The sequence below is a fragment of the Apodemus sylvaticus genome, chromosome 7 (assembly GCF_947179515.1).
Source record: "Apodemus sylvaticus chromosome 7, mApoSyl1.1, whole genome shotgun sequence".
Lineage (NCBI taxonomy): Eukaryota > Metazoa > Chordata > Mammalia > Rodentia > Muridae > Apodemus > Apodemus sylvaticus.
The window spans coordinates 114,959,668-115,031,756 of record NC_067478.1 but is presented as its reverse complement, the minus strand read 5'-3'; the positions used below and the strand labels follow the sequence as shown (position 1 = coordinate 115,031,756).

The following is a 72,089-nucleotide window of genomic DNA, read 5'->3' as shown; positions in this document are numbered from 1 at the left end:
GGAAGGAAGGAAGGAAGGAAGGAAGGAAGGAAGGAAGGAAGGAGGGAGGGAGGGAAGGAAGGAAAGAAGGAAGAGTACAGAGTAGAGAGTACCAAAGATATAATTCATAGACCTCAAAATATTTAACAAGATGAAGTGGCCAAGTGAGGACACCTCAGTCCAATTTGGGAGGGGGAACAAAGCAATCATAAGTGTGGAGGGAGGGACCAGGTAGGAAAGTGAACAGAGCAGGGGACTGGAGGGGAGACACGAACTTGATTTGGTATTGGGTGATGCAAATGGACCAAAGCCCTGAGGGCCAGAAGAAAGAATTGAAACGGGCAACTTTGGGAGATAGGAGGTTGGGAGGGACCTCCAGAATGCACCAGAGACCTGGGAGGTGAAAGACTCTCAGGACTCGAAGGGGACTTTTCATCTAAGAGAAGGACTCTTAGATGAAATTCCTGACAGTAGGGACAGGGATCTTATAGAGGCCACCTCCAAAAGGAACACAGGGCATTAAATGAGGGAGAAGGGTTCATACCACAGTCACAACACTGAACCATAATTGTTCCTGTCTGAAAGTATTACAAGGATGAAGACGGAAAGGAACCTGTGGAAAAGAAGACTCAGCAACAAGCCCAAAGTAGAATCCATCTCAACTGAAAGTTCCAAGGCCTGACAGTATTACTGAGGCTATGGAGTGAACACAAAAGGGGGCCTGGCATGACTGAACCCCAGAAGACCCAACAAGCAGGTAAAAGAGACAGATACAGATACTTGTATCCAACCAATCGACAGAAGCAGTGGACCCCTGTTGTTCAATTATGGAAGGCTGAAAGAAGCTGAGAAGGGCAATTCTGTAGGACAAGCAGTCTCAATTAATCTGGACTCCCAAGATCTCTCAAACATTGAACCACCAAACTGGCTGCATACACCAGCTGATATGAAGCCAACAACACAACTACAGAAGAGGACTGCTGGGTCTGTGATCATTCAGTGACCCGTCCAGCAGGTCCAGTTATTCTTGGGTCCCGAAGGGGCACTACCTGAGGGTCAAAAATGGGGGGGGGGGGGAGAAAAGGGAAGCCAAGCACACTAACAAAATCAGAGTCAGTCTGGGTTTTGTCAAGGCTTCATTTTAATGTCGGGGAGACAAACAGGTTTTAAGGCTTACAGAGAAGGAATTGACCTTCACACCAGACAAAGGAGGGAAGGGCAGAGACACCCCTAGGGGTCGAAGCAGGAAGCAAGCGAGGAGGCCATCTGGTCATCTGGAGAGGACACCCGGAGTCAACACTGGCAGGTACATTCCGTGGTTAGGGCAGGAACATCCTGTGGCATTCTCAGAATCCTCTCACACCGATAGCTCAAGGAGAAGGCTCTAGTTAATTGTTCTTATATTTTAGCAGCCACCACCTTAAGGCCATGAGTAAGCATAAGTCCGAATAGCTCAGGATGGCTTCCCACAATTCAGAGATGATTCACTGAACCCTAAAGAGACTGGAGGCTCCATGGTGTTTAGAGATCTGGTGGGGTGATTGGTGGGGACATTCACATTGAGACAGGAGTTGGGGAGAAGTTATGTGATGTGGAACTGTCAGAGGAAAGACAGGGGTTAATGAAAAACAAATAAAATCTGAAAAACTTACATCCCACTAATAAGTATACAAATGTGATTTTATGTTTAGTAAATGCTAAAATTTTATGAATGGTGAAGATTTTTACTGTTCTTCTCTAGCAATTTATGCATTGTACTTGATAATTTGTTGCATAATAACTTTTAAAAGTATAACTGTCAGTGACTTTGAACACATATCTCCCTAGACTTTACTATCACTTCCCATTTTCCCATCTTTTCCAGTAATTATTTTTGATCTTCTGCATAGTAACATTTTTTTCTGTGTAAAATAAATAGTTTACAGTTTCATGTTGCATATATAACACATTTTCTTTCTTAGCATCATTCTACTTGCCCAAGAAAATGGGAAGCTGCTGGCCCTTTTAAAAGCAGCTTTTTCTCCAGCTGTGCTTGACTCCTAGCTGAATGTGGGGCAGCTTAAATCAGCCTGTGCTCTGAAAACTGTAACTTGAACAAGAAATGGACCACCAGAAGATAATGTTTTTACCAATTTTTCTTTTCCACATGAAACATAGAACAACAATCACTCAAACAATGAGACATAGATAGACACAAATTGACATGTGGAAAAATTGGTGCACCAAAGACAAACAATTCATAGAGAGGGAAGAGTACTTGTAACCAGTACTAAGAATATCTCCAGTAGCCCAGAGAGCTGCAGAAAGAGAGAAGCCCCGTGGCCATATTTGCTGCCTGCAAGGACAGAAAAGGGTCACTAGGTACTGTATCACCCTGAGCTTTAGATCTCTGGTGGTGCAAACCACCAGGGGTCTGCCTGCACACAGGAACTGAGCACATAGGCGGTTTTTCTGCCAGCCCACCTGGAGTGGGGCCTGTGTCCTGCCCAGAGAGCTGCAGAAGGAGAGAAGCCCTGCTGCCATATTCACTGCCTGCCAGGACAAAAAAGGGTCACTAGGTACTGTATCACCCTGAGCTTTAGATCTCTGGGGGTGCAAATCTCCAGGGGTCTGCCTGCACTCAGAAACTGAGCACATAGGCGGTTCATCTGCAAGCCAGTCTGTCCCGGGACCTGTGTCCTAGGTGAGAATCAACAGAGGGAGTGACCCCCACCACACCATCTTCGCTCCATAATAGAGCAGACAGAGAACACCTGGTTGACCTTAACAACCTAAGTATAACATTGCTTGAGGCAAGACTGAGCAGGGCTCCAAAAGCACAAAAGAGGAAGGCAGCATATCAGTAATCTGTGCCAGAGGAAACCCAGTCATTCAGTGTTGCAGAAATAACCTTAAAGATCCATAGTAGGTTGAAGCACCAGCCAGTGACCATATAACACCTGGGAGAACTAGATGACTAAAGGCAAATGTAGGAGTGTTACTAACAGAAAACAAGGCATTATGTCAGCATCTGAACCCAATTCTCCAACAATAGCAAGTCCTGGATACGCCAACACACGAGAAAAACAAGATTTGGATTTAAAATCACTGGTCATGATGCTGGTACAGGAACACATGAAGGACATGCTTAAAGAAATTCAGGAGAAAATAGATCAAAAATTAGAAGCCCTTACAAGGGAAACACAAAAATCATTGAAAGAAATTCAGGAGGATACAAAAGCCAATAAGGAGGAAACGCAAAAATCACTTAAAGAAATACAGGAGAACTTTGATCAACAGGCAGAAGTCATGAAAGAGGAAACACAAAAATCTCTTAAAGAATTAGAGGAAAACACAAACAAACAAATGACCGAACTGAGCAAAAACTTCCAGGATCTAAAAACAGAAGTAGAAACAACTAAGAAAGCACAAAGGGAGACAACTTTGGAGATAAAAAACCTTGGGAAGAAATCAGGGACCATAGACACAGATATCAACAACAGAATACAAGAGATAGAAGAAAGAATCACAGATGCTGAAGATACCATAGAAACCATGGACTCAACAGTTAATGAAAATGCAAAATGCAAAATGCTTGTAACCCAAAACATCCAGGAATTCCAGGACACAAAGAGAAAGCCAAATCTAAGGATTATAGCATTGATGAGAGTGAAGATTTACAACTTAAAGGGCCAGCAAATATCTTCAACAAAATTATGGAAGAAAACTTCCCTAACCTAAAGAGAGAGATGCCCAGGAATATACAAGAAGCCTACATAACTCCAAACAGACTGGACCAGAACAGAAATATCTCCCATCACATAATAATCAAAACCCCAAATGTACTAAACAAAGAATACTTAGGGCATTAAGAGAAAAAAGGCAAGTAACATATAAAGGAAGACCTATCAGAATTATATCAGATTTCTCACCAGAGACCATGAAAGCTAGAAGATCCTGGGCGGAGCTCATGCAGACTCTAAGAGAACACAAATGCCAGCCGAGATTACTATACCCAGAGAAACTCCCAATTAATATAGATGGAGAAACCAAGATAATCCATGACAAAACCAAATTTACACAGTATCTTTCCACAAATCCAGCCCTACAAAGGATAATAGGGGGAAAACACCATTACAAGGAGGGAAACTATACCCTGGAAAAAGCCGGATATTAAGCTTCTTTCATCAAACTCAAAGAAGATAACCACCCACATATAAAATTAAAATTAAAAATTATAGGAGTCTTAATATCTCTTAACATCAATGAAATCAATTCCCCAATAAAAAGACATAGACTAACAGACTAGTTATGTAAACAGGACCCTACATTTTCCTGCATACAGGAAACACACCTCAGTGTCAAAGACAAAATCTTCCTTAGAGTAAAAGGCTGGAAGACAATTCTACAAGCAAATGGTTCCAGGAAACAAGCAGTAGTTGCCATTCTAATATCAGATAAAATTGACTTTCAACCTAATGTCATCAAAAGAGACATGGAAGGCCACTTCATGCTGGTCAAAGAAAAAAATCCAACAAGAAGAACTCTCAATCCTGAACATCTATGCCCCAAATACAATGGTGCCCTCATTCATAAAAGAAACTTTACTAAAGCTCAAAGCACACATTGCACCTAACACAACACTCCACTCTCATCAATGGACAGATCAGGAAAACAGAAACTAAATAGGAAGACAGTGAAACTAATTGAAACTTTGGACCAATTGGAGTTAACAAATATATATAGAACTTCTCAGCCCCTCATGGTACCTTCTCCAAAATCGATCATATAGTTGGTCACAAACAGACCTCAACAAATATAAGAAGATTGAAATAATCCCATGCCTCCTATCAGATCACTACAGAGTAAAAGTGGTCTTTAATAACAATAAAAACAACAGAAAGTCCACATACACATGGAAACTGAACAATACTCTACTCAATGATACCTTGGTCAAGGAAGAAATGAAAAAAAGAAATCAAAGATTTCTTAGAATTTAATGAAAATGAAGGCACAACATACACAAATCTATGGGACACAATGAAAGCAGTGCTAAGAGGAAAACTCCTAGCTTTGAGTGCTTCCAAAAAGAAATTCGAGAGAGCATACACTAGAAAATTAACGGAACAACTGAAAGCCCTGGAACAAAAAGAAGCTAATTCACCCAGGTGGAGAAGAAGACAGGAATCATTAAACTCAGTGCTGAAATCAATCAAGTAGAAACAAAGAGAACCATACAAAGAATCAACAAAACCAAAAGCTGGTTCTTTGAAAAAATCAACACAATAGATAAACCCTTAGCCAGACTAACAAAAGGGCACAGAGAAAGCATCCAAATTTACAAAATTAGAAATGAAAACGGAGATATTACAACAGAAACTGAGGAAATTCAAAAAATCATCAGACCCTACTACAAAAATCTGTACTCAACACAACTGGAGAATCTGGAGGAAATGGACATTTTCTTAGACAGATACCAATTACCAAAATTAAACCAGGATCAAATAGACCATCTAAACAGACCCATAACCCCTAAAGAAATAGAAGGGGTCATAGATAACCTTCTGACCAAAAAAAGCACAGGACCAGATGGTTTCAGTGCAGAATTCTATCAGACCTTCAAAGAAGACTTAACACCAATACTCTTCAAACTTTTCCACCAAATAGAAACAGAAGACACTACGCAACTCCTTCTTTGAAGCCACTATTACACTGATACCAAAACCACACAAAGATCCAACTAAGAAAGAGAATTTCAGGCCAATTTCCTTTATGAATATCAATGCAAAAATACTAAATAAAATTCTTGCCAACCGAATTCAAGAACACATCAAAACGATCATCCACCATGATCAAGTAGGTTTCATCCCAGGGATGCAGGGATGGTTCAATATAAGGAAATTCATAAATGCTATCCACTACATAAAGAAACTCAAAGAAAAAAAAACCACATAATCATTTCATTAGATGCTAAAAAAGCATTTGACAAAATTCAGCATCCTTTCATGCTAAAAGTCTTGGAATTCAAGGCCCATATCTAAACATAGTACAAGCAATATACAGCAAACCGGTAGCCAACATCAAACTAAATGGAAACTTGAAGCAATCCCACTAAAATCAGGGACTAGACAAGGCTGCCCCCTCCCTCCATATCTTTTCAATATAGTTCTTGAAGTCCTAGCAAAAGCAATTAGACAACATAAGGAAGTCAAAGGATACAAATTGGAAAGGAAGAAGTCAAACTATCACTATTTGCAGATGATATGATCGTATACTTAAGTGACCCTAAAAACTCTACTAGAGAACTCCTACAGCTGATAAACAACTTCAGCAAAGTGGCTGGCTACAAAATCAATGCAAGCAAATCAGTAGCCTTTATATACTCAAAGGACAAGCAGACTGAGAAAGAAATTAGGGAAATGACTCCCTTCACAATAGCTACAAACAGCATAAAGTATTTTGGGGTGACTCTAACCAAACAAGTGAAAGACCTATATGACAAGGACTTCAAATCTCTGAAGAAGGAAATCGAAGAAGATCTCAGAAAATGGAAAAATCTTCCATGCTCATGGATTGGCAGGATTAATATAGTTAAAATGGCTATCTTGCCAAAGGCAATCTACAGATTCAATGCTATCCCCATAAAAATCCCAACCTAGTTCTAGAAAGAGCAGTTCTCAAACTCATCTGGAATAACAAAAAAAAAACAAAAACAAAAAAACAAAAAACAAAAAAAAAAACAAAACAGGATAGCTAAAACTATTCTCAACAGTAAAAGTACTTCAGGGGGATTCAGTATCCTAGACTTTAAACTTAACTGCAGAGCAATAGTGATAACAACTGCATGGTATTGATACAATGTCAGGCAAGCGGATCAATGGAATAGGACTGAAGACCCAGAAATGAACCAACATACCTATGGTCACTTGATCTTCGACAAAGGAGCTGAAAGCATCCAGTGGGAAAAAAAAAATAGTCTTTTCAACAAATGGTGCTGGTTCAATTGGAGGTCAGCATGCAGAAGAATGCAAATCAATCCATTCTTATCTCCTTGTACTAAGCTCAACTCCAAATGGGTCAAGGGCCTCCACATAAAACCTGACACACTGAAACTAATAGAAAAGAAACTGGGAAAGACCCTTGAGGACATGGGCACAGGGGGAAAGTTCCTGAATAGAACACCAATAGTTTATGCTCTAAGATCAAGAATTGACAAATGGGACATCATAAAACTACAAAGTTTCTGTAAGGCAAAGGACACTGTCAAATGGACAAAAGGTCAACCAACAGATTGGGAAAGGATCTTCACCAACCCTAAATCTGACAGAGGGCTAATATCTAATATATACAAAGAACTCAAGAAGGTAGAACCCAGAGAACCAAATAACCCCATTAAAAAGTGGGGTATGGAGCTAAACAAAGAATTTTCACACGAAGAACTTCAGAGGGCTGAGAAACACCTTAAGAAATGTTCAACATCATTAGGGAAATGCAAATCAAAACAACCCTGAGATTTCACCTCACACCAGTCAGAATGGCTAAGGTCGAAAACTCAAGAGACAGCAGGTGTTGGCGAGGATGTGGAGAAAGAGGAACACTCCTCCACTGCTGGTGGAATTGCAAGATGGTGCAACCACTTTGGAAATCAGTCTGGTGGTTCCTCAGAAAACTGAGCATGACACTTCCTGAGGACCCTGTTATACCACTCCTGGGCATATACCCAGAGGATTCTTCAGCATGCAATAAGGACACATGCTCCACTATGTTCATAGCAGCCCTATTTTTAGTAGCTAGAGGCTGGAAAGAACCCAAGTGTCCTTCAACGGAGGAATGGATACAAAAAATATGGTATATTTACACAATGGAGTACTATTCAGCCATTAGAAACAATGAATTCATGAAATTCTTAGACAAATGGATGGAGCTGGAGACCATCATACTAAGTGAGGTAACCCAGTCTAAAAAGATCAATCATGGTATGCACTCACTGATAAGTGGTTATTAGCCTAGAAACTTTGAGTACCCAAGACACAATCCACATATAAAATGATGTCCAAAAAGAATGGAGGAGTGTCCCCTGGTTCTGGAAAGACTCAGTGCAAGAGTGTAGGGGAATTCCAGAACAGGGAAGCAGGAAGGGGTAGATGGAGGAACAGGGGGAGGGAAGAGGGTTTATGGGACTTGTGGGGAGTAGGGACCCAGAAAAGGGGAAATCATTTGAAATGTAAATAAAAAATATATCAATAAAAAATATAGTAACCAACCTTATGATTTTAATGTGTATGTCTTAGAAATTGAGTAAGTAGAATATCATCACTTCACAGAAGATTTCTAAACCCTGTGTAAAAGATCTAACAGCAGATCAATGTTTGGATTACTGTTAGAAAATACTGTGCCTCAGTTTTCCAATGCCAGTAGACATAAATTCATTTATCACTAAAAAAAAAAGAATATCTCCAGTAGGGTTCCCTCACCATAATTACCTGGCAAAAGTCAGGTAGGCAAGACCACTATAAAAGGGGGTGTTTGCCCCCCCTCTACTCTCTCTTCTCTAACTCTCTTGTTCTTTTTCTTGACCCCTTACTCTCACTCTCTCCACATAGCCATTGGTGGCCTCTACTTCTCTAACTTTTCTCCCTTTCTACTTCTCTACAATAAAAGATAAAACCATGAACTGCCTCTTCTCATCTGCACCCACCATGCTGTAGAAAAGGGGCAGGTCTTTCCCTAAAGAGCTGCACGTCTCCCACTAAAAACTTTCCCAGCCAAGGCTGCCAAAAACCCAAGCCAAGGAAACTCTTTCCCCACTAGAACCCAGCCAGAGCTCTACCCCTGCACATTTCCCATTGGCCCTGGGGACCCCACCAGATTCTTAGCTCTCCTCAGACATCCAGTGGTGTCTGGAATGTCCAAGACTGAGATGCCCAAGTACTGCTCGTTGCCACCCGCAGAGCAGGGTCCCATGGCCACCAGAGCCGAATACCTGTTTGGTGGCACAAGCTTTCAGCACAAATCAGGCCATCACCTTTAAACCCACAGATAACATTAATAGATTTTTATATATTGAAACAATCTTGCATCCCTGGGATGACAACTGCTTGATCATTGTGAATGATGGTTTTAATGTGATCTTGATTTCAGTTTGTGAGAACTTTATTGAGTTTTTTGCATCAATATTTATAAGTGAAATTAGTGTGAAGTTCTCTCTCTCTCTCTCTCTCTCTCTCTCTCTCTCTCTCTCCTCCCTCCCTCCCTTTCTCTCTCTCTCTCATATTTTGGTTAGATCCTTGTGTGTTTATGTACCAGGGATCTTGTACATTCATAGAATGAAACAGGTAGTGTTCCTTCTGTTTCTATTTTATAGAACAGTTTGAGGAGTGATGGTAGTAGTTCTTCTTTGACGATCTGGTAGAATTTAGCACTAAAGACATCTAGCTCCAAACTTTTTTTTGTTTTTTTTTTTTCTTTGTTTTTTGGTTTTTTTTTTTGTTTTTGTTTTTGTTTTTTGGTTTTTTTGGGGGGGGTTGTTTTTTTGGTTTTTTTTTTTTTTTTTTTGGTTGGGATTTTTTTTTTTTTTTATTGACTTCTATCTCCTTAAGAGACATGTAACTGTTTAGATAGTTTACCTGCTCTTGATTTAATTTTGCTCCATTGCATCTGTCTACAAAATTATCCATTTCATCTGAATTTTCCACTTTTTTGAGTAATGGCTATTGTAGTAAGAGTGGATTTTTTTGTTTTGCTTCTCTTATTAGGTCTCCCCTTTCATTTCTGATTTATTTAATTTTGATATTGTCTCTGTGCCCTTTAATTAGTTTTGCTAGGTGTATATCTGTCTTGTTGATTTTTTTTTTCAAAGAATCAGTTTTTGGTTTTGTTGATTCTTGGTATCATTCTCTTTGTTTTTATTTAGTTATTTGCCAACCCAAATTGAGAATTTCATGCCTTCTACTTCTCTTTTATGTGTTGCTTTCTTTTTGTTCTAGGAATTTCTGGTGTGCTATTAAGTTACTAGTGTAGGATATCTCTAGTTTTTTGGGAAGGCATATAGTGCTATGAATTTTCCTCTTAGACTTCTTTCATTGTATCCCAAATGTCTGAATAGACTTGTCATCATTTTTAATGAATGCTAGGAAGTCTTTAAATTCTTTATTTCTTTCATGACCAAGTTATCATTGAGTAGAGAGATGGTCAGTTTCCATGATTATGTGAGTTTTGTCTTGTTTTTGGAGTTATTAAGTCTAGCCTTAATCCATGGTAATCTGAAAGAATGCATGGGATTGATTCAATTTTATTGTATCTATTAGGGCTTGTTTTGTGATCAATTACATGGTCCATTTTAGAGAGGGTCCCATGAAGTGCTGAGTAGTTATATTATTTTGTTTTAATGTGAAATGTGCTGCATATGTTTGTAAAATCCAAATCCATTTGGTCTGTAACCTCTATTAATTTCAGTGTACCTCTGTTTAGATTCTGTTTCAATGACCTGTCCATTAGAGAGAGTGAAGAGCTGAAGTCTCCCATTATTGTTTGCAGTTCAATATGTATTTTGAGGTTTAGCAATTTTTTTTAAATTTGATTGTCCTTGGGGCATAAATGTTTAGAATTGAAACTTTCTCTAGGTGGATTTTTCATTTGATGAATATTAAGTGTCTTTTCACATAATTTTTGAAAACTTTTAGTTGAAAGCCTATTTTATTTTATATTAGGATGGCAACTCCATCTTGTTTCTTGGGACCATTCTATTAGAAGACTTTTTTCCAGCTTTTAATTCTGAGGTAGTGTTTCTCTTTGTTATTGAGGCATATTTCTTGCATGCAGAAAAATTGCTGGATCTTGCTTGCATATCCTGTCTGCTAGCTTATATCTTTTTATTGGGGAATTGGGCCTGTCAAGGTTGAGAGAAATTAAAAGACAGATGATTGTTCCTACTTGTTATTTTTGTTGTTAGAACTGGAATTATCTTTGTGTGGTTTTCTTCTTTTTGTTTGTACTTAGAAGATATATATGTTTTGCCTTTTCTTAAGTGTAGCTTCCCTCCATGTGTTTGAATTTTATTTCTAGAATACTCTTTAGGGCTGAAGGTGTAGATAAGCATAGTTTAAAGTTGTATTTGTTCTGGAATTATAGCTGCCAGCAGCTACTATGTACTGGGTCCCTGGAAGAGAAGCTGGTGATAGATGGGGTGGCTAAAAGAACAGAGGCCAGGACAACCCAATTGCTGATCAACGCCCAAGTTTAATGGAGGTCTGACAATTTAAGAGTTTGTGCAAGCCCCTCCACCCAGACTCAGGGTGAGTTCCAGGGAAGTGGACTGGCAGTTCGTTGGCTCCACTGCTCAGGCAGCTGGGTTGGTCACCTGCTTCATTTAGGAATTTGTGGTAAGGCAACACAGCAGACTTCAGTGCTCCACCCCTGGCTGTCTCCAGGTGCAGGCTAGCTGTGGCTCCCAGGTGAGAAACAGGAAGCTGTATTGTTCTTTTGTTTGTTTGTTTGTTTTTCTTTTTTTCTTTTCTTTTTTAATATTTTTATTTTCTATATTCTTTGTTTACATTCCAAATTATTTCCCCTTTCCCAGATCCCCCCTCCCTATATGTCCCATAAATCTTCTTCTCTCCACCCATTCTCCAATCACCTCCCTCCTTTTTCTCTGTCCTTATATTCCCCCCCCAAGGCTAGATCAACCCTTTCCAGGATCAGGACCCTCTCCATAATTCTTCATGGGAGTCATTTGGTATGCTATTTGTGCCTTGGGTATTCAGGGCTTCTGGGCTAATTAATATGTACTTATCAGAGATTGCATTCAATGTGTACTCTTTTCTGATTGGGTTACCTCACTTAGGATGATATTTTCCAGATGAAACCATTTGCCTAAACATTTTGTGAATTCATCGTTTCTAATTGCTGAGTAGTATCCCATTGTGTAAATATACCACATTTTCTGTATCCATTCCTCCATTGAGGGACATCTGGGTTTTTTCCAGCTTCTGGCTATTATAAATAAGACTGCTATGAACATAATGGAGCATGTGTCTTTATTGCATGCGGGGGAATCCTTTGGGTATATGCCCAGGAGAGGTATAGCAGGGTCCTCCAGAAGTGTCACGTCCTGTTTTCTAAGGAACCACCAGACTGATTTCCAAAGTGGTTGTAGCATCTTACAGCCCCACCAGCAGTGGAGGAGTGTTCCTTTTTCTCCACATCCTCACCAATACCTGCTGTTTCCTGAGTTTTTGACCTTAGCCATTCTGACTGGTGTAAGGTGAAATCTCAGGGTTGTTCTGATCCACATTTCCCTAATGACTAATGATGTTGAGCACTTCTTAAGGTGTCTCTTGGCCATCTGAATTTCTTCAGGTGAAAATTCTTTGTTTAGATCTGTACCCCATTTTTAATAGGGTTATTTGGTTCCCAGGGGTCTAACTTCTTGAGTTCTTTGTATATATTGGATATTAGCCATCTATCAGATGTAGCGTTGGTGAATATCCTTTCCCTATTTGTTGGTTGCCGTTTTGTCCTTTTAACAGTGTCCTTTGCCGTACAGAAACTTTGTAATTTTATGATGTCCCATTTGTCAATTCTTGGTCTTAGAAATAAACTATTGGTGTTCTGTTCAGGAACCTTTCTTCTGTGCCATTGTCATCAAGGGTTTTCCCCAGTTTCCTTTCTATTAGTTTCAGTGTGTCTGGTTTTAGGTGGAGTTCCTTGATCCACTTGGAGTGGAGTTTAGTTCATGGAGATAAGTATGGATCAATTCACATTCTTCTGCATGCTGACCTCCAATTGAACCAGCACCATTTGTCGAAAAGGCTATGTTTTTCCCACTGGATGTTTTCAGTTCCTTTGTCGAAGATCAAGTGACCATAGGTGTGTGGATTCATTTCTGGGTCTTCAATTCTATTCCCTTGGTCCACTTGTCTGTCACTGTGCCAATAACACGCAGTTTTTAAAACTATTGCTCTGTAGTATTGCCGATGAATTTGAGAATTGCTTTTTCTAACTCTGTGAAGAACTGAGTTGGGATTTGATGGGGATTACATTGAATCTGTAGATTGCTTTTGGCAAGATAGCCATTTTAACTATATTAATCTTGCCAATCTATGAGCATAGCAGATTTTTCCATTTTCTGGGGTCTTCTTCAATTTCCTTCTTCAGAGACCTGAAGTTCTTGTCATATAGATCTTTCACTTGTTTGGTTAGAGTCACAGCAAGATACTTTATAGTGTTTGTGGCTATTGTGAAAGGTGTCATTTCCCTAACTTCTTTCTCAGCCTGCTTATCCTTTGAGTATAGGAAGGCAACTGATTTGCCTGAGTTGATTTTATAACCAGCCACTTTGCTGAAGTTGTTTATCTGCTGTAGGGGTTCTCTGGTGGAGGTTTTCGGGTCACTTAAGTAGACTATCATGTTGTATGCAAATAGTGATAATTTGACTTCTTCCTTTCCAATTTATATTCCCTTGACCTCTGTATGTTGTCCAATTGCTCTAGCTAGAACTTCAAGTACTGTATTGAAAAGATATGGAGAGAGAGGACAGCCTTGTCTAGTCTCTAATTTTAGTGGGATTGCTTCAAGTTTCTCTCCGTTTAGTTTGATGATGGCTACTGGTTTGCTGTATATTGATTTAATGATGATTAGGTATGGGCGTTGAATTCCTGTTCTTTCCAATACTTTTAGCATGAAAGGATGCTGGATTTTGTCAAATGCTTTTTCTGCATCTAATGAGATGATCATATATTTTTTCTCTTTGAATTTGTTTATATAGTGGATTATATTGATGGATTTCCTTATATTGAACCATCCCTGCATATGTGGGATGAAGCCTACTTGATCATGGTGAATGATAGTTTTGATGTGTTCTTGGATTCTTTTGGCAAGAATTTTGTTAAGTATTTTTGCATCAATATTCATAAGAGTAATTGGCCTGAAGTTCTCTTTCTTTGTTGGATCTTTGTGTGGTTTTGGTATCAGCATAATTGTGGCTTCATAGAAGTAGTTGGGTAGAATTCCTTCTGCTTATATTTTGTGGAATAGTTTAAAGAGTATTGGTGTTAAGACTTCTATGAAGGTCTGATAGAATTCTGCACTGAAGCCATCTGGTCCCGTGGTTTTTTGGGTTGGGAGACTTTCTATGACCCTTTTTATTTCCTCAGGTGTTATGGGACTGTTCAGATGATCTCTTTGATCCTGATTTAGTTTTGGTGTCTGATATCTGTCTAGGAAACTGTCCATTTCCTCCAGATTCTCCAGTTGTGTTGAGTACAGCCTTTTGTAGTAGGATCTAATGATTTTTTTGAATTTCCTCAGTTTCTCTTGTTATATCTCCCTTTTCATTTCTAAGTTTGTTAATCTGGATACTGTCTCTGTGCCCTTTCGTTAATCTGGCTAAGGGTTTATTTATCTTGTTGATTTTCTCAAAGAACCAGCTCCTGGTTTTGTTAATTCTTTGTATGGTTCTCTTTGTTTCTACTTGATTGATTTCAGCCCTGAGTTTGATGATTTCCTTACTTCTACTCCTCCTGGGTGAAATAGCTTCTTTTTGTTCCAGGGCTTTTAGGTGTGTCGTTAACCTGTTAGTGTATGCTCTCTCCATTTTCTTTTGGAGGCACTCAGGGCTATGAGTTTTCCTTGTATCACTGCTTTCATTGTGTCCCATAGATTTGGGTATGTTGTGTCTTCATTTTCCTTAAATTCTAAAAAGTCTTTAATTTCTTTCTTTATTTCTTCCTTGACCAAGGTATCATTGAGTAGAATATTGTTCAGTTTCCACATGTATGTGGGTTTTCTGTTGTTTTTGTTGCTATTGAAGACCATTTTTATTCCATAGTGATCTGAAAGGAAGCATGGGATTATTTCAATCTTCTTATATTTGTTGAGGTCTGTCTTGTGACCAATTATATGATCGATTTTGGAGAAGGAACCATGAGGTGCTGAGAAAAAGGTATATTCTTTTGCTTTAGGATGAAATGTTATATATATATATATATATATATATATATATATATATATATATATATATATATATATATATATATATGTATATATATATATATATATATATGTTAAATCTAATTGGTCCAAAGCTTCAATTAGTTTCACTGTGTCCATGTTCAGTTTCTGTTTTCCTGATCAGTCCACTGAGGAAAGTGCAGTGTTGAAGTCACCCACAATTATTGTGTTAGGTGCAATGTGTACTTTAGGCTTTAGTAAAGTTTCTTTTATGAATGAGGGTGCCCTTGCATTTGGAGCATAGATTTTCAGGATTGAGAGTTCTTCTTGGTGTATTTTTCCTTTGACCATCAAGAAGTGTCCCTCAGAGTCTCTTTTGATGACTTTGGGTTGAAAGTCAATTTTGTCTGATATGAGAATGGCTACTCCAGCTTGTTTCCTGAGACCATTTGCTTGTAAAATTGTCTTCCAGCCTTTTACTCTAAGGTAGTGTTTATATTTGACACTGAGGTGTGTTTCCTGTATGCAGCAAAATGTAGGGTCCTGTTTATGTATCTAGTCGGTTAGTCTATGTCTTTTTATTGAGGCATTGAGCCCATTGATGCTAAGAGATATCAAGGAATAGTGATTATTATTTCCTGTCATTTTTTATGTTATTTTTTTAAATTTGATTGGTTATCTTCTTTTGGGTTTGATGAAAAAAGGTTACTATCTTCCTTTTTCCAGGGTGAAGCTTCCCTCCTTGTATTGGTGTGTTCCTCCTATTATCCTTTGTAGGGATGGGTTTGTGGATAGATATTGGGTAAACTTGGTTTTGTCATGGAATATCTTAGTTTCTCCATCTATGGTGATTGAGATTTTTTTCTGGGTATAGTAGTTTTGGCTGGCATTTGTGTTCTCTTAGGGTCTGCATGAGATCTGCCCAGGATCTTCTAGCTTTCATAGTCTGAGGTGAGAAGTCTGGTGTGATTCTGATAGGTCTTCCTTTATATGTTACTTGCCCTTTTTCTCTTACTGCCTTTAATATTCTTTCTTTGTTTAGTACATTTGGGGTTTTTATTATTATGTGACAGGAGGTATTTCTGTTCTGGTCCAGTCTGTTTGGAGTTCTGTAGGCTTCCTGTATATTGATGGGCATCTCTCTCTTTAGGTTAGGGAAGTTTTCTTCCATAATTTTATTGAAGATATTTGCTGGCCCTTTCAATTGTAAATCTTCACTCTCATCGATGCCTATAATCCTTAGGTTCGGTCTTCTCATTGTGTCCTGGATTTCCTGGATATTTTGGGTTACAAGCTTTTTGTACTTTGCATTTTCTTTAACTGTTGAATCCATGGTTACTATGGTAGCTTCAGCATCTGAGATTCTTTCTTCTATCTCTTGTATTCTGTTGTTGTTATTTGCATCTATGTCCCCTGATTTTCGATCTCCAAAGTTGTCTCCCTTTGAGTCTTCTTAATGTTTCTACTTCTGATTTTAGATCCTGGATGGTTTTGCTTAGCTCCTTCACTTGCTTGTTTGTGTTTTCCTGTAATTCTTTAAGAGATTTTTACGTTTCCTCTTTCATGACCTCAGCCTTTTGACCAAAGTTCTCCTGTATTTCTTTAAGTGATTTTTGTGTTTCCTCTTTATTGGCTTTTGTATTCTCCTGAATTTCTTTCAATGATTTTTGTGTTTCCCTTGTAAGGGCTTCTAACTTTTGATCCATTTTCTCCTGAATTTTTTTAAGTATGTCCTTCATGTGTTCCTGTACCAGCATCTTGACCAGTGATTTTTAAATCCAAATCTTGTTTTTCTGGTGTTATGTGGTATTCAGGACATGCTGTTAAAGGAGAATTGGGTTCAGATGCTGCCATATTGCCTTGATTTCTGTTAGTGACGTTCCTGTGTTGGCCTTTTGCCATCTAGTTGTCACTGCTATTAGTTGGTCTTGTTTCAATGCTGGACCTCTCAGTGCAAGCTGCCTCTTCCCAGCTGGCCTCTGATGCACAGCTGACCTCCTACACCGCCTTGAGACAGGGTGCTGTGGCCCATTCTGTTCAGATCCTGAAGCACAGACCTGAAGGCTCTTGCCAGGGGCCTGCTGGACTCACTAGAGCACACTGACTCCTCCCAGCTGGCCTCCCAGGTGCCCCTCTGGCCTCTTGCAGGGCCTGGAGATGTGGTGTTTTAGCCTAGGCTGTTCTGGATCCTGAAGGGGAGATCTGAAGGTTCCTGCCAGAGGCCTCAGGACTGGAACCTAAGCTCTGTGGGGCCGGACCCACCGGAGCACGCTGCATCCTCTTAGCCTGTCTCAGGGTGCACACTGTATTGTTCCATTAAGAACAAAGGGCTACAACTTCATGGGCTGAGAACTAGTGATTAGTGCAGAAGTTTGAAACCCAGCTCAAACTCTGGGGGAGGATACAATTGCTCCCTTCCCATTAATTTTTAAAGAAAAAACAGTGGATAAATATCTGTCAAATGACAGCGGGCTTATAACCAGGGAGAAGAAGAATTGAATGTAATTCCTCTTAAATATTATATGATGTCTTTTGCAGAGGAGGGGTAATAGGCTCCCTTAATATTTAAGGACAGCCCCTCGACATCAATCCCTATGCAATTAGGTGTGCTTCCTGGGGACTCAGAAAGAGAAATCATGGTCTTCCCCATGTGGTGCTTTGCCTCACACTTCCTATTGCTGCCCATGTCTGCTCATTGTCAAACACACACACATCTGAGTTCTATGTGACTCCTTTCAGGAGATCCACTGGTAAAGCAAATGCCCTATGAACAAGGCCTACCTTTCTTCAAGTCCTGGAGAGCCTGTGAGCTGTGTCGGAAAGAGACCTGCTTGAAACAAAAAAGAAGAGATTAAGAGGGAAAAAAAACCACTTGGATTCTGTCTCTGGAAGGCCCAAGGTATTTAATTTATATGCAAATTAGTAGTTCTCCAAAAACAAAAGCTAACATCTGGAGTGGAGGAGGTAGCTTTGTCAATCAGCAGAGGCTGCCTTGTGAATGCCAGATAAACTGGCTGATAAAGATTATTAGCCCTTGTCATAATTGAAATCTCCAATATTGGATTTATTACTAGACCAGTGAATTACTGAGTCAACTGATCACGTTAAAGGAAAGAGAAGAGTTATTGTAACTTCTCCTTAAGATTAATTTTTCTAAGTTTAACAGTCTCCAATTTCTCTGTCCCACAAATACTAAAAGCTTGAAGCAAGGCAGTTTATTTATTCTGGGACATTTGACACTTAGAGTATATTCAATATAGCTCTTCTGTTACCATTATCTGGGCATTTAGCAAACTCACAGTCAATATTAACCTCAGATGCCACCAATCACTCTGGCAGCTAGCATGCTTCTGCAGCATTCTGTAGAAAAAAACACAAGCACCCCTTCTTCCCCAATATTACATACCTGATCATGCCATATGCCAATAAATGAATTCTTCCATCCTACCTAGGCATCAGTATGCTTAGTTATAGGATGCCATATACATTCAGCAAGGAGTTATTGGGCATCCAAATTTTAAAATTTTCTTAAAAATATACAAGCATAATTTAAATGATATGGACAGGGATACAATTTCACCTCTCTTTTCCTTTTTTAAGAAGATATTGTTTTAACATTTTTATATTACCTTGTCCTTGAGGATAATAAAGAATTAAATTGTCAAATATATCTCAAATGTTTAATAACTTTTATTTATTCAATAGCCAGTTACATTGTCTGTTTTAACTTAAGTTGGAACACCAAGCATTGCCAATAATATAGGCAGTAACTATCTAAGTATAGAAAATAAGCATTGCATATTTAGTTGCTTTTCCTGTTAGAACAGTTGCAACTAAAAAGCCTAAAAATGTATCATTAGTCACATGCACAAATTTTATTTTACTTTTTAAATTAGAAATATGAATAACATTTATCTGCAATAATTAATTAAGCCCTCTAGAATTAACACCATTATGTGACAGAGGTAGAAATTGAGGACACCAAGAACAAATGTTTACAATTTAATTTGTATATTTTCTAAAAATATAAAATTATATTTAAGCCATTATTATTTTGATGATACAAAGAAGATGCTTGTATGGCCAATTGTTTCTATATAGTCTGCCTGAGACATATATTTTATGTGCCTTGCCTTAATGGGTCTTGTTCAGGCACTTTTTAAAGAACTATTAACTTTATGTTAATAGTAACTGTCTTCAGACACACCAGAAGAGGGTGTCAGATCTCATCAGAAATGGTTGTGAGCCACCATGTGGTTTGTGAACCTATCCTTTAATGGCTGAGCCATCTCTCTAGTCCCTGGAGCAGCTCTCAAATATCCAGGACATTCATTCATTTAAAGAACTTATGTTTTTTAACTTGAATTATATTTGCATAAATAATTTCAGAATTAGCATTATCAAAAAGGAACAATTTTTAACAATTATAATCCATGATATATATATATATATATGCATACATACATATATATTTACTATTATTAAAAGCTTGATTTTTACTGTCTTAAAAATAGCTGCTACAGCACCCAAGTCAATTATCTGTGCTGAAGCAGGCGGAAACTCAACAGAACAAACATGTGACTTAATTATGAGTCTTACTCCCACAGTTGATGCATTCTTTATAGGATGCATGCATAAAAATATAAAAGCATGAATGGAAGTAAATTTTAGCAATTTATCTTTTGGATAACAATTATTAATTTTGCATAAAAGGCTCACCATTTAATAGATTAACCATCAATAATAATCAATTTGATTGTTTTTGGAAACAAGGAACAAACGCTTTATCAGGCTCTTAAAACTTTGCTTTTAAAATACCTTTATGAGTTTATCTTATAACATTTTACTAACACACTAATACCTTTATTGAAGGATGTTAAAACTTTGTTTGGAGAGGAAAAAAGCTGATTCTGTCTTAATGTTCTTTTTGCCAAGGAATGGCAGTGAACATGTAACAAACTGTTGACAAGTGCTTACAGTAACTTCCTCCAAGTTCTGTCTCTTATCATATATTTTGAAAACATTAGAGGCTTAAATCCTCTTGTGGCAAGCTTAAAGCAATATCTTAGCCAATTAATTTATCCTAAAAACTTTTGAAAATCATTTACTTAAAAAATATAAAAGCCCATTGTTAAGAGCAAAGGCCTGTAATAAAATTCAATGAACAATATACATTGAAAAACTTAAGATTCTAACTTCTTGTACTGAAACAGAGACAAAGCATTTTTTTCTCACACAAGGCAAGGCTATTAGTCATTCATTGAGGAAAAAAACCTTCTAATGAAATTGTTCCTTTGGTACTTTAATGTTAGCTCATTGCAAACAAATGCCCCTATATCAGGATGCACAAACCAAAAAAAAAAAAAAAAAAAATTTAAATCTAAAATAGTTTTGTATGGAGAATGCAGGCCAAATTTTAATGCCTTCATAAGTTCTACACAGCTTTATTAATCTTTCACAGAATTTAAATTTGAACTGTATTATGAACCACACCTGCATAAGTTTGTTAAGAATGTTATTTTGGCCAGAAACTCTCTTGGTGGGGTCTGCAAGACAAAAGCAGTTCCTTACAAGTGTCCACTGAGGAAGCTCTGAGTTTTGCACTAACTCAAATGTAAATATCTTCTGATCTGAGTCTATTGTCTCTAAGGTCAGACCCACACCCACCGACCCTGAAAGGACACTGTATGAGGGTACTCAAATGTAAATATCTTCTAATCTGAGCCTATCATCTAGACCAGACCCAAAGCCACCTGTCCTGCAAGGACATTGTATGAGGGTCGAATAACTAAAGGAAGCTGTAATTGTAGGGTTCCAGGAAAAATTCTTTTAGTTTTTTCATAGGAGCCTGTTTGATATCAAATTAACTTCCATTGAGATCTGATTTTTAATCTTGGGGGGGGGTAAATTTTGCTTTCACCACTGTAGCCAATAAACTTGTGAAAAAAATCACAACAGGCCCATTCTGGCCACAGCTGTTTTTAACCTTATCACTCTTAAAATCATCTTAATTACAAAATATGTTAAGAATCATGAGCCTTTAATCAGAGTGCAAACTGCAATATAGCAATTTTTACCATACTTCTCAACCTTCTCTTGTATCATCAGAGCACAACCACAATTTTGGAAAACAAATCCCAATTTTAAACAATCTATTTACTTTAAAATCAATGTCAAGCACATTACTTTCACACTACAAAGTTTATCTGCCTGTTTTTATGTTCGAATTTATGACAGTATAACTTATTAAATAAATATTATCTTAAATGCCATTCCCCAATTTCTAGGATAAGATTCTCACAAAACACCATGCCAATTTAGAAGCATCTTAGAGGCCTGTGTTTTCCCTGGTTGTGTCACACCACATATTGCCATTTAAGATGGCCACAACCCTGAGCCATCAGTTCCAAATAGAAGACTCCAAAGATTGTTCTTTAAGTTTCTGCATGACGTCTGTCCAGGCTTTTAGTGTCTCTGTGGAAAGGTCTGCTGTAATTCTGATAGGTCTGCTTCTATGTGCTATTTGGCCTTTCCTGCTTATAGCTTTTAATATTTTTTCTTTGTTTAGTACATTTGGTGTATTGATTATTACATAATGAGAGGAATTTTCTGTTCTGTTTCAATGTATTTGGTGTTCTCTAGGCTTCTTGTATATTTATGGTCTTTCTTTAGGTTGGGGAAGTTTTCTTCTGTGATTTTGTTGAAGATATTTTTCAGTCCTCTAGGCTGGGACTCTTTGCAGTCTTCTATTTCCATCATTGTGCCCTGGATTTCCTGGATGTTTAGATCTAGGAGGGTTTTTTTTTTGTTTTTGTTTTTGTTTTTGTTTGTTTGTTTGTTTTTGTTTTTTGTTTTTTGATGTTTGGAATCTTCTTTGACCATTTTGTCAATATCTTCTAAGGTATCTTCTAAACCTGAGACTCTCTTCTATCTATTGTATTCTGTTGGTAATGCTTATATCTGTATTTCCTGGTGTCTTTCCTAGGTTCTCCATTTCCAGGGTTGCCTTCATTTGTGTTTTTTGTTTTTTGTTTGTTTGTTTGTTCCTACTTCCACTTTTAGGTCTTCAACTGCTTTATTCAATCCCTTTTCCTGTTTGTTCTTTTCTGTATTTCTTTAAGGTATTTGTTTTCTCTTTAAGGGCTTCTACCTGTTTACCTGTGTCTTCAAGTATTTCTTTCAGTAAGTTATTTATAACGTCCTTAAATGATTCTATTTTTTTCATGAGATAGTTTTTTGCTTCAGCATTCTGATTTTCAGTTATGTTTATTTATCCAGGGCTTGTTGTACTGGGAGATCTGGATACTCATGATGCCAAAGTATATTGGCTTCTGCTGCTTATGATCTTGTGCTTGCCTCTCACCATTTACTTATCTCTGGTGTTAGCTGGACTGGGTGTCTCTGTCTGATGTTAGCCTCCTGTGTCCATGGATTGCAGCAAGTCTCCTGGGAAACCTGTGGCCTTTACTATAGCAGACCACCTTGGAGGTCGTCAGACTATAGGGTCAACATAGGGGCAGATAAGTTGCTGATCTGTTGCTCTACATGTAACAGATCTCCTCAGAGGTCTCTAGAATTTTGGGTCTTCAGTGAAGCAGTCAAGATGTTGTCATGAATGTAGTTGTTCTACACGGAGGCCTTCAGACTTGGGCTCTTCAAAGGAGCAGATAAAATGGTAATCTGGTCCAGCAGAAGGTTCGGGACACAAGGCAAAGTGGAGATGGCTTGGGGGGGGGTGTTGGTGGAGGGGTGATGGGTCCCACGTTTGCTGGGCTCCTTGTGTTTCCAGATGCTACAATTATTTGGGAGGGTTCATTACCTATTGTCCTGCATGTAGCAGAACTCATGGGAGGCATTTAGGCTGTGGTGTTTTTAGAGGATCAGAGAAGCTGGTATCCTGCCCAGTCAGAAGTCCTTTTCTGTATTTCATTAAGAAGTTTGTTCATTTCCTCTTTAAAGTCATCTATCTTCCTTATAAAATTTTATTTAAGGTATTTTCTTGTGCTTTGTGATAGGATATCCTGAACTTGATATAGTAGTCAGGGCTGAGAAGGTGTCATATTGCCCTGGCTTTTGTTGATTTTGTTCTTTCCATGAACTTTAGCCATTTAAATGATCGTGGTCCCTGGATGTTCCTGCTGTAGTAGGTATTGTGAGGGTGTTAACCTCACTGGTCCTGGCATGCTAGACCTCTGATGGGTATCCTTGGTCTGTATGGTTCAAGATCTTCAGGTCTGTATGGTTCAAAATCCACAGGACTGAAGGCGGTCAATTTTGAGGTTTCAGGAGAATGGCGGAATGCTCAAAATAGCCAACTACTCAGGGCAGCTTAGGGTGCTCAAAAGGACTCAGTGAGTAGGGGAGATGGGTGGAGGAAGGCAATTTATCCTGTACAGTTCAGAATCTGCAGGTCTGATAAAATTGGATGTAGGGGTCAGGGGAGACTGGAGGAACAACAGAAAAAGCAGACTTCTCAATGCATCTTGGCATGTCCCCAAGGACTCAGTGCTCAGGGAAGATGGGGTATGGGAAGGAAAGCTAACCTGTATGGGTCTGATACAGGTGGGCAGAGATGGACAGGGAGAGTCAAACATACACTTATTATTCTTTCCTTCTTTTTGTTACTACTGCTACTACTACTACTACTACTACTACTACCACCACCACCACCACCACTACCACCACTACCACTATCACTACTGCTGTTTTACTTTACTTTTCCTCTTTATATCGTGCTCATTGCTTACCTCTCAGTAATTCTCTTCCACAATCACTCCTCCATTATTCCTTACTCTTTTTGAGTGGACAAGGGCTGCCCTGGTTACACTGGAACCCAGGTACTTCAAGTCTCCATAAAGCTAGGCCTACCACTGGGGCCAGACATTGTGGCACATCTTGAAGAACATATACCACATAAAGGCAACTACTTTTGGGATAATCCTGCCCCAGTGTTTCAAAACTCACATAATGACCATGATGTACAAATGCTGTATCTGTCCTTTCATTGGTGGTTCAGTCTCTGGGATTCCCAAGGGATCAGGTTATTTGATTATGTTGGTCTTCCTGTGGAGTACCTATCTCCTTAGGGGCTACAATCCTTCCTCCTCCTCCTCATCCTCCTCATCCTCCTCCTTCTCTTCTTCTCTTTTTCTTCTCTTTTTCTTCTTCTTCTTCTTCTTCTTCTTCTTCTTCTTCTTCTTCTTCTTCTTCTTCTTCTTCTTCTTCTTCTTCTTCTTCTTCTTCTTCTTCTTCTTCTTCTTCTTCTCTTCTTCTCTTTAAGAGTCCACAAGCTCTATCCACTGGTTTGCTGTTAGTGTCTACATCATCTGAGTCAGCTGCTACATGGAGCATCTCAGGACAGCCATGCTAGACTTCTGTCTGTAAGCATAACAGAGTATCATTAACAGGGTGAATGATTGATGCTTGCCCAGCAGATGGGTATTAAGTTGGACCAGTTATTTATTGGCCATTTCAACAGTCTCTACTCTATCCCCAATCTCTGCATTTCTTGAATACAGGATAAATTTTGGCCAAAAATTTTGTTAGTGGGTTGTTGTCCCTATCCTGTCTGTCACAAGAGGAAGACTCTTTAGGCTCCACATCCCTGAGATTGTGAGTCACAACTATGGACATCACAGATTTTGGGAGGACCTCCTCCAGCCTAAATCTGTCATTTCCTAAAGATGTCTCCTACACCCCTCATGTCAGTTGAAGATTTCCATTCATTCTCCTGACCATCTGGCCATCTACAGTGCCCCTCTTCAGACCTGACACAGAACTCCTCTCCCCATATTATTCTCTCTTTCACGAAGGTTTCTCCCTCAGTCTGTCTTCTACTGCATATCTATGACCTCTTCCAAGTGAGACTCAATTATCCTCTCTTGTGCCCTCCTTAATTTCCTACCTCCTTGCATCATTGGAGTGTAGCATGGGCATCCCAAAATATTCTTAATGATAATTATATCTCACAAATATAAGAATTCTCATACTTTTCTCAAGTTCAGACAGATGATAACTAAAACACAAAATTATATTAAAGAAACATAACAAAACATTTGAATTTCTCAATCATACTTTAGTATTTAGTTTTGGAAATTTGTGTACCCAAAATAATTTTTATAAGTTGGTAGATTAATATGAACAATAATAGTCTAATAATGAGAGCAAACACCCATTGAAATACACTGTTCACAAGGTATTTTTAAACTTCAAACATAATAATTGCAAGAACCATGAATTTAGAAAACTATTAGTGGCTATGAGATACAACCCCTAGAGAATATAGTTAGAAAACTCATTTAGTGAATATAATTAAGCTATAAAAATAAAGTATTACAGTTATAACGAAAAGGAAATAATTTACTTCAAATGTTTGAGAGTGTTTATTAAAGGATAATTATCTATATAGATTCATATAGAAAAATTATATTAACAGCAGTTAGAGGTGATAAAGGAGAGAGATAGCTGAAATAAAAATAATAATTGCACACATTTAAAAACAGTAAAGAAAAATCACTTAATTAAGTAAATGACAGTCATTGTGAGAATGAAATATATGTTTTCAAGGATTATTTTGTGACATGGCAGTGGATATTATTTGAAAATTATCCTTAGACTATCGTTTGTATATATGAAAGTTATATGGAACAAGAGAACAACACACTGATATCAGAATTCCTCATTCCATATCTCTCAGATGATCCTCAACTGTAATCCCTTCTCCTCAAACTGTTCCTATCCATATACCTAGTCACAGTGCTTGGGAACTTGCTCATCATCCTGGTTGTCAGCTCTGACTCACTTCTCCACCACACCTTGTATTTATTCCTCTCCAACCCATCCTTTATTGACATCTGTTTCAACTCAACCACAATGCCAAAGATGCTTGTGAACATGCAGACACAGAGAAGATATCTCCTACATAGAATTCCTTACACAGGTATATATTTTTAATAGTTTTGCTGGAAGGGATAATTTTACTCATTTTAATGGTATACCTTTGCTTTGTAGCCTTCTGTCACCTTATCAGTTAAACAGTTATCATGAACCTTCGGTTGTATGCCTTTCTGAGTCTGATGCTTTGGATCATAATGTTCTGGCTCTCCCTGATTCACATTCTATTGATGAATAAATTGAACTTCTCAAGAGGTACTGAAATACCACATGTATTGTTTGAACGAGATCAAGTTCTCAAGGCATCCAACTCTGAAAATCATGTCAATAATGTCTTTATGTATGTGGTGACTTCCTTACTGGGTGTGATTCCTGTGACAGGAATTCTTATGTCTTATTAACATATTGTCTCATCCTTATTAAGGATGTTCTCTACTGTGACAACGTACAAAACCTTTTCTACTCATGGTTCTCCCCTCTGTGTAGTCTCTTTGTTCTACGGGTCAAGACCAGTAGTTTACTTCAATCCTTTGGAACATTTTTACTGTGGAACATTTTTCCAGGAGAAGAGTGATTGCTTCATTGACCTATACTGTGATCAGCCCCATGTTGAAGCCATTCATCTGTAGCCTGAGAAACAAGGTTATTAAAAATTGCCCTTTGAAAACTTTTTAACAGAGTAGCCTCTTGTCCATCATGGATAAATGACATCAGAACTAAATTCATACTGATAACTCTAAGACAACATTATAAACATGCCTTTTCTGAGTAATTTTGTATCATAAATCACATCTAATTTACACTACTCTGATAGCATAAGTAACTTCATCTTTTTCCTTTTTTTTTTTTTACAAGTGTATCTTAATTCCCTATATATGGCATTTAAAATTTATAGTAGTTCTTGTGGGATTTTTTGACATTTTAAACTTGATGTGAATTATGGATTATGTCATCAGAGTCCTATATTCTTTTGGAGGGTTAATGCTCTTCAGCTTAATTTGATATTATTGTTTTCCCTAAATGATATGTTATGAAAATACTAACATCAATCTTGTTATTGTTTCAGTTATGTTATTATCATTTTTTATAAGTGACTTCATGTTTGCAATTGTTATCTGTTTTCATCAAACACTTGGCCAGTCATGTTAGAGTGACTTTATGAGTGTAGCTTTTGATATTACCAAGAGATATGCCACAATCTCACAGTATCTGATACTTTTACTCTCATAGTATTTCCTTCTCTTCCATAATGTTTCTTGAACTTTAGGGCAGAAATATGTACTGCTTGGTTTTCTTGTGATCCTGACCCAGGCTGGACTTATCACAGAGAAAGGAGCTTCAGTTTGGGGAGGTGCATCCATGAGATTAGGTAGGGCCTCTTTGTGGGTGGTACCATCTTTGGGCTGGTATTCTTCAGTTAAGAGAGCAGACTGAGCTAGCCAGGGTAGTCAAGTCAGTAAGAAACATTCCTCCATGGCCTCTGCTTCAGCTCCTGCTTCCTGACATGCTTGAGTTTCAGTTCTGACTTCCTTTAGTGATGAACAGCAACGTGGGAATGTAAGCTGAATGAACTGTACTTCCCAACTTGCTTCTTGGTCCTGATGTTTTTGCAGGAATAGGAACTCTGAGTAAGGCAAATTTGTATCAGCATAGTGGGGTATTCCTGTGACAACCTGGCCATGTTTTGTGAGGGACTGTGGAAGAACTTTGGAACTTTGGGCTAGACGATTCATTCAGTCTTAAATGCTCTGTGGGATGTTGTGTTGGAGCTTGGAAGACAATGTTGAGAACAGTGCATTGCCCTAATGCTTGTGAAATTTCAAAATTTCATATGAAATTTCATAATTACATATGAAATTTCATAATTTCACAATGGTATGCTTGAGAAATTTCAGAGGGAAGATTAAAGACTCTTATCAGGGACATGTTTTGATTGTGAAGATTCTGTGGTTTTGGTTAGCTGCCACTGAAGAATCAGCTGTGATTAACAAGATACCAGAACCACTAAAGCAAGCCTTTGTGTTACTGGAACTATTGATGCTGGTTAGTCAGAGCTAAGAAATTATCAGTGATTATGACGAGACCAGCATCACTGAAGTGAAATCACTGGGAAGTGTTTTCTGAGAGCACAGAGGCTGTGTTCCAATGAACGCCACAGTTTTACGTTGTGCTGTGTCTGAACTTGGTACTGTGTAAGAGTTACCCAGATGGTATTGGTTTTGAAGACACAAAGGCTTTATAAAGAACAGCTGCAGCTCTGTACTGTGAGAGGCCATCAAAGGCCATTTGTGAAGGAGCAACCTCAGTTGCAATTGATGGCCCAGAATTGAAGGCATCATGTAAAGAAGTTGAGGCTTAGCACTATGAAGAGAGCCTATGAAAGGCTATTGGTGAAGCCTAGTTACAGTGGAAGACAGCAGTGTTTTGGAGATATCAGTGTCATGAGATGACTACAAAGAACAGCAGCAGCAATGGAGTACAGTCATCTGGACTCTAGATAGCAAGGTGTGTGCTACAACGGGCAGAGCTGGAGAAGTGACCCACGTCCATGAGGGAGCCTGGAAGATCATGAGTTGGATCCCACACATTGAACCATTGGAGTTTGAGTTTTGCTTTTGGTTGTGATTGTGCTCTGATATTTTTCCCTCTTGACGGAAGAAAGTATTTTAGTGGAAACCACAGTTAAGAGAATTTGAATTTTTAAAAGACTGAATATTAAAAGATATTGGACATTTTAAAGAGATTCAATGTTTAATGTGTAAAGACTGTGGGAATTCTAAAGTTATGTAAATCTTGGGGATGAATAAGAAAATAGGGGTTGAGGCTTAATAGTGATGTGTGTGTTTCAAGTTGACAAGGGGTCAATTGTACTATCTGGTTTTGTGTGTCAATTTGACACAGGCTGGACTTACCACAGTAAAAGGAGCTTCAGTTGGGGAAGTGCCTCCATGAGATCCAGCTGTGGGACAATTTCTCAATTAGTGACCAAGGGGGAAGGGCTCTTTGTGGGTGGTACCATCTCTGGGCTGGTGTTCTTGGGTTCTATAAGAGGGCAGGCTGAACAAGCCAGGGGAAGCAAGTGAACAAGAAACATTCCTCCATAGCCTCTGCATAAGCTCCTGCTTCCTGACCTGCTTGAGTGTCAGTCCTGACTTCCTTTAGTGATGAACAGCAATGTGGGAATGTGAGCTAGATGAACCCTTTCCTCCCTAACTTGCTTCTTGGTCATGATATTTGTGCAGGAATAGAAACCCTAAGACAGAATGTTTTGCATATCTTTCCACTAGGCCTGTGCTCCAGAATTGATATTTCCCTGATGGAGATTTTCTATAATGGTCTCTGTTGGTTGGAAAGAGACATTTCTTTGATGAGGAGTGAAGACTACACTTAAATGTAGGTAGAAGGACAAATTCTTTATAGATTGTTATTAGGTATTATGATTGTTTAGTAAGCTAGTGGTACAAGAATGGGTGGGAGGGAGGAGGAGGAGCACCCTCATTGTATTATGCAAGGTATTATGCAAACTAATGGTACCCTCTGCGCCCATAAAACTTGGGGGTAGCTAAACTGAAACTTTATCAGACATCTGATTCTTACTTCAGGGCCATCAAATGCATTATCTAATCCTTATTTATGAAGAAATTATGCAAGAATTGCTAACTCATGCCGCCAGGCCTAAACACATGGCTTTCTTACTTTTATAGGATAATAGTAATCCATTGGACTTAGGAACCAAAAGCCTTGGTGCAAATCCAAATAAAAGTAATAAATGCCATAACATCTTCAATTGTAGCAATTTTTCTTACACTCATTATTCCAATCCTAGTGTCCATAACTAATCTATCCAGGTTCATTAACTTCCCAATATATGCCAAACTATCTATTAAATTTTCCTTCTTTTTAAGCCTTTTAAAACTAATAATGCTCTTCTACTACAATGCAGAATATATAATTACCACTTGACACTGAATCACAGTAAATTCCTTCAAAATAACAGTATGCTTCAAAATGGATTATTTCTCAATTATATTTCTGATCATAGCACTATTTGTAGCCTGATCTATTATATAAATCTCTTGATGATATATACACTCAGACTCCAATATCAATAGATTTATCAAATATTTGTTACTATTCACAATCACTATACTAATCTTAACCTCAGACAACAACCTATTTCAACTATTTTTTGGATGAGAAGGAGTAGGAATCGTATCATTTCTTCTCATTGTAACATGATTTGGACGAGCAAACACAAATATCGCAGCCCTCCAAGCAATTCTATATAACCAAATTGGAGATATTGGATTTATCCTAGGCATAGCATGATTTTGCATCAATATAAATTCCTGAGAACTTCAACAAATTTTCTTCACCAATAACAGCTTAATCCCACTCCTTCGGCTACTAATTGCAGCGACAGGAAAATCAGACCAATTTCGTCTCCACCCATGACTCCCATCAGCTATAGAAGGGCCAACACCAGTCTCAACCCTACTACATTCAAGTACTGTAGTAGTAGCAGGTATTTTCTTATTAGTACGATTTCACCCCCTAACATCAAACAATACCACTCTTATAACAATAATACTATGTACAACCATCTGTTCCCTCACCCAAAATGACATCAAAAATTGTAGCATTCTCCACATCAAGTCAACTAGGCTAAATAATAGTTACTCTAGGAATTAACCAACCATACCTAGCCTTTTAACATATTTGCACACACACATTTTTTAAAGCCATGTTTTTCATATGCTCTGAATCAATTATTCACAGCCTTAAAGATGAACAAGATATTCGTAAAATAGATAACACAATTTGAAGTGTATATAAAAAATGATATCCAAAAATAAATAAATAAATAAATAAATAAATAAATAAATACTAAGCCATTTTCATCATCCTGCCTAACAATTGGCAGTCTAGCCCTGGCAGCAATACCATTTCTAAAAGGCTTTTACTCAAAAGACCTAATCATCGAAGCTATTAACACCTGCAATACTGATGACTGAGCCCTACTAATCACACTAATTCCCACATACATAACAGCCATTTATAACATGCTAATTATCTACTTGATCATCATAACTAAACCACGATTCCTACCATTAATTTCAATTAACAAAAACAACTCAGATCTCATTAAGCCTATTAAATGTCTAGCATTTGGCAGCATCTTAGCTGGATTTTTCATCTCATATAACATCCCTCAAACCAACATCTCAATCCTTACAATGCCATGACACTTAAAAACAAGAGCTTTATTAATCTCAATTCTAGGATTTCTAATAGCTCTAGAAGTTAATAACTTAACACTAAACTTCTCCATAAATAAAAAAATCCATACTCATCATTATCAATATCCCTAGTCTACTTCCCACTAATCATTCACTGAATCCTTCCTATTTAAACCCTAAGCTCAAGCTTCAAACTATCACTAAACATTCTGGACTAGAAAAATCTATTCCAAAATCTACTTCAACTATGTGCTCCTGTACATCAAAATTGTTAACTAATCAAAAAAGACTAGTCAGACTATACTTCATATCATTCATAATTTCCCTGCTACTAATAATTACACTATACATTATTTGTCTTGAGTAATTTCAATAATAATAAAAATTCCAGCAAAGACCACCCATCCACTACCATCATTCAAGTAGCCAACTGTACATTGACACAATCCCAATTCCACCCTCTAACATTACAGCCACATCATCAATTTCATACATCAACCAATCACCTACACTGTCAAAATTAATTAACTTCACTTCATTATACTAATCAAGCAAGTACATAACAAACAGCTCCATTAAAACCCCAACAACTAAAAAACTAAAAACCAACCAATTAAAACCTCAAGTCTCAGGATACTCCTCAGTAGCTACAGCAGTAGTATAACCAAACACTACTATTATACAACCCAGATAAATTAAAAATACTATAAAACCTAAAAACAAACCACCAAACCCTAAAACCATTAAACAACCCACAAACCCACTAATAATTAACCTAAGTCCCCATTAATAGAAGGTTTAAAGCCAACCCAAGACAACCAGTCAAAAATAATAAACTTTAAACAAAAATATAATTAGTCATTATTTCCACACAGCATTTAACTGTGACTAATGATGTGAAAAATCATCGTTGTAATTCAACGAGAAAACCTAATGACAAACATCTGAAAAACACATCCACTATTCAAAATTGTTAACTACTTCTTCATCGACCTCCCTGCTCCATCTAACATCTCATCATGATGAAATTTGGCTATTAGGCATTTGCTAATCATCCAAATCATCACAGGCCTACTTGTAGCCATACATTATACATCAGATACAATAGCAGCATTCTCATCAGTAACACATATCTGTCGAGACGTAAACTGTGGATGATTAATCTGATATATGCACGCAAATGGAGCCTCAATATTCTTTATCTGCCTATTCCTCCATGTGGGATGAGGGATATATTATAGATCATACACATTCATAGAAACATGAATTATTGGAGTCATTCTACTATTCGCAGTAATAGCCACTGCATTCATATGCTATATCCTTCCATGAGGACAAATACCATTCTGAAGGGCAACAGTAATTACAAATCTACTCTCAGCCATTCCCTGCATCAGAACTACTTTAGTAGAATGAATCTGAGGAGGCTTCTCAGTAGATAAAACTACTCTAACACATTTCTTCTCATTCCATTTCATTCTTCCATTTATCATCACAGTTCTAGTAATTGTCCATCTCCTGTTTCTCCACAAAACCGGTTCAAATAACCCAACAGACTTAAATTCAGATGCTGACAAAATTTCATTCCATCCATACTATAAAATCAAAGATATTCTAGGAATTTTTATAATAAGCATATTCCTGATAACATTAGTACTATTCTTCCCAGACCTCCTAGGAGACCCAGACAATGACATACCAGCAAATCCACTAAACACCCCACCACATATTAAACCAGAATGATATTTCCTATTTGCTTATGCAATCCTATGCTCTATTCCCAACAAACTAGGCAGAATATTAGCCTTAATCTTATCAATCTTAATTTTAGGCCTCTTACCATTTCTTCATATTTCAAAACAATACAGCCTAATATTCTGCCCAATCACCCATACATTATGCTGAATTCTAGTAGCAAGCCTCCTAATCCTAACCTGAATTGGAGGAAAACCAGTAGAACACAAATTTGTTATCATCAGACAACTAGCCTCCATCAGCTACTTCTCCATCATTCTCATCTTATACAAAACTCAGGATTCATTGAAGACAAAATACTAACATGAAACCTATGCCCCGATAGTATAAATAAATTACTCTGTTCTTGTAAACCAAAAATGAAGAACTATCTTCTCAGGTCATCAAGAGGAAGGAATAACTCCCCAACATCAACACCCAAAGCTGACATTCTAGTTAAACTACTTCTTGATGTACATAAATTTATATAGTACATTAGTACATATATGTATAAAGTACATTAATTTATTTCCCCTAGCATATAAGCAAGTAAATCATATTAATGAACTAAGACATATACTTAATAATTATACATAAAATATATACCCACATGGCCATTATTCTAATTACATTATCATTAATGCTCAAGGACATAACTGTGTTATCATGCATACACCATTAAGTAATAAACTCTTCTCTTCCATATTACTATCCTCTTCCACATTTGATTTATATTTTTACCATCCTCCATGAAACCAACAACCAGCCCACCTTCTCACATGTGATTGATGACTCTCATAGTATCTATACCTTGCTTAATACCTGTAGGTACTATGATGTTGGAACAGGATCAATAACCACTAGATTACTAAACTAGTGGTACCCTCATAGAGGAAGTGGGAGGAGAGATGGGATAGAGAGTTTCAGGGGGAGGGGGCAAAAAGGGATAACATTTAAAATGTAAATAAACAAAACAACCAATTAAAAAAGGGTGCAATAGTGGCACATATATTTTTGTGATAATCCCAGTTCATTCTTAACTGCTAAACAAAAAGAAACCATACCCAGTACTGGAAATCTAGCTAAACATACAGTGCTAGTGTGGTCGTAGTTTCTTAGTCTTATAATTTCTCATTGAAGGTTCTGAGATTGTGGTATAATGTACTTTAAGCCTTATACTTATTCTTATATTTAATGAGCTACTTTGTTCAATAACAGACATTTGCACAGGAATCCCAAGTAGCTGTTTGGTACATAGCTATTACAGTAGTAGTAAATTGTTATTACACTTCTTAAAAAATTAACAGTTTGTTTATATGCTTCTTAGAAATTCGTAACTTCTTAGGAAGTTATGTCACTAAAGAATGTCATCTCTTTTAGCTGTTATCTAACTGCCAACACACTTTTGGCAAGCAGTTTTACCAATTATACAAACTGTAATTTTCCTTGAGTGCTATTACATAATTGTCATATTTAATGTTTATGAAATATGCCTTTGAATGTGTTTTTAATAATGTTACAGCTTTTTGTTTTGAAAGGAATTTTTGTATTTCTAAGTACACATGCACAATATAAAAGTTCTCCTGAAATTATTGCTGTTTACATGAAATCTGCTCTTTTTTGATTAACACCTATTTTTCCAACTTCCCTTATACTCTGATGGTCACTTTAATCTGTATGAGGTATACTATTTAAGATCCACATATAAGCATGTTATATTTGTATTTTTGGCTGTTTGTCATTTCATGTAACCTAATAACAACTGATTTATTCATGTTGTAGCAAACATATTGTTTTATTCATGTCTATATCTTTTTGGCCTTAGATATGTCAGATTTATCTATATATCATATAATAAACATTTGCATATGTCTGCACACCATTAAAATACTTCTATAAAGATAATGACAATATACAAAATCTTGATGTATTAATTAATATCCATTAGATAGACATGCATAAATGAAAGTAACATCCCTTATTGTTTTGTTGCCAACAACATGCAACTATTTGTTATATTTAATAAATATTTGCTGTGTATAATGTTTTTCATAACTTTAAAAGTTATACACCAATATTCTATTACATTTTTTAATTTGTATTACCTTTATGATTATTGAATTAGTAATACAGTTCTTCTTCATCACACTTGGTAACTTTTTGTTGAAAGTGTATTTTATTGGATATTAGAATAACAACTCCTACTTGTTTCTTGTGACCATTTACTTGGAAGACCTTTTTCCATCCTTTTCCTCTGAGATAGTGGCTATCTTTGTTATTGAGGTATGTTTCTTGTATGCAGCAAAATGTTGGTATCTTGTTTGTGTATTCAGTTTGTTAGCTTGTATCTTTTTATAGGTGAGTTGAGAGATATTAAAGAAAGATAACTATTGGTTCCTGTTACGTTTGTTTTTGTAGTTGGCTTTATGTACTTGTGGTTCTCTCCTTTTGGCTTTCTTGTGAGATGCTTAATATCTTTTCTTTGATGTACATACTTTCCTTGTGTTGGAGTTTTCCTTTTAGTATCATCTGTAGGGCTGGATTGGTAGATACCATTTGAATTTGGTTTTCTCCTGGGATATTTTGGTTTCTCCATATATGTTGATTGAGAATTTTGCTGAGTATAATAGCCTGGCCTGGCATTTGTGTTCCCTTACAGGGTGCATGACCTCTGACCAGGCGATTCTAGCTTTTAGTGTCTCTGTTGAGAAGTCTGTTGTAATTCTGATAGGTCTACCTTTGTATGTTACTTAATCATTTCTCCTTTCAGCTTTTAATATTCTTTCTTTGTTCTGTGTGTTTAGTGTTTGATTATTTGATAATGAGAGGATTTTCTTTTCTGATCCCATTTATTTGATGTTCTATAGGCTTCTTCTATATTTATGGCTATCTCTTTCTTTAGGTTGGGAACATTTTGTCTGAATTTGGTGAAGACATTTTTAAGTCCTCTGATCTAAACAAATCTTCTTTTTCCGCTATTCCAAATATTCTTAGATTTGGTCTTTTTATTTTGTCCTGAATTTCCTGGATGTTTTGGAATAGGAGTTTTTTATGTTTTGAATTTTCTTTGACAGTTGTTTCAATCTCTCCTAAGATATATCCTGCACCTGAGATTCTCTCTTCTATCTCTTGTGTTCTGTTGATGATCTGTAATTCATGACCACTTTCCTAGGTTTTCCATTTCCAGGTTTGCCTCCATTTGTGTTTTCTTTATTGTTTTTTGCTTCCACTTTAAGAAAGTGGACCACTTTATTCAATTTTGTCAACTGTTTATGTTTTCTGTATTTCTTTGAGGGATTTATTTGTGTCCTCTTTAAGACCTTCTAGATTTTTACTTGTCTTTTCTGTATTTCTTTCAGTGAGTTATTCATATCCTCCTTAAAGGACTCTATTATCTTCATGAGATGGAATTTTTAGGTCAGCTTCCTGGTTTTCAGGTGAGGTGCACTGGTGTACTCAGGGCTGGTTGTGATGAAAGAACTGGGTTCTGATGATGTCCACATATATTGGCATCAATTGCTTATGGTCTTGCACTTGCCTCTTACCTTGTGTATATCCCTAGTGTTTGCTGGTCTGGTGACTCTGTCTGGAGTCTGCTTCTTTTGTCTCTGTGTTGCTTCAGGTGTCCTGGTATGCCTGTGACCCTGGCTGTGGCAATCCTGCAGTGGGGCCTTCCAACTTGGGGGTCTTCAGTGGGGCAGAAAAGCTGCTGATCTGCTGCCCTGGGTGCATTAGATCTCCTGGGAGGCTTTCAGACTGTTGCATTTTCAGAGGAGCAGTAAAGCTGTTGTCCTGTATGAAGCTGTTCCCCAGGGGGGGCCCTAGAGACTGTAGTTTCTATTTTTCTGTGTCCAGCAGAACTCCAGGGTGACTTTCAGTCTGTTGTGTCAGTTGACCCATTTGCCTTAGAGCCCGGGGGAGGTCTTCAGATTATGATGTTGGTTGCCTAGTTGATCAGTGTTCAGAGGAAATCCCGGAATGCCTTCAAGCTGGGTGTCTTCAGGGGTGCAGACAAGCTATTGACCAATTGCTCAGTTGCCCTGAGTGCAGTGGATCTCCTGGGTTGCCGTCAAGCTATGGTGTCAGTTTCCTTGAGTGCAGTGGATCTCCTTGGAAGTCTCAGGCTGTTGTGTCAGATGCCATGTGTGATGTCCTGGGATGCCTCAGGATATGGTATTTTCAGGGGAAGAGATTACCTAAAAGTCTGCCTGTCAGAAAGGACAAGCCAGAAGGGGAGTGGTATTCAGTGGGTGGGGATTTTGGGGAGTGATGGGTACTGAGTCCACTGGGCTCCCAGTGATAGCTGTGGGATTTCTGGAGGATTCTTACCAAAATCTGATATTTGTTTTATTTTCTTCCTTTGTGACAGTCAATTAGCAACATAGGGACCTAGTTTGTGGCATAAAAATTTTTTTAAATATTTTTATTGCATGTTCTCTTTATTTACATTTCAAATGTTATCCCCTTTTCCAGTTTTTCCCCTCCTAGAAATCCCCTATAGCATCACATACTCCTACCCACTGCTTCTACCAAAAATTTTAAGAGAAAAGTTAGAATGTGGAAGGAATGAAAGCAAGGAGCAGTGGTCAGTCATCATAAAAGCAAAGGTCAGTGGAGAGCCACTACCTTAATATTTCTGGCCTTTTAAAATGTATAGTCTCTAAGTTAAACTTCAACAGGATGAGATTTCTTAAATACAGGGTGTACTTTGAGGGTTTAATCTGTGACTCATGTACGACAGGGTTGCTTCTGAAATAAATGTATAGCTTTAGACATGATTGCAATTTTCTGGGAAATTTTTCTTAGTCATTTACCATTTAGTCTCTGCAGAGACTGTCTGTGCATTCACAGACTCTGCAGAATTTGTTGAGAGGCCTTCTAGTGTCCAGATGGTTTCTTCAGAGACTAGCTTAGGGCACAAACTAGAAAACCAACTGTGCCAGCAGGAAGGGGATTTTCTTTTCTGGGGTCTCTTTCTTTGTCTTAATTGCTTTTTTTTTTCTTTTTTTTTCTTTTTTTCTTTTCTATATTCTTTGCTTACATTCCAAATGCTTTCCTCTTTCTCAGTTACCCCTCCTCATATGTCCCATAAACCTTCTTCTTTCCACCCATTCTCCAATCATCTCCCTCCTTTTTCTCTGTCCTGGTAATCCCCTACAATGCTAGATCAAGCCATTCCAGGATCAGGACCCTCTCCTTAATTCTTCATGGGAGTCATTTGATATGCTAATTGTGCCTTGGGTGTTCAGAACTTCTGGGCTAATTAATATCCACTTATCAGAGATTGCATTCAATGTGTATTCTTTTGTGATTGGGTTACCTCACTTAGGATAGCATAATGAACTTATGGGTAAAGAATTGTTTCTTATGGAATTAACATTACAAATTAGGGACCAGAAAATGAAGCGGGTCTCTATTCATTTATTTTCACTAATGTATTTCCAGAATTCAAACATCCCAGCATCATAATCTTGCTACTAGACCCCATTTATCTGTAAGCCACCACCTGATGACAAAAATTATTGACAATTTCTGAACTGCCAGGAATATATTTTTATGACTATGGGTTAAATGACTAACACTTACATGGCAGAAATTTGACACCTGGAAACTGCATTCAGAACAGGTCATGCACATCTCCCAGAACTGTAAACTTGACAATCTCCTCTCCTTTCCATGGCGGTGTTATGTTCCAGAACATAGTACATAAAAATACAGTCACAGAGTCCATTCCTGTGTGGTACTAGAAAAGTTGAAAATAATTGCTCAGCTCCCACTTTTATCTTACAGCATAATCAATAATCAATGTTTCTTGTAATAGTCTACAGTGTGAATTCTCTTCATTACTTTTCTAAGTACAGTATTAACTGATTTTCAATCCACCACATTTCTTACTTTTACTTATGCTCTTTGAAATATCTGAGTTTTTGTTAAATCACTATCTTTTGGATATTAAAAGAAGAGGATTCATTTGAGATCATAACTGAGCCTTTAAGTAGAAGAGAGAGAGCTTCAGTGTCTTTCCAAGCTACCTGAAAGGAGAGCTTCTCTCTATTTGCTGTTATTCTTGTTCCAGAAAACAGAAATTGTTAAGTGCTTCCAAGAACTAAAAACTTAACATCACTAATGATGTTATACTTTTAGTAATTTTGAAAATAACAAGTCCAATAAGAAATCAGGAGATTTAAACCTCTACAGCCTATGATGTGTCAGTGACCTGAGATGGAGGAGACTCACAGAAGTCAATGCTGTTTACTTTTGCTGTTATAAGGCCATGCCTTATAACCAGACAGGAACACTTTGGAGGATTAGACCACCAACCCACCCACAAAGCTTTTGACCAAAACTTGTTCTGTTTAAAACAAAGGCATGGGCACAGATGAAGCAAAGACTGAGTGAATGGCCAACCAATAACCCATTCAACTTGAGACCCATTCATGGGAATCATCAATCCCTGGCATTATTAATGATACTATATTACACTTGCAGATGGAGCCTAGTATATCTACCCTCTGAGAGGCTCCACCCAGAGTCTAAGTAAAACACATGCAGAGACCCACAGCCAAATATTGAGCACAGCTTTTGGACTCTTATGGGAGATTTGGTACAATTATTGTCTACTCAAAAGCAGGAACAGACTCCACTGGAAGGTGGACATAGTCAATTAATCTGGGTCCAAAGGGGTGAACAGACACTGAGCCACCAACCTTAGTCTTGGTCTTGACCAAAGCCCCTGGCACATATATAGAAGATGTGCAGATCAGTCTTCTCATGGGTCCCCAACAGCTGTAACAGGGCCTTTCTGTGGGATCCATTCCCCTAACTGGTCTGTCTTATCTGGTCTAAGTGGGAGAGGATTAGCCTAGCCTTGTGAATATTTGATGCGCCAGGGTGGAGAAGAAGGGAAAGGGGTTTGGTGGAAAAGGGCCTCTGCGAGGGTTTGACATGAAGGGACATCAGCAATTGGGATGTAAAATGAATAAATAAATTAATGCTGAAAACCCAGAAAATAAAAAGTGACTAGTAAATAAAAAATGGTTATTACTCAAATGGTTATATATATGAGCCAACTCTTTTATTCTTGTACATTTATTCCAAATAATTGATCACATTCAAGATATGATAAGGACAGATGTTTGTCAGATGCATTAATAGAAAATTTTTATAATTATGTATACAAACATAGCAGAGTTACTACAAACAAACAAAGATATCACATTTGGTAGCCAATCTATATTCTGGTTCAATCTTCATGTAATTACTCTGCTCCTAGTTAACATAGTTACTATTAAAACTAATCTATTTAAAGTTTATAAATAAGTGGTAGAAATTAGTCATATGCTTATCATTGTGAAAAATGGATATATAAACTAATATACTCGATCACAGGCATAATGATTAGTTATGTCTAAAACCTATAAAACAAGAAGAAATTAGATAATAAAGAAAAAGGAAATGAGGGCAAAAAGAAAATAGAAAATTAGTTCAGATAAAAGGAAAAAAATCAATGGTTTCAAATGAATAAAGCAATGTTTCTGAGTGTCTCTAGTTATTATATAACTTAAAGCAAGGTGGGCAAAGTCCTTTCAGATTTCTCTTTTTCATATTAAAAATTCAACTGTTATTACAAAAATTGGGATAGTGAATTAATGCCTTATGAACACACTCAGGGTCATCTTCCAGCTGCCCATTTCAAATTAGTACTTTCCTTTCAAAAATTACATAAAAGAGAGAAAACATTTTAAGGAAATTTTCCTAGAAGAATAGATTCAAATGTTTAAAGAAGAAAGAAGAAATTAACTGTATCCTGTTACAGTGATAGCTATGATTGTTTCATAAGAAGGTATAAATATAAATAAATTCTGATGAAAATATTAATATTCATGAAATTCATTTTAAATTATAAAAGTACTTTTGATTTGTAGAGAGCCTTATTTGGGTGCCATGCCACCTGGCGGAAACTTGACATTGACAAAGGTGAAGTTTCTCTCACAGCCTTTGAGCAGGAATTCCTGGGTTAGCTATAATCCCCTCCACCTAGGGTGGAGTGCTCAGACCATGGTGAAGCCCATTGTTCTTCAAGGAACTGTAGTTTCCTGAGAAACACTAGCCACTTGCAGAGCAACCTAACCTGTTCTGCAGAGCATTTCCAGCCTTTGGGGGAAGGATTTTCCCCACCCTATTCCCTCCCTACATATTTGGAGACCCCCATTAAACTTTCAGCCTTGACCAGAAAACCTTTTGTCTTGGATCTATATTCTCTCTTGCAAGACCGTTCTATCCCCAGCTTTCCTTCCAGGCAACCATGGAAGCAACTGTGGGCATATGTGTCAGTATATGCATGCCATAGATTACAGTTGAAGGTCAGAGGTCAAATTTGTGAAGTTGATTCTCTGATTCTACCTTTACACTAATACCAGATATTGAGTTTATGTTAAAAGAGCTGCAAGCTCTTTACATGCTAAGCCATCTCACCTTCCCTTAAGCAATATGTTTTGAGGAAAACTACATTTATTCATATATAGATTCCTTAGGGAAACTTCAAAACATCAGAACTGTCTGAAAATTTTATGTCAAACTTTTATATTTCTTCATAAACTATAAGGAGAAAAATTAAAAGATAATTGATTGGTTTTTAGGAAGAAATCAATTAAAATATGTAAAACTCAAAACAATGACAGTACTAGAAACTTCAAAGATCCAGGGATGACAAGACTCTGCATATTGTTATTTATAGTAATTACCTTTCCTTTGATATCAGTGATGTGTCAAGGACAAAACTTAACTCTTCTGAGGATTCTTACCAAGGCTCCCTTTACATCTTTATTTCTCAAGCTGTAGATAAAGGGGTTCAACATAGGGGTGACAACAGTGTACATTATTGAAGTGATTGTATTTCTCTTGGATGAATGGGCTACAGCAGAACTGAGATGAACTACAAATCCTGTTCCATAGAACAAGGATACCACACAGAGGTGAGACCCACAGGTGGAGAAGGCTTTATACTTATTCTTAATGGAGGACATTTTCAATAAGGCAGAGACAATGTGAAAATAAGAGAAAGCTATCCCAATGACAGGAAACATTCCTAGCAAAGCAGTAACAAAATACAGAAAAATGTTATTTATCTTGGTATCAGATCGGGCCACCCTGAGAAGCTCAGTGAGTTCACAAAAGAAATGTGGGATTTCAGTGCTAGTAGAGAAAGTCAGTTGTTTTATCAATAACATATGAATCAAGGAGACCCAGAACATAATGATCCAAGATAAAAGAACCAGAAGGCCACAGATTTGAGGGTTCATGATGACTGTGTAGTTAAGTGGGTGACAGATTGCCACAAAACGATCATAGGCCATAATAGTCAGAAGAAAATTATCCATTCCAAGAAAATTATTAAAAAAATATACTTGAGTAAGGCACTCTGTGTAAGATATCTCCATGGTGTGTATGTAAATATTCACCAGCATTTTGGGGATGGTAGTGGAGGTTAAACAAATATCAACAAATGAAAGGTTGCAGAGAAAAAAGTACATGGGAGTATGAAGGTGTGAGTCACAGCTGGTGACTAAGACAATGAGAAAGTTTCCAAGCATGGTAACTAGGAACATGAACAGGAATAGTCCAAAGAGTACAGATTGAATTTTAGGATCTTCTGAAAGTCCAATAAGGAGGAAATGTGTTATTCCTGTATGGTTCTCAGCTTCCATGCAGGTTGCTTGTTTTCTGAAAAAAGGAGAAAATAAAAGGATGCTCATTAAATGGTCAGGTATTAATTCTCTCAGCCTTGTCCCTAGGATGGAAACATTATTCTCTATGTGGTTTTACACAGAGTGATATGACCTTCATAGGCAAGGATCAATCTGTTCTCTTGCAATGCTTAATTATTCAATCATTTCTAAATAAGTAGAAATATCCCATTTACTATCAACTCAATAATTTTAATTCTTCTGTATATATCTAAAGGCAGGATGTTTTGTGTCTGTTTCTTTGTTTTGCCTTTATATTCTTCATTCAAAGTAATGGATGATGATTATATTTTCTTTCATGTTCTGTATAATTTTTTGTTTTATATCTCTGTCATAAGGACTGTATAGTTTTTAAATTGAAATATTTATTCTCTTTACTGAAATGTCATCATTATACAGTAGTTATCTCTCTTAGCCTTTCCTTTTTTCCTTTTACACATACAGTAATTTTTTTCTTTTATACACTGAATAAACATTTTTATTGGGTTGTGACATAAAAGTAAAATGGTAAAGAGTGAAAGGATTGGGAAGAAGACAAAAGAGTATATTTGACACTGATAAAATGAAAGTATGGTACACTCAAATGTTATAGTGAAATCATATCTTTCATAAAATTTATATACACTAATAAGTTTAGTATGCAGCTTTGGATAACATTTTTATCAATATATAAAAATTATTCTAGAAATGAGAATTTTCACTGAAGAATACCATAATTTTGTGAATATTGACTAGAAATTCCTTTTTGATATATATTTTTCTATGTTCAGCATAGAGTTTACACAGAATTTATCATTGGGAAACTTGAATATTATTTTCTGTGACTTATCACATGAAAATACCAGTAAGGTCACAGTTTTGACTTTGATGAAATTATTTTTATATTCTCTACTATAATTTTCTTTATTGGAATGCAAAAACATTACATATATATACATTATGATTAAAGAATAAGATAAAACATTAAGAAATAATTTTCTACTATAATTTCTGAGACTAAATGTCATTTCTAGAAGCTTATCATTAAAGAATATTGCCCTTTAATTAAGATGGTGATTGTGAGTGGTATTATGATAATTATAAATTTAATCTTCCATTAACATTTTGATTAAAACACTGGATTTTATGTGAATGAGTTTGCCTACAATACCCTTTTATTTACACAACAATGTTTGGACGAATGCTTCCAAGTATATATAAATATGTGGTGTACATAAATGTGATAAATAAATGCACACCATTAAACATAAAACTAAATATTTAATTATTATTGTGTGATATTTATGTTTTTGATTGAAAGTAAGCTACCTGAAAGTAAAACAAAAAAGAGTCTTTGAATAAGTCCTTGAAATTAAAAGGCAAATATTTGTATGAACTAAAGAGAATCCAGGAAAGTTTCCACTAAATTAAACATCATTATTATGCTTGCTGACTTTCCCCTAATCGAAAAAAAGAAGAAAATCATTAGAGAGAACATACATCCATAAGTAAGAGGTCGCTCTGAAATAGAAAGGATTTATTTGTGAGGAAAATGTATCTCTGTTAATCATTAAAATGAATAAATATTTTGGCAAAAATATACAATGTATAGTTTGCCTATATGACTGCTGTCTTGTTTAGGAGGAGAACTGAAAGGCTAGTGTAACCTAAACCAAAATAAGAAGAGCAAGGATCTGTGAATCGGGAGAGTTTCCTTAAAGCTTTATTTTATATCCCTCTCACATTGGTAAATCCATATTTATTTTGATGCTACAATAGCACAAGGGATATCTCAATAGTGTTTGTATAGCATCTATAGCAGACAATATTGTTACAAAAATTATAAATTTTGTCTCATTTTCTGTGATTTCTGGGAATTCAAATGAATACAATTATGTGTGCTGATCCTAGAACACTTATTTGAAATATGAAACACATCAGCCTCAAACTGTCTACACAGACAATGCAAGTTCCATACAATCTTCCTGAATATATATAAGATACATAAATATGCATTAGAAGTATACTAAATTTAATTCTCGGCATTGTGACACAAAAAGATGTGTTTCAGATTACCAACCTGAATACAATTATATTTGTATGAATACAAAAATACAGAAATAAGTAGTCTAGCTCGTTAAATTGAATAAAACCAAGATTTAAAGAAGAGCAATTGATTGCAACTCAGGGGATATAAGCTTTATATATATAATCTCTGATTATTACTGAGAAACAAGCATAATTTATATCCCAGTATATAAAGTAACTGAATAAATTAAATAAGAAAATGAAGGGCTATTTTCTGTCCTAATAGAACATGACTACTTTCTAATCATATAGGGGATACTACAAGAAATCCTAAAGTATTTGTGTTAAGTCTACAAATGTGTTAAAGAAATTTTCCCCAACCTTAATTGATATATTCCTAGACATTTTAATGGGCTTTCAATATGAGAAATGAAAATTGAGCTGATTGTTTAATATTACTAAGAATGATAGACATGTTGTGGATATAAAAGTGATCTCACCACTACCACTTTAATGAGAATTGTATTGATTAGTAACTACAGTTATACCAATGTTAAAGAATAGCTTCATAGTATCTGAAAAAAATATATATACTCCATAATTCTTGAATAGAGATACTTCTTGAATAGTTAACAAGTATATGAATTTATAACATAATTCTAAAGGAGCTTACCTTGTATTAAAGGATTGGAAAGGTAGAGATTTTTCAGGAAATAATTCTTATTGTAGGATACTCTATATTTTAAAAAATGGGAAATGGAAATAGTAATAGTTGGGCAGACAGTGTTTATGGAAACTATAGTTTTGTTACATAGAGAGAATACTATGAAAACTATAGTTCTTGCATCATAGAATGACTACACACTCATAGTGTTACAGTGTTATGCTATAAAGAATTCTGATATCCTCATTGTGGAAATTTTGAAGCTTAGTACCCATATCATCTCCTTCACTTACTCTATCTGCCCTAATCGAGAAGCATCAACTTTTGTACTGTTTTCACTAAAGATTGTTTTCTTTATGAGATATAGGAAACTTAATGTATGCTTTTAAGTTGAGAAAAACTTATAGATAAAGGTGATTATCATTTTCTCAGTTTGAATTTTCAACGATCCTAATTAAAATAGAAGTTTTTTTTTCTTTCATTCTCTAAATAGCCCCAGTACTCTAGGGTATAAATAAGTTAACAGAGCAGAACTCTTCAGTTAAGTATGTTTATACTGTGGGATACGAGGGTATTCATTTTAATTTCCTCAAAGGACAGACACTATTAATTTCTTTTATGTTAGAAATTATCCCCTAGAGAATCAGTAACATGTGTCTTAAGCTCCAATTCTGCCAAATATCTCTTCTGGTAAATCTCCTGACATACTTTAAGGATCGTATAAATTATTCTAGATCCAAATTTTATAAAAAATTAAATACTTTTAGTAAATTTTGTTTTTAATTCTAAATTTAACTTGAGTGTTGTAGGATATCTAAAAATAGAGTCTAGAACTTTTAAGGAAATGCTACCACACTTATCTTTTTAGTGTAAGTTTTCACTTTACAATATTTATTTTTAATGTAGAAAAATATTTACTATATTAAAATAATTCTTTCAGTATTCTAGTTCTATATTGAAATGGGTTTCTGTATCCCTACCCAACATTTTTCCCAACCCAGTTTCTGAAATACAGAAGCAATTTATGCCCCATTGTCTATTTCTAAAGATAATGCAATATTAATTTATATACATTGTATCCAAGTTAATGGCATCTGAAAAGAAACAAGAGTTTCTGTCCTTATATCCAGTGTAGAACTTTAAGAGAGAAATGACAACAAGAAACATGAAATGTAATGCAATATTTGCCAAGAGAATAATTCATTTACAATATATAATGATTTTACATTTACATACCAAATGCCAAAATAATTCCATGTATACAGAAATCATTACTATGGGTGAGTAAGAGACATTTCTCAGGTAATAATAATGAGGAACTTTCTGGAAGCAGTGGAGCCCTTACTTTTATTCTGAAGTTTATTAGGTCCAGGTGACTTGAATAGAGTCTGTCATATTCTATTGACCTAAAATTTACATTTATTTTATCTAACAATAATCAAGTCCAAAAATTGTGTGTTGAAACTCCTGAAATTGAATGGACAATAATTAATACATTTTCTTAAGTTGCCTCTTAAAATATTTTGTCACAGTTGGGTAAATTGTGACTAAAATTCAAATGCAATATGTTTTATGTATAATATTCTAAAGAACAAACAAGGAAAGGGGGATAGATCCCAGTAATAGAGTGCCTACCAAGCATACAAAAGATCCCTGGTTCAACATTCAGAATTAAATATAATAACAATACAATGGAAACAATATATGCAAGAATATACAATAATTAACACAGAAGAGATTGTTCAGCAGTTAAGAGTATATATTGATATTTCAGAGAATGTGAGTTGAGAATTAAGTTCCCCCATCTATGTTGGGCTATATATAATATACACAACGCATGTAATAAAATATAACATATATATATATATATTGTTGGTACTGAGACCTGCGAAACCTGTGACATCATATAGTTGACAATTAGGACAGTGTAACTATGGGCCTGTTGCCAAGGCAACAGTAACCATATACCCAGAATTCAATGGCCCAACTTTACCTGTAATTTACATCATCACACGTATATAATTGGGCAGTGTTTCTCCCTCTCTCTCTATTTCTTTTCCTTTCGTCTTCCTACCCGCTACACTTTTCCCATCTTAAATAAAGCCCCCATGGTACTGTTTAGCCTGGTGTATCTCATTGCGGCCCACATCTCCACCACATCTTTGCAGCCTACACGGTGGGCAGACAGGTGACCTGTGCTGTGGCGTAGGCAGACGACCTGCATGGAAAAAGAAACATATATATATATATGAAAATATAAAAAGTAAAGCTTAAACATAGATGTAAATAGAACACCTGTATGTATATAAATGAAGACATTACTGAAGCATGAAATTATCACCAAAAATTAAAACTGAGAAAAAGATAAACTTGAATTCTGTAAAAATATATAAATTCCAGGCTTTCTTTGTTATACAGAAAATTTTCATTTAAAATCATTGATGATATACTGAATTGAAATTATCCCTTTACCAGTGCAACTTGTTTGTTGACTATAAAAATCTATAAAAATAAATTCAAGAATGGTTAACTGAAAAAAGATATTTGGCTGATGATTTTGAAGCAATATCTTCTAAAGGTGGGGGGGGGGGAACTACATTTGGACTTGAGAAAATAGATTCATGGCCTATTTTGCACAGTAGAATGAATAATGCAATATATCTTGTTCCTGAAAATTTTGATGATATTGTATTCTCCCACATATACAGTATATTATATATTGTTTTCTTTTCTTATTAAATATTTCACAATAAAAATTATTATAGACATCATATTCTACAGGACTCAAAGACACCATTCATCATTCTAGTTGAATACTCAATAACGATTCTGAAAGCAAAACAAGCCTGAAAAGATGCTTCACAAATGTTTAGATAATGGAAATGTAAACACTGAAATGTGCTTAATTACAATCAATAGAGATATTCTTTGATAAAACCAAGTTTAAATAGTAACTACCAAGCAAGTGTGCTCTACAGAATACATGCAGAGAAAAAACTTAACTCTTAAAGGTTAATCATACTGATGAAAGCACACAGAATAATCAGTCTCTGAGCAGCTGATAAATAGAGGTGGAAAACCCATACCACATAAATATAATTCCATTCTGATTTTATCTCGCAAAAGTAAAAATGGTTGAAATAAAATAAAATAAATTAATTAAATAAAATTAAATAAAAACGATGGCTCATGATGTTGGGAAAGAGAACACAGGTATTTCTGGTGGAAGTGCTAACAAGAATACCAACTATGGTTCTCAGAATAGCAGTTCTTCATGAGGTTAGGACTATATCTCCATTAATATATGGCTACACCACTCTTGGACATATACCAAAAGGGATCTGATTATATCTTAGTACACAGACACTTTCATTTATACATGTTCATTGCTGCACTGTTCATGGTAGCAGGAAATTGGAAAAAACTAGGGATATATAATCTAAGAAATAAAGAAAGACAACATGGTGCTATTTCTATGTAATAGAATACACTTTGGTGATTAAAAAATAAAAGTACAAATTTCACAGGTAAATTAATGGATCCAGAAAAACTCATCATGATCCATGTAAAGAAAACCTCAAAAGACAAATACTGTATATATATTTTATATGTGTGTGTTAGATTTTAAACATTTTAAAGAAGCATTATAATCCATATGACCACATATGTTAGGTATAGAGTAAGTGACTAGGCTGGGAATGACACCCCAAAAAAGTACAATTCAATATTAAGATCTGAAGAAACCAGAAGAGACTGGAGCTGTAAAATAAAATGGGAAGAAGTACATGGGGTTGGGATAAGAGATGAAATACACATCATGTGGCACAACTAACACTAAGGGCCCTTTAAAGAGCCATATGTAAACTTTTATGCTATATGCTTCTATGTGAACAGAAACTAAACAGTGACCAGACAATGACATATCTAGACAACTTATATCATCAATCGAAACAACCTATTGCAGGAATGGAGAGTGCTAGTTCAACATTGGCCAATGGATTCCTGTGGAAACAGACCTATTGCTAAAGGCTAAAGGAAACAGGCTATTGCTAAAGGTATTGCTTGTTCTCTAAAAATTCATGATGTCACCCTATTTTGAAAGACAATACATGCATATTTCATTTAAAATGAGAGAATCGAGCTGTATCCTAACTAGAGACTCTAACCAATCTGACTATTGTTCATGGTATTAGAAGCTACACTGCACAATACAAGGAGACAGGAGAACTAAAAACCTTACAATCTATAATGGTTAACCAAATGCTTAGTTAGTAGTGGGGCAAAATTGTGAGAATTACTCACCACTCTGTTACTGGATTTAAGGCACAATCATTGAGTCACAACCAATTCTTGACACTACTCAGAAGGCCAAAAACATGAGATTTACTAGGTCATGTGACTAGGGGAAGACCAAATACTACTGTTCTACGGTGTAGTTAAATACAGTATTACAATTTTAAAGAAATACTAAGCAACAAAGTTTGGTGAATACATGCTTAGGATATTAATGTATTTTTGCTTAATTTTTCCCTTGAATAGAATGAAGAATCCCTATTTAGCTCTTATGAGTAGATTTAGTTTGTAGTCTATTTTGTTAGATATTATGATAGTAATGATTGTTTACTTCCAGCTAACATTTGATTAGAGCATAATTGTTCATCAATTTCCTCTACTGTGGTATCTATCTTTAAAGCTAAGATATGTTTCTTGTAGACAACATATAGATGGATTATTTTAAATCAATTCAGTCAGCCTGTACTTTTTGATGAAAAATTTTGGACATTGATATTTAAAGTTAATATTAAATGTTTGAGTTAATTGTGATCATCATGTTATTTGTTATTTTTTGTGTGTTGTTATTTGTGTTGCCAAAATTACACTGTATTTTAAATTCTATGGCTGCTTATTTTTATCTGATAAGCTCATTCTTCTTTCGATCCAAATGTTTCTTCCAATACTTTATTTTATCAACATTTCCTTAGAATATTTCTAGGGAGTTTTTCTTCCTTTTTCGAGTATGATGGATATTTTGCTTAGTATATTAGTATGGAATAACCATGCTATCTTTTTTTTGTCTTTTTTGTCTTTTTTTTTATATGTATGTATATATACATATATTTCTTTTTTATATTTTTATTTTCTATATTCTTTGTTTACATTCCAAATGATTTCCCCTTTCCCAGATCCCCCCTCCCCATATGTCCCATAAACCTTCTTCTCTCCACCCATTCTCCAATCACCTCTCTCCTTTTTCTCTGTCCTGATACTCCCCTCCAATGCTAGATCAATCTTTTCCAGGATCAGGACCCTCTCCATACTTCTTCATGGGAGTCATTTGTTATGCAATTTGTGACTTGGGTATTCAGAGCTTCTGGGCTAATTAATATCCACTTATCAGAGATTGCATTCCATGTGTATTCTTTTGTGATTGGGTTACCTCACTTAGGATGATATTTTCCAGATGAAACCATTTGCCTAAAAATTTTATGAATTCATTGTTTCTAATTGCTGAATAGTATTCCATTGTGTAAATATATCACATTTTCTGTATCCATTCCTCCTTTGAAGGACATCTGGGTTCTTTCCAGCTTCTATTTCGAACACATTGTTCTGTTCTAGAAGAGAGTTTACAGCTGTACTTCACAATCTATCTGTATGTTTCAGGTAAAGTAGTTTTTTCTGTTGTTTTGATTTGTTTTTTATTTTGCACAAGGTTTATGTCTTTATCCTAAAAGTCATCATATGGCATAAAGCACAGCTAGTGAACAAGTTAGAATTGACAGAAATGTTACTCTTGAACAGAATCATTAAGCCACATGTGAACAAGGAGAGTTAATTCATGTTGGTAGACTAACGGTAGAGGAGCAAATGGAGGGTCACATTATGAGATTCTTATTTATGTGTTGAGAATGCCATTCTGATAGCTGCTGTGATAGGTGCATCTTCCAGCTACCTTATAGGAATGCATATATCAAACAGGAACACAGCTACTTCCTCAATTTTTCTATATAGATCTGATAAAATCATTGCAATGCTAACTTGATGTAGTCGGTTGGTTTTTCTTTTCTTGTAAACTGAGCATAGATAAAATGCAAAATTGTAATTGTAAATTCACCAGTACTTCTGTATAGAGGCCCACTGATATTTTTGTATTCTGTGAAACTTTTATTATCAAGGAAGAAGTGATTACATTTTATTTGAAAGACAGAGATGTTATGGTATATTTTGGTTGTCGAAATGTTTCTGTATTATGAGATTTTTAAGATCTCCTTCTTGAGATTCCTGTGCTGGGTGAATTGTAAATTGTTTATTTTGAGGTTTTGGACTAGCATCTGCTTATTAGTGAGTGCATACCATGTGCGCTCTTTTGCGACTGGGTATCGCTCAGGATGACATTTTCTAGTGCCACCCATTTGCCTAACAATTTCAGGAATCATTGTTTTTAATAATTATATGTACAATTTCAGGATCAAAGCAAGTTGGAGTGACTTTGATCTTGACTTTTGAGTTAATTTCTCATAATGCATATTAAAAAACATAGCAGTTTTTGAGATTAGAACTCTCCTGGAAGTGGGATTGATGAATATATTTTCTCATTCTCTAGGCTGTGGTTATTTCCTGTTGACAATGTCTTTTACCTCACAGATGCTTCTTAGTTTTTCGAGGTGCCATTCTTTAATTGTTGACCTTAGTGGCAGCTGTATTCCACTTCTGTTTAGGAAACTGCTCAAGGATATTCTGTAATTTATTGTATATTAGTTTCATTATGTCTGGATATATGTTGAGGTGTTTGATTCGTTTGACTTTAGTTTTATGCAGGGTGATAAGATTGGATTACTTTTGATTCATCTACATGAAATATGCAGTTAGATACACATCATTTTTCAAGGAAAGGATTATTTATGATATTCTTTGTATCATATATCACTGTTTATCCCAATAGTCATCAGAAAGGCTTTCTGCAGCATCTCCTGGGACCAGGTAGAGAGACTCACACCCAAACATTTGGTGGAACACAGGGAACACTGGAGGAGGAGGAAAGATTGTAGGAATCAGCAGGGTTGAGAATAAGGCCAACAGAATCAATGAAGTGCCTCAGGCACTTACAAAGAGTGAAGCAGCAACCCTGGAACGTGCATGGGTCTGGTCTAGGCCCTCTGCTTTCATGCTGTGGCTGTTTCACTTGAGATTTTGTTGGACCTCTAATAGTGGGACTTGGTATGTTTCTGACATTTTTTCCTGCTGGTGGGACCCATTTTCTCCTACTGAGTTGCCTAGTCCAGCCTGGATATGAAGGTTTATGTCTAATCTCCTTCCATATTGCTATGCTCTTTCTGGTTGACAGCATAGAGAAGATTGTTCTTTTCTCTAAGGGAAATAAACGAGCAGTAAATAATGGGGAGAGAGGAAGTGACAGTGTGTGGGAGGAGGGACACGAAGAAGGCTACATATTTGATTCTATCAGAGAAGAATAAAAAAAATAAATTGAAATTTATTGAAAAAGCTTAGGAAAAACAGAATTCTTTCATGGGAATTGTTACTTTGGAAATTACAACTTTTCTTTCTCACTATTTTAGCACATTTATTTTGTTATTAATTATCATACTTTTCATCCTTAATGTTTTATTATTTTAATTATTTTATTACATTTACAAACTTCTTCACTTCATCCTCAAAGGTTGCTTCACACACCTCTTCAAATCCACACTTTGTTCACTAGCTGTTATTACATGCATATATTACACCTATATGACTATAATTTCTTAAATATGACATGCTTGCTCCACCTTATTTTTACTATACTTTTAAGTGTTTTGCACTTAAAAAGCTATTGGTATTTTTCTGCACATGGAGAACAAACTCTATCACTCTCTGCTTTCCTCAATTGTGTGTAAGTTGTAGGTCGAGTTGAGGCTTCATGGCCATTTACACCACTACCTGTTTAACATTTCTATTGGGATCATCCTTGTTCAGCTCATATTTGGTTAGGCATTCTGTCCAGAATTTATGGGAATAGATTCAGAAATTACTCTAATATATGATCTCAATGTAAACTCTAGAATCCCCTGACTTTTATAATATTTTACCAGTTATTCTACCATGTTCCTGAAACCTTAGATGTGGGATTATTTTAGATGTCTCCATTGGCATGAGGTATTGCAATCCAGAATTTTGATTGGTTGGGGTTTTCTGCACTGTCCATGTATGTTGTATACAGAAGTTTCTTTGATGAGTTATGTGAATTACGCTTATCTGTAGTTATAAGGATGGATGCTTAAATTTAAATTAGTATGCTGGCTTAGCTGATTAGTGATTATATTTCTCCCTAAAACCCATGAGTTCTGTCTGACTGAATACTTGGCTAGAGTCCAGTACCAGTCTCTGATTCCTACCAGTTGACTAAGGTCTTGGTTTAAAGAATGAATTTTATATATGGTGAAAACATGCGTGCCACTACTGTACCCTCAGAGCTATGATTCTGGCCACTGATGTAATTCATAGGTGTTGTAACTTCACAGGACAGTTCATTACCTTCTTCCTTTAGAAGCTTGCCTATACCTTCCAATGCCATGTAACATAATCGTTTGTGAATGATCATTTCAGTCATTTTCTGCTTGGGATCTCTGGGCCTTATTTCAGAAGTGCATTGTATCTTCAGCAGTTTTATGCCTTGTAAATCTGTTGTACATTCCTAGACAATGACTCATAAGAGGACTTTCTCCTGCCTGGTATTTTGGTTTTGTTAGGAGGGTTTCAGCTCTTGGAGGAAGCACAGTCAGCCAGATGAGATGAGTCTGTTAAAACTATGTATCTATTTATGGAAAAAAGATATCCTGTACTCTTTGTTTTTGGTAAATATCAATATTATTCCTAATAACATTTTATACATCCTTATTTTTATTTTATCCTCCACTTACATGGTTTCTTTGTACCTTCTTCATCCCTTAAGAGCCTCAGTCTCTCATATGATCTCTTGTACCTTGCTATTCCCTTCTCTATTGCTCCCAGTACCCCATCCTGTCAGTTTTTCTTTGTTTCCTTTTGTTGTTCCTAACATTTTTATAGGCTCTATACACATACTGCATAATACATTTTCTTTAAATATCTGATAATTCTTCATCATCCTTTGCAATTATTTTATATTATTTTGGTTGTGGATTCATTTTTTTTACTATTAATACAACCTCACATTATTATTGATTGTAAGTGATCCATTTGCTGTGTCTAAACATTTCTGTTCATAGTTTTATAAATATATTTATTTATCTCTGACTTTCCAATTTACTAAAATATTTGTGTAAAGTGTGATATATGATCCTAAATAATCATGTAATTAGTATCTATTCTAATCTTCCACTTTTCTTTCTCATTTAGGTTTTCAAGTCTTACATTTCTTTCGGTTAGTGTTCATCTTTATTTTACTATTTTTTTTTTTTTTTTGCTGTTTGTATGTGTATGTGTGTGTGTGTGTGTGTGCACATGTATGCAAGTGCCTAAAGAAGCTAAAAGAGACTATTGAATCTCCCAGAGATGAAATTTACATGACTGTTGGTTCCTGATATGTTTTTGTAGGTGGCTTTATGGGCTTGTGGTCCTCTCCTTTTGGCATTGTTGTGAGATGCTTAGTATCTTGTCCTTTCTTTGATACAGGTAACTTCCTTGTATTGGAGTTTTAGTTCTAGTATCCTCTGTAGGGCTGGATTGGTAGATATATAATATTTGAATTTGGTTTTGTCCTGGAATATATGGTTACTCCATACGTATTGATTGAGAGTTTTGCTGTTATAGTAACCCATGCTGGCATTGTGTTCTCTTATACTCTGCATGACCTCTGACCAAGCTTTTCTAGCTTTTATATTCTCTGTTGACAAGACTGGTGTAATTCTGATAGGTCTACCCTTTATTTCACTTGGCCTTTTCCCTTTTCCCTTGCAATTTTTAATAGCCTTTTTTTTGTTCTATGCATTTAGTGTTTTGATTATTATGTGATGAGAGGATTTTCTTTTCTGTTCCCATTTATTTGGTGTTCTTTAGGCTTCTTGCATATTTATGGTCTACTCTTTCTTTAGGTAGAAGTTTTCTTCTGTAATTTTGTGGAAGACATTTTCAGGTCCTTTGAGCTGGGAATCTTTGTTCTCCTCTTTTCTGATTATTCTTTATTTGGTCTTTTCGTTGTGTCTTGAATTTCCTGAATGCTTTTAGTTAGGAGATTTTATGTTTGAATTTCTTTGACAGTTGTGTCAATCTCTTCTAAGATAACTTCTATACCTGAGATTCTCTCTTCCCTTGTATTCTCTTGGTGATAATTGCATCTGTAGTTTCTGACCACTTTTCTAGATTTTCCATTTCTAGGTTTGCCTCCTTTTATGTCTTCTATATTGTTTCTATATCTACTTTTAGGTCATGGATCATGTTATTCAATTTCCTCACCTGTTTATCTGTGTTTTTATGTATTTTTTCAGCAAGTTATTGATATTCTCCTTAAAGGACTCTATTATCTTCATGAGATAGGAGTTTAGGTCAGCTTTCTGATTTTCAGTTTTGTTGGTGTATTCAGGGCTTGCAGTTGTGGTAAACCTGGGTTTTGATGATGCCCCTCATATTTTGGTTTTTGTTGTTTATGGTCTTGTGCTTGCCTTTCACCATCGGGATATCCCAGGTGTTTGTTGGTCTGGGTGACTGTCTGGAGACTGCCTCCTTTGTCCCTGGGTTGTTTCAGGTCTCTGGGTAGGCCTGCATCCTTGACTGTAGCAGACTACCTGTGGCACCTTCCAACAAGGGCCTCTTCACAGGGGCAGAGAAGCTGCTGATATGTTAGCCTGGCTGCAGTAGATCCCCTGGGAGGCCTTCAGACTATTGAGTCTTCAGTGGAGCAGCCAAGCTGTTGTCCAACTGCTCTGCAGCTGATCCTCAACTGCTCTGAGTACTTTGGATCCTCAGCTGTCCTGAGTATTGCAGTTCCTAAACTTCTCTGAATTCAGCAGGTCCTCAACTGTTCTGAGTGTACCTGGTACTCAACTACTCGGTGTGCAATATGTCCTCTAGGATGGTTCAGGATATTGTGTCTTCAAGGAAGCAGACCGGTCCATTGAGGAGAGTGGAGTGTTGAAGTCACCTACAATAATTGTGTTTGGTGAAATGTGTGCTTTGAGCTTTAGTAAAGTTTCTTTTACGAATGAGGGTGCCCTTGCATTTGGCACATAGATGTTCAAAATTGAAAGTTCTTCTTGGTGGATTTTTCCTTTGACCAGCAAGAAGTGCCCTTCTGTATCTCTTTTGATGACTTTAGGTTGAAAATCAATTTTATCTGATATTAGAGTGGCTACTCCGGCTCGTTTCCTGAGACCATTGGCTTGTAAAATTGTCTTCCAGCTTTTTACTCTAATGTGGTTTTTGTCTTTGACAATGGGGTGTGTTTCCTGTATGCAGAAAAATGTAGGGTCTTGTTTCCTTATCCAGTCTGTTAGTCTATGTCTTTTTATTGGGGAGTTGAGACCATTGACGTTAAGAGATATTAAAGAGTAGTGATTATTACTTCCTGTCATTTTCGATGTTATTTTTATATTTGAGTGGTTATCTTCTTTTGGGTTTGATGCAAGAAGGTAACTATCTTACTTTTTCCAGGGTGTCGTTTCCTTCCTTGGATTGGAGTTTTCCTCCTATTATTCTTTGTGAGCTGGGTTTGTAGAAAGATATTGTGTAAATTTTGTTTTGTCATGGAATATCTTGGTTTCTCCATCTATTGTGATTGAGAGTTTTGCTGAGTATAGTAGTCTTGGCTGACATTTGTGTTCTCTTAGAGTCTGCATGAGATCTGCCCAGGATCTTCTAGCTTTCATGGTCTCTGGTGAGAAGTCTGGTGTGATTCTGATAGGTCTTCCTTTATATGTTATTTGGCCTTTCTCTCTTACTGCCTTTAATATTCTTTCTTTGTTTAGTACATTTGGGGTTTCGATTATTATGTGACAAGAGGTATTACTGCTTAGGTCCAGTCTGTTTGGAGTTCTGTAGGCTTCTTGTATATTCATGGGCATATCTCTCTTTAAGTTGGGAAAGTTTTTGTTGAAGATATTTGCTGGCCTTTAAGTTGTAAATCTTCACTCTCATCTATACCTACAATCCTTAGGTTGGGTCTTCTCATTGTGGCCTGGATTTCCTGGATGTTCTGGGAGAACTTCGGATGGCAGAGAAACATCTTAAAAAATGCTCAACTTCACTAGTCATCAGGGAAATGCAAATCAAAACAACCCTGAGATTTCACCTTACACCAGTCAGAATGGCTAAGATTAAAAACTCAGGAGACAGCAGATGTTGGCAAGGATGTGGAGAAAGAGGAACACTCCTCCACTGCTGGTGGGGTTGCAAATTAGTACAACCACTCTGGAAATCAGTCTGGCGCTTCCTCCGAAAACTGGGCACCTCTCTTCCAGAAGATCCTGCTATACCACTCCTGGGCATATACCCAGAGGATTCCCCAGCATGTAATAAGGATACATGTTCCACTATGTTCATAGCAGCCCTATTTATAATAGCCAGAAGCTGGAAAGAACACAGGTATCCCTCAACAGAAGAATGGATGCAAACAATCTGGTATATCTACACAATGGAGTACTATTCAGCCATTAGAAACAATGAATTCATGAAATTCTTAGGCAAATGGATGGAGCTGGAGAACATCATACTAAGTGAGGTAACCCAGTCTCAAAAGATCAATCATGGTATGCACTCACTAATAAGTGGATATTAGCTTGGAAAAGTGGAATATGCAAAACATAATCCACACTTCAAATGAGGTACAAGAAGAACAGAGGAGTGGCCCCTAGTTCTGGAAAGACCCAGTGTAGCAGTATAAGACAAAACCAGAACAGGGAAGTGGGAAGGGATAGGTGGGAGAACAGAAGGAGGGAAGGGGGCTTATGTGACTTTCGGGGAGTGGGGAACCAGAAAAGGGGAAATCATTTGAAATGTAAATAAAAAATATATCGAATAATTTAAAAAAAGGGGGGCAGACTAGGTAGAAGTCTGCCCCCACTGGGCTGCCAGCAGAAGCTCTGGGAATCTGGAGGTGGATGAGGGAGTTCTTACCAAGTTTTCTAAATGAAGCAGGTCCTCTGAGATTAGATAAGATATTCATGCAAGCAGACTAGCTAGGAGCCTGCCCCAGCAGGATAGATCTGGTGGAAGGGTGCATAACACTCTTTTAAATTAAGTAATTGAGATGTTGGAGATTAAACATATGACTCAATATCTGCATACTCCAAGTATATTTTGCATAAAATATATGTATTATTTGAAAGAATAAGTAAAACTTGTGTGGAGATTTTCTATCAATTGCCTTTAGTAATAGCTTGTGTTAGAAGTATGCAATAAATTTAGAATTTTGCAGGCACCTTTGGCCTCAATTAAACAGAAAGGGATATTGACAATTTTTCACTAATAGGGGTTTGTAGGGATAAATTTTCTCAATCCACTTTATTAACTGTTCAACTTCTCCGCTAGACAAGCACCCACCAGAGGTAGTAGAAATGAAATTTATTAGGACATGGAGGAATTAGGACTGTTTAGAAATAATTCTTTGGGTGTGAATCCATTCTTCATTGTCAGGATATCAGCAGTTCAGTCTAGTAGCAAACACCCACCAGCAGCCACAGTCCATTCCTCTCAGAAGGCACCACACAGAATCCAGCAACCAGCAGCTGTAGTCCAGTCCACTTGGCAGTTATCACACATAAACCAGCAAGGGCAGTTCAATTCAGAGTAAAGCACAAGGCTCACTAACTTGCCATAGTCCATGGATTTGGCAAAAAGTTGCAAGAACTTTATGAGTTCTTTGGCAAGTAAGTTTTTCTCTATGGCATCACCACAAACAGAACCCAGCAACAAAATGTAAGTTGAACCAATATGGGCATGTAGTTAGCAAAGAATAGTGAGGCAGAGCAAAGCAAACTACTGTACAAGCTCCCACTGACTGTGGAGTCATATTTATATTCCTTCTGAACATCATGCACCACTTCTTGTGTTTGCTACAATAAAAGATCCTGCGTCTGCTTCAGGAAAACACTCTTTCATGTGCCTGCTTTAGCAAAACATCCTTTCACTTGTTTGCCCCAGAAAACCATCCTTTCACAGAACTGACTTTCCAAAGAAACCAGAAGCTTCCTCTTCATATTCCTCTTCCTGTTTAAGGACTGACTGTTCCTCTAACATTAACAATCTATGTAAAAGAGAAAACACAAGCACCCTTTTAAGGTATAATTAGTTGTTTATAAAACTGTCCTGTGAGATTATTTGGTTTACCATTAATACATTTTAGATTGCAATACACAAATAATTTTTTTCTTATTGGATACATATATGGGAGTATTATAAGTTTTAATTTTTGTTGGTATCCTAATAATTGCCATTAATTCCAATATAATTACATAATCAGCCTTTTCAGAACGTATTGAAACCCTGAGTATATATCAGTGGTATCCACGTTTTGAAAAATATAAAATATCCATCTGTCAGATGTCATTTCTTTTTAGAATCCTCAGAATTTCTACCAGAAAGTAATAGAATAATGTTGTATTGTGCATGCATAGAACATTTTAGCATGATTTATTTGGATTTTTGTCAAATGATAGAAAGTTTTTTCTTTCAACCCCTCCCATTATAACGATATTTTTTCATGAAAATTTGAAGCTTTAAATACTTTTCCAATTAGTTCTTGGTAATTTCATTGTTTCCTTGAGCTAATGGACCTGGAAGACATTGTGAGTCTGAATATGAGTAATATATAATGGATTTTAACTTTTGATGGCCTGTTGCAATTGGATAAATAACAAAGTTATTTCTGATTTATCATGTACAATTTCAACAGTCTCTGTATGAAAAACAACCCTGTCTGCATATAGAGAATCAGTAATTATGATAAAGAATTCAGGATAATCTAATCATACCAAAATTATAGCATATAATTCAGACATTTGAGATAAGGTATATGGACTTTTGATTACCTTGCATATTTTATTTAACTTATAACCAGCCATCCTCATCCTGTTTGCATCAGTATAAAAAGTTTGTAACTCTGGAATTGGTATTCAATTTACAATACATGGAAAAATCCAATTATATCTTTTAATAAACTCTAAACATTAACTTTTTGGATATTTGTTATTAATTTCACCCAAGTAGTTACTACAAGCTTATTGCTAATCCTGACTGCTCATCCAGAATATCAACAATTGTAACAGGTACTACAATTTGAGCCAGATCTGTTCCTGATAGGTGATGACATCTTATTCTACATTTGATAATTAATTCAGAAAACTTTTCTATGTATGCCTTTGATTTTTTTACTTTGTGAGCTGAGAAAATTCACTCCATAATATTATCTTCTTTTTGTATAAAATTCAGGTAGGGGAGTGAGTTAAGGGTAAAATGATGAAAATACAATCAATTATAGAATCAATTGAATCCATATATACCTTAGCAGTCTTTTTTCTATAAGAGTTAACTCCATTTCTTCTTCAGCTGTCAGACATCTTTGACGGTTTAAATCGGCATATCCTTATAATGTTTGAAACAAATTATTTATCTAATATAAAACTAATCAAATTATAAGCCTCAGTCAGTTTAATGCTTCTATTAATATTTAAAAATCATTAAGACTTTCCAGTTGCTTTCTACACATCTATATCTTTCTTTGTTAAATGTTTTATATATTTCCATTCTAAATGTTATCCTCTTTCCCAGTTTCACCTCCATATACTCCCTATCCCATTGTCCCTGCCCTGTCTCTATGAGGGTGCTGCCACCTAGTTATTCCCACCTCCCTGCCCTGGCATTCCTCTACACTGTAACATCTAGCCTTACCAAGACCAAGAGCCTCTCCTCCCAGTGATGTCCAACATATCTATTCTTTGCTACGTATGTGGCTGGAGCCATAGGTCCCAGGTTTAGTTCCTAGGAGCTCTGTGGAGTCTGGTTGGTTGATACTGTTGTTCTTCCTATGGGTTGCAAAAAAAACTTCCTTAAGTCCTTTCTCTAACTCCACAATTGAAGACCCCATGCTCAAGCCAAAAGTTGGCTGTCAGCATGAAACTCTGTACTTGTAAGGCTCTGGTAGATTCTCTCAGGAGACAGCTATATCAGGGTCCTGTCAGCAAGCACTTCTTGGAATCCGCAATAGTTTCTTGGTATGCTGTCTTTATATGGGATAGGTACCCAGGTGAGGAAGTCTCTGATCAGCATTTCCTTCAGTCTCTGATGCACATTTTGTCTCAATATTTCTTCCTATGATCATTTTGTTTCCCATTTATAAGAAGGGCTGAAGCATTCATACTTTGTTCTTCCTTCTTGAGTTTCATGTGGTCTATGAATTGTATCTTGAGTATTCTGAGCTTTTGGACTAATATCCACTTGCAAGTGAGTGCATACCATGTGTGTTCTTCTGTGATTGGATTACCTCACTCAGGATGATATTTTCTAATTCCATCTATTTGATTAAGAATTTCATAAAGTCTTTGTTTTTAATGAAAACTAGTACTCCATTGTGTAAATGTACCACATATTCTGCATCAGTTCTTCTGTGTAAGGATATCTGGGTGCTGTCCTGCTTCTGGCTATTATAAATAAGGCTGCTATAATTATAGTGCAGCATGTGTCTTTGTTATATGTTGGAGCATCTTTTGGAAGAAGATAATCACACAAACAAAAAATTACATCAAAAATAACAGGAAGCGACAATCATTATTCCTTAATATCTCTTAACATCAATGGACTCAATTCCCCAATAAAAAGACACAGACTAACAAACTGGTTACATAAACAACACTCTGCATTTTGCTGCATACAGAAAACACATCTCAGTGTCAAAGACAAACACTACCTCAGAGTAAAAGACTAGAAAACAATTTTCCAAGCAAATGGTTACAGGAAACAAGTAGGAGTTGTTATCGGATATTCCAATATCTGATAAAATTGATTTTCAACTAAAAGTTATAAAAACTCATGTAATGACACTTCATATTCATCAAAGGAAAAATCTACCAAGAAGAATTCTCAATTTTGAACATTTACACTCCAAATGCTAGGGCACACAAAGTCATACAAGAAACTTAATAAAGCCTAAAACACACATTGTGCCTCATTCAATAATTGTGGGAGACTTCAACACCCAATTCTCACCAATGGACAGATCAGGGAAACACAAGCTAAACAGAGACACAGTGAAAATAACTGAAGTTTTGATACAAATGGATTTGACAGATATCTATAGAACATTTCATCCTAAATCAAAAGAATATATCTTCTTCTCAGCACTTTATAGTACATTTTCAAAAATTTACCATGCAATTTGTCACAAAACAAACCTCAACAGATATAAGAATATCAAACTAATGACCTCCCTCCTATTAAATTACTACAGAGTAAGGGTTGTCTTCAATAGCACCAAAAACAATAGAAATCCTGTACATATACAAGGAACTTGAATAATGCGTTACTCAATGATAATTTGGGTAAGGAACAAATAAGGAAAGAAATCAAAACCTTTTTATAATTCAATGAAAATGAAAGCAAAACATACCAAATTTACAGGACACAATGAAAACAGTGCTAATTGGAAAACTCATAGCTCTGAGTGCCTCCAAAAAGAAGCTGGAGGGTGTATAACCTACCAGCTTAAAAGCACACCTAAAAGCTCTAAAACAAAAGAAGCTAATATACCTAAGAGGAATAAAAGGCAGGCAATCATCAACCTCAGGGTTGAAAACAACAAAGTAGAAACAAAAAGAACTATACAAAGAATCAACAAAAACAGGAGGTGGTTATTTGAGAAAATCAACAAGATAGATAAAACTCTATCCAGACTAACCAGCAGAGGGCACAGAGACCAGAAATGAAAAGGGTGATATAAAAACAGAAACAGAGAAATTAAAAAAAAAAAATCAGATCCTACTACAAAGGCTTATACTTAACACAAGTGGAAAATCTGGGTGAAATGGTCAATTTTCAAGCTAGATACTGAATACCAAACTTAAATCAGAATCAGATAGACCATGTAAACAGTCCAATAACCCATAAAAAAATAGAGGTGGTAATTGACAGCCTCCCAATTAAAAAAAAAGCACAGGACCTGATGGTTTTAGTGCAGAATTCTCTCAGACCTTCAAAGAAGACCTAACACCAATACTCTTCAAACCATTCCACAAAACACAAACAGAAGGAACATTACCAAACTTGTTCTATGAACCCACAATTATGCTGATACCAAAACCACACAAAGATCAAAAAAGTAAAGAGAAATTCAGACCAATTTCCCTTATGAATATTGATGCTAAAATACTCAATAAAATTCTTGACAACGATTCCAAAAACATATGAAAATGATCATTCACAATGATCAAGTAGGCTTCATCCCAGGGATGCATGGATGGTTCAATATACAGAAATTCATCAATCTAATCCACTACATAAACTCAAAGAAGAAACAAAAACATGTGTTCATTTCATTAGATGCTGAAAAAGCATTTAACAAAATTAAGCATCTGTTAAAAGTCTTAGAAAGAAGAGGAATGCAAGACCCATACCTAAACATACTAAAAGCAATATACAGAAAACCAGTAGCCAACATCAAAATAAATGTAGACAAACTTGAAGCAATCCCACTAAAATCAGGGACAATACTGCCCTCTCTCTCCATATTTATTCAATGTAATACCTGAAGTTCCAGTTAGAGCAAATAGACAACAAAAGGAGGTCAAAGGGCTACAAATTGGAAAGAAAGAAATCAAATTATCATTATTTGTAGATGATATGATAGTACACTTAAGTGACCCAAAAAACTCCACCAGAGAACTCCTACAGCTAAAAAACAACTTCAGCAAAGTAGCTGGAAATAAAATTAACTCAAGCAAATCAGTAGCCTTCCTCTACTCATAAGATAAACAAGATAAAAAAGAAATCAGGGAAATGACACCCTTCAAAATAATCACAAACAATATAACGTATCTAGATGTGACTCTAACCAAACAAGTGAAAGATTGCTATGACAAAAATTTCAAGTCTCTGAACAAAGAAATCTAAGAAGATCTCAGAAGATGGAAATATCTCCCATGCTTGTGGATTGGCAGGATAAATACAGTAAAAATGGTTATCTTGCCAAAATCAATCTAAAGATTCAGTGAAATCCCCAACAAAAATCCAACTAAACTCTTCATAGAATTAGAAAGGCCAACTTTCAAATTCATCTGGAAAAACAGAAAACCCAGAATGGCTAAAACTATTCTCAACAGTAAAAGAACTTTTTGGGGAATTAGTATCCCTGATCTCAAGAAGTACTAGAGAAGATTAGTGTTAAAATTGCATGGTATTGGTACAGTGACAAGTAGGTAGATCAATGGAATAGAATTGAAGACCCAGAAATGAACCTACACAATTATGGTCATTTGATCTTTGACAAAGGAGCTACAACCACCCAGTGGAAAAATGATAGCCTTTTCAACAAATGGTGCTATTTTAACTGGCAACTAGCATACAGAAGAATGCAAATCAGCCCATTCTTAATCTCCTTGTACAAAGCTCAAGTCCAAGAGTATCAAGGACCTCCACATAAAACCAGGCACACTGAAACTAATATAAAAGAAACTGGAGAAGAGCCTTGAGCTCATGGGCACAGCAGAAAATTTCCTGAACAGAACACCAATAGCTTATGCTCTAACAAACAGAACCTCATAAAATTACAAAGTTTCAATAAGACAAAACAGCAACCAACAAATTGGGAAAAGATCCTTATCAACCCTACATCTGAGAGAGGGTTAATATCCAATATATACAAAGAACTCAAGAAGTTAGACTCCAGAGAACCAAATAACCTTATTAAAAATGTGATACAGACATCATACTAAGTGAGGTAACCCAGACTCAAAAGGTGAATCATGGTATGCACTCACTAATAAGTGGTTATTAACCTAGAAAACTGGAATACTCAAAACATAATCCACACATCAAATGAGGTACAAGAAGAAAGGAGGAGTGGCCCCTGGTTCTGGAAAGACTCAGTGAAGCAGTATTCGGCAAAACCAGAACGGGGAAGTGGGAAGGGGGGAGTGGGAGGACAGGGGAAGAGAAGGGGGCTTATGGGACTTTCGGGGAGTGGGGGGCTAGAAAAGGGGAATCATTTGAAATGTAAATAAATTATATCGAATTAAAAAAATCAATGGTAAAAAAAAATGTGATACAGAACTAAACAAAGAATTTTCAACTGAGGAATTTTGAAAGGCTGAGAAGCACCTAAAGAAATGTCCAACATCCTTAGTTATCAGGGAAATGTAAATCAAAAAAAAAAAAAAACCCTGATATTTCACCTAACACCAGTCAAAATGGCTAAGATCAAAAACTCAAGAGACAGCAGGTACTGGTGAGGATGAGGAGAAAGAGGAATCCTCCTCCACTGTTGGTGGGATGGAAGATGGTACAACCACTCTGGAAATCAGTTTGGAGGTTCCTCAGAAAACTGGCATAATACTATCAGAGGACCAGGTTATACCACTCCTGGGCATATACCCAGATAATTCTCCAGCATTTAACAAGGGCACATGCTGTACTATGATCATAGCAGCCCTAATTATAATAACCAGAAGCTGGAAAAAACTCAGATGTCCCTCAATGGATGAATGGATACAGAAAATGTGGTATATTTACACAATGGAATACTACTCAGCTATTAAATACAATGAATTTATGAAATTTTCAGGCCAATGGAAAATGTCATAAGTGAGGCAACCAAATCACAAAAGAACACACATTGTATGCACTCACTGATAAGTGGATATTAGCCTAGAAGCTTGGAATACCCAACACACAATTCACATATCAAATGATGGCTAAGAAGGAAGAACAAACAAAATACCCACAGAAGGAGATACAAAGTCTGGAGCAGAGTCTGAGGGAAAGACCATCCAAAGACTACCCCTCCTACTGATCCATCCCTTATACTGTTACAAAACCCAGACACTATTATCGATGCTCACAAGGACTTGCTGACCTGAGCCAGATATAGCTGTCACCTGGGAGGCTCTGCTAATGTGCAAAAAATACAGAGATGGACACTCTTTGCCAGCCTTTGAACTGAGTACAGGGTCCCCAATGCATTGTCTAGAGAAAGTAGCAAAGGAGCTAAAGGGGTTTGCAGCATCAAAGGAAGAAAAAAAATATGAGCCACCCAGTATTCTCAGAGTTCCCAGGGACAAAACCATGAACTGGAGAGTACACATGGTGTTACCCATGGTTTTAGACGCATAGGCAACAGAGGATGGCCTTGTTGGACAACAAAGGTAAGAAAGGCCCTTGTTTCTGGAAAGGCTTGATGCTGCATTGTAGGGGAATACCTGGACAGGGAAGAGGGAAAGGGTTGGTTGGGCAACATGCAGAGGGGAGATATCTTATGGGATTTTCGCAGAACACCAGGAAAGGGGAAATCATTTTAAATGTAAAGAATGTAAGTAATAAAAAAATAATAAAATTTGTTCTTCTTGTTGTGCCATGGATTTCCTGGATTATTTGGGTTAGATAAATTTTTGCCTTTTTGCATTTTCTTTGACTTTTGTGTCAGTGCTTTCTATGATATCTTGTGCACCTGAGATTCCCTCTTCTATCTCTTCTATTCTGTTGGTGATGCTCCCATTTATGACTTCTTATTTCTTTTCTAGGTTTTCTGTCTGCAGGGTTGTCTAACATTTTGATTGCTTTATTGTTTCTATTTCCATTTTTATTTTATTTTTATTTTTTTATTTTTATACTCCCATTTATTCAATCTTTTATTCATATGAGTGGATTTATGGACATTTTGTTATTTGGATTATAACTTAATATTAGTTTTCTTGTCCAAGTTATGTCAGTTTTGGCTACTGGAAGTTTTAGATTCTGGATAGTTTTCTTCAGTTTCTTCACCTGTTTAGTTGTGTTTTCCTGTAATTCTTTTTGGAATTTTTGTGTTTACTCTTTAATACCTTCTATTTTTAACTGTTCTCCTGAACTTATTTAAGAGAGGCATTTATGTCCTTCTTAAAGTCCCGTATCATTAACCTGAGATGTTTTCCTCAAGTCTGAATATATCTTTTCTGGTGTGATGGGGAATCCAGGAATTGCAGTGGTAGGAGAACTAGGTTTGGATGATGCCGATTAGCCTTGGTTTCTGTTGCTTAATTTCTTCCACTTGCCATCTGATTATCTCTGGTGTTTGTTCATCTTGCCATCTCTAAATGGAGCTTGTCCCCTTCTGTGGACTTGTGAGCCTGTGATCTTAGGAGTGTCAGCACTCCTGGGGAGACCAGCTCTCTCCTGGGTGGGATTTGGTTTTAGAGGTCTGTGGGACAGCCTTGGCTCTGGGACACAGATGGAGTCTGGAAAGGTCCTGTCCTCAGATCCTCTGCTTTTCCTCTCTCCTGTGTGCTCCTTGATGGTCCTTTCTTGGGCAGTTATTGGGGCAAAATTTGTGATCTCATCTCTGGTTGTAGGTGTGAGAGCACTCTTGTGAGACCAGCTCTCTTTTGGCAGGATTTTAGTGGGGAGAGCTGTGGGACAACCTTAAATTTAGGGCACAGATGAAGATGTAAAAGATCCAGATCTATATTTTCTCTGGTCGGTTTTTTAAACTGATTTTGTAACCCAAATACAGAAGAGAATATCCTCTTTGAAATCTTTTTTTCTGGAGCAATCTCTAAAGCCTAGAATGGCAGAATTCCTTTTTATTCTGAACTTTTATTAAAAATTTCAAGGCAAATAGGATTTGACTTCCCAAAATTCACTTCTCATATGAATTGAGGCTGTAGATATCACCTTCCTCCTGAGCTGAGGTTGTTCTCTTCTCAAATTTAAGTTCAGGTGAGTACATGATGGCTCAGACTCATGCTGAACTCTAGGCATTATTTCCTGACTAATTCTGGATGCCAGAAATCAAGTAAGGGACAAACTTGTAGAAAGAGTCTTTGTCCTGTGCTTCCCCAAAACTCATTGGGACTTTGATTTTGTCAACTTCACTAAAGTATCATTTCTGGATGCCTGCTGAGATACTTGTCAATGGCATCAAGAGAATCCAAACCAAGATACTTCTTTACTCAGATCCTATCTGAGAAGTAGTACTCACCAAGGGTCCTCAGTGGTGTCAGCCAAGAGGAAGTTCATCATGACTGTAGAAGCCCAAAGGGCCAAACTTTTAACAATATGACACACATTTTGGTTTTTTCCAACAGCAATAACAGGTATAAAAAAAATGATACACATACCCAGACTACTCTTGTTTGAGGCTGTCTAAAGGCCAAAACTTCTTAGGTGATGCAGTTAGAACCAATTCCCATGCCACCTCTCAGAGCATCCACACCTGCATCTATTATGTCCTTGACTTAATAAGCACCAGTAATTAAATTGACTCCAATAACTTGGAAATTGGAATGTTTACCCTTCCTATATTTGATTGTATTGATTTGTAAACTGAAGTTTCCCTGGGAAGAGTCTAAAACCACTATATCCACAAAAGCAAGGGTCAGGAACTCCAGCTTATACTTGTCTTTTTCATGAGTGTCAGTGGCTGTCCCACACAGTAGTTCCTTTTTGTCATCCTTGGAAGTCAATGCGTAATCATGTGATGGCTATCAGCTCATCATTTTCACTCACAAATGGGCAGCTTTCCTTTTTTATTGTGCTGCAGAATTTGATTTGTGTCCTTCAGAGTGATACCTGCATGTACTGTCACCAAATATTCCCTTTTAATCATGAGAAATCTGTTATCATTATCTACTTTCTTGATTCAATTTTTAAAACAAATACAGCAGAATTCCATGGGCTGGTAGATACAATATATTCAGCCTCCTACTGCTCTTCTACCAGTTGTTTATGTGCATGTATTTTTTGTTATGGACTACTGATCCTGCCTGATGGCTTAGTTTAATAACTACTTTAGGTGCAAGGCTAAAGGCATGTCAATAGTGGCCTCTTTTAAAATTTGGAAATTCAAACCCTGTGACATCCTATTTCTGACTATGGGAACATCTGGCAAATGTTCACTTTAATCTGTATTAACACCTTCCCTAAGGACATTTACCATATAACATCAAATTTTCTTATTTCCTGTACTCAGAATCATAGGAATTTTAATATGAGTACCACATTTTTGTAAAAGATCACTTCCCCAATACATTTATAAGTATGTGAAACACACAAGGTCTCAACATCCCTGTTTGTGTTTCCACACAAGTGATCACATTTTGTCTTATTAATGATATTTTTTCTATTCCTATAAATTGTGTGTAATCATTCTGAAGTGACCAATCTGGATGCCAAAATTTTCGTGAAAGTATACTAACATCAGCTCCCATATCTACAAACTCATCTAGGTCTACACCAATCATTTACACCATTAATTTGTGTATCGGATAACTGATTATTCTTTGCCAGAACATGATTTCCAGTGCTCAGAAAAGCACCTGTTCCCTCTACTGGAGTGGTCTTGCTCTTGATGTAAGGAAACAACAATTGAGCAACTGTTTTCTTGCTTCAATTTACATCTTCTCTTTCACATTTGCCATGATTTTTATTTCTTCCTTGCTATTTCCATTCATTATACCTGGATACACAATAAATCCTTGAGAAGTTAATCCACTTCTTTCCAAAATTGTTCCCACTGTCGCTGAAGGTAAGGGACCATAAGAACTATTTAGTTAACTTGTAGCATTCAGCTTTGGGGGAAAATGTAAGAGAGCTATCTGTGGCCAGATCCCAAGCGTCACTTCTTTCTGTAGCATATAAACTCTTTATGTACTTGCCTGCCTTGTATCTCCTGACTGACCAAAGAAAAATGGCTCATAGGATTTTCTACCATGATTCAAGCTGAGAGGCCCTTCCATTCCTTTCCTGATAGCAAGAGGATACCTCAAGTTTCTCTTGGACTGTCAATCCTTTGACCAAGGTTTGCTCTTTCCACAGGGCTATAATATCCCGGAAACCTTTGTGGTTCCCAGAAACTAGAACCCAGTTCTTCTCTTCTATAATTACCATATTCACTAGAGTAAATGTTCTTATTATTTTGACCTCTTAATCTTTTTTTAACATTTTTTATTCGATATATTTTTATTTACATTTCAAATAATTTCCCCTTTTCTAGACCCCCACTCCCCAAAAGTCCCATCAGCCCCCTTCCCTCCCCCTGTTTTCCCACCTAAGCCTTCTCACTTCCCTGTTCTGGTTTTGCCCTATACTGCTTCACTGAGTCTTTCCAGAACAAGAGGCCACTCATCTGTTCTTCTTGTACCTCATTTGATGTGTGGATTATGTTTTGGGTATTCCAGTTTTCTGGGTTAATATCCACTTATTAGTGAGTACATAGCATGATTCATCTTTTGAGTCTGGGTTACCTCACTTAGTATGATGTTTTCCAGCTCCATCCATTTGCCTAAGAATTTCATGAATTCATTGTTTCTAATGGCTGAATAGTACTCCATTGGCCTTATTATTTCTTTGGAAATTATCAAATCATCATAACTAAAACATCAAGTATTTTTACTCCTGCTATTTCTAGCTACATTTTTGCCCTGTAACATTGTTATCATACTCCTGAGAACCAATTCCAGTTGTGTCCCTTATTCATTCATCTACAGGGGCTCCACATGATTTTAATGGTTTGATTTCTCTTATATTAAGTGTTTGCATTCTCAAAGGCCAAGATTTCTATCAATAATTGTCTGATTTTAGTGTCTGTTATGACTCTCTATATAGCTGAACCTAATCTCTGTAAAAAATAAAAAAATCTGTGAAAGCTTATTCAGAACCTCTATTACCTTAGTAAATTAGGTAGATTGTTTCCCAGTTTCCCCAATCATATACCAACCTCCTAAAGACACATAATGACATTGTTCAATGTGTAAACATCAGATTTCTTCTTGTAAGACAACATAATGCCCTTCCAAAAGCAGATGTCCTTTGGTAACATTTATTCTACTTGATAGATAATGTTATGATATTTTTGGTGCTTCTTGCCTCTACCACAACAATCTGTTTAGTTGTCAACCAACTCCTAGAACAGGTGACATCAGTCCCTTCCAAACTTATGGGATAGCTCCATGCTATGTGGTTTAGTAATTTATCACTTCTTTAAAAAAAAAAAAAAGGAGAATGCAATCCACACAATACAACAGACTCTTTAAAGTGCTTTCTATCTATTGTTCTATCATATGTCAAGTCAATTCACAATGGCCATGAATATTGTCATTAGGAGGCACATGCTATGCAAAGACTAAGAAGGCTGAAGAAGGTGCCTCTGTAGGCCCAAGCAAATATTATGGTGGCACACTAATCACATTTTGAGTTTAACATTAATCTGCTATTCCTGTGCCATCTCCAGTTCTTCCTGTCTCTTCTCTCAGTGAGATATTTTGGGCCCACAGTAGTGAAAATATGTGGAGCAGGATGGGCTGGCAATCTAACATCCAGACAAGTTTACTTTTCTTTTTTATTATGTAGTACATTCCCAGTACAATACACCAAGCCTCAACTTTGTTTTCTCAATGGCTTCTTTGGCTTTCAATGCATTTTGACCTCTATTCACAAACTTTGTAACCACACAGCCAACTCTCCAACTTTTTCTTACACAAGAGAATTGAGTGAATCTTCTGAGTTTTCAGCTTTCTCCTCAATCATTATCAAATGGCACACATAAAGACTGCGAAGCAAAAGAAGAAAATAGCCTCTAGAAACATAGTAGACTACACAACAGCAATACTGTCTTCTTGCTAATATCCTTAAACAACATTGCTAATCCATCATAATTTGCTGTTACCTGTAGCACATTAGAAGCAAAGGTACACCTTCTGCCTAAACCACATTTGGCATCACCTGTAGGCATATATTTTTGTAGCCTAC

General features: G+C 36.4%; 1 protein-coding gene and 2 pseudogenes across 1 annotated transcript; 1 reads left to right on the top strand and 2 right to left on the bottom strand.

The window, feature by feature from the left end:
* The first annotated feature begins 25,603 nt into the window (after positions 1-25,603).
* Positions 25,604-26,572, top strand: LOC127689823 (olfactory receptor 867-like; annotated as a pseudogene).
* A 14,970-nt stretch (positions 26,573-41,542) lies between these two features.
* Positions 41,543-42,493, bottom strand: LOC127689404 (olfactory receptor 7D4-like). The gene has a single exon (XM_052189044.1). The coding sequence runs from the start codon at positions 42,479-42,481 to the stop codon at positions 41,543-41,545; it is 939 nt and encodes a 312-aa protein (XP_052045004.1). The 5' UTR covers positions 42,482-42,493.
* A 25,487-nt stretch (positions 42,494-67,980) lies between these two features.
* LOC127689822 (inosine-5'-monophosphate dehydrogenase 2-like) lies at positions 67,981-69,201 on the bottom strand (annotated as a pseudogene).
* Positions 69,202-72,089: the final 2,888 nt, after the last annotated feature.

Excerpts from the sequence above, each read along its gene's own strand:
- LOC127689404 (XM_052189044.1), bottom strand. The coding sequence starts at position 42,481 with ATGGAAGCTGAGAACCATACAGGAATAACACATTTCCTCCTTATTGGA.